The following is a 72089-nucleotide window of genomic DNA, read 5'->3' as shown; positions in this document are numbered from 1 at the left end:
TAAGATGCCTCACTCATATATTTCATGTCAAAACTCTTAAACGGAAATTGTTTCCCCTCGTGTAGCAACCCCTTATCATTGATTGCAAGTAGAATATCATCCACATATAGCATAAGGAAACAAATTTTGCTCCCATTGACCTTTTGGTATATATATTGATCCATGACATTTTCTACAATACCAAATGAAGAGATGACCTCATAAGATCTTAAGTACCATTGACGGGATGCTTGTTTCGAGCCATATATAGATTTTTTAAGCTTGCGCACCAATTCCTCACATCTACAAGAGGAGAATCCTTCAGATTGTTTTATATAAACCTCCTCCTCTAGTTTCCTATTGATGAATGCCATTTTCATATCCATTTGATATAATTTCATGTCAAAATAGGTAACCACTGCCAAAATAATATGAAGACATTTTTTATTATTATTTATATATAGGAGAAAATGTCTCCATGTAATCGATTCATTTCTTTTGAATGAATTCTTTAGTGACAAGTCTAGCTTTATATTTTTCAATATTACCCAATGAGTCATTCTTAGTTTTAAAGACTCATTTGCAATTAATGTTCTTTGCACCATCAGGCAACTCAACCAAACGCCAGATTTCGTTAGATGCCATAGAACTCATCTCTTCTTCCATTATATTGTACGACAAATTGGATTTGTCACTATTCATGACTTGTGAAAACGTTTTAGAATCATTCTTAGCTCCATTATTATAGTCGGATTCTTATAAATACACAATATAATAACTACGAATCGCTAATTTCCTTATTCTAGTAGGTTTTTTTAATGTTGCGTCAACATTCTCTTGAGGAGCGTGTTGATCAACTAGTTGTTCAACAGTTTTGGTAATTGTCGAATAAGTGGATTTACTATATCAATATCAGTAGGTTGTGGAGCTTCAATAATTGGTTATTCAAAAACCGGTTAAACTGAAGGGGTGTTGTGAACAACAATCACCCTTATATTTGAGGTGGAAAGTTTGCACATAATTTTCAATCTGTCTACTCATGCTGTGGTTTTTTTGGGATATGTTTGGGAGACCAGGGAGAGGCTTGGTAATTTGATATGGTCTTGGCACATGATTTGAGCTTGAGTTATTATTATATTTAGGAAGTAGTTGCATTCTCCTTTAAGCTCGTTTTGGAGATCCAACTTTTCAAGAAAATATTCTATAAACTTTGTTATAGGGAGCCCAACATGGCCATAATTGGCATTGCAGTCCAAAAGGGAAAGTAAAGGAAAGAGGGAAAAGCTTGCATAATATGGGAATAAAATGTTTGTAAATTAGGTAAAACTGCCAAGTACTACTCATGAGCGCCACTTGTTATTTGTGACATAATTAGCATTATTTATTAGAGGCACAATTGGTTGCTCGCTACTGCTTTATCAGGACGGGTTGGATGAGGATCAACTTGAGGTTGTCTTTGGTCTCACGATCCGGAATCCCATGACCATCCCCATATTGATAGAACAGTTGAGACGCTCGCGCAAGATTCAGACACGCACCGTGAAAAGGCCCGGGGCATGGATTGTAACAAAAAGCATCTTCGTTCATTTGTTTCCAGGCGTCTTGCACTAGACTTTTGATATGTTGTCGAGTTGCTTCTTCAGAAGCTCCAGTTTCATTCATGTAACAGTGTAGTGACTTGAAATTATCTCCCCTGACCAACTCATCCTGCAATATGTGTGTTCCCGATCATCAATGGTGTGATAACTTGAATTGCAAAATTGGATGGTTAATCTAAAGAAAACTTACTGATGAAGTGCTCAAATCGTTCGTGAGTCGAAGGATCAGGGAAGAGCAATACATAACGTTGGGGATGTTGCATAGATATTCTAGGATCTCTTTCGATAATTTGTCTGAAGTGGTGAAGTAAGAGCAGAGCAGCACAAGATGTCCTCCTATAGATGTCACTGAAGCATTGAGATACTCCTTGAGTGTTGGTTTGTGGCCCTCGTGATACCACTTTGCTTCTTCTAACCAAGTCTTGCCTTGATTTACCCACTGAGATATGTTAAGATGTAAGTAATCATCGAAACAAAGACTTCATGAATTATGAGCTATTCTCTTGGAATTACAAATTCAAAAATGATGGCCTAACTTAGTGAGGAGTGATATGTACCAATTTGTGTAAGTAGGGAATGATGTTGAAGCCTTGCTCTTTCATGGTCCAATAACCAACTTCATTAGTAGTGTTGTACATGGCAAGGAAACAGGTCCTTATTGTTAAAGGAAGCTTGTCGATTTGGGAGATATCCCATCTGCAACATTTCCATTACAAGCACGGCATTAGTATTCATTTTATATTGGTGTAAGTGTAAGAGATAGTGTGCACAAACCTTTCAATAAATTTCGTCAGCAGTTGAAGTTCTTCCCATGAGCCAAAAACATCATAAACATCGTCCATCAATGTGATCATACAAGTGATCTTTGTGCTCATCTCCCTGAAAGCTCCAAATTGTGGTTCATAGACCATTAAAGCATTCCATAAGTAATGTTCCATCAGTCTGTCCCGGCAAAAATCCATCTTGTTCAACCCCAAATTCACCCACCACCTGAAAGAGATTGGAGTTTGCATGGTAAGAGCATACGAAAACTCAAACTACTTAGGTTGGTATTGGTTGATTGCTCAAAGGACAGGCTTGATACAATACATATAAAAACCTTAGTTAAAATAAAAGTTATTTACTAAGGGTGACTATGTTTCCAAGGTAGAACCTAGAACCTTAGAATTGGACAAGCACTTAAAAATTGGATTTGTGGGAATCTGTCTAGTTCTAGGTAGGTTCCAACATGTGTAGGGTATGTTTAAAATTAAAAAAAATTGGGAAATCAATTTTAATAGATAAGGTGTAGGTTTTAGGTTAATGCAACCTGGAACTTGTAACTTAAAATCTAGAACAAGTTTTTGTATGTCTTCGCGCAAACCTACGGTATTCGATGGCATTCAATGATAAATGTATAACTTGGAATTATTAATCTGAGCTTTCATTTTATGATTGAAAATTTTACCTTATTAATATTTCATATTTTTCGTGTGTTTAAATATAAATTATGATAAGTAAATTGTAATAGCAAGTGATGGTTATTAAATGTGATAGTTCACTATAATCGTTCAATTAATAATATGAGTGGAACTTGGGTAGACCTTGGAATGGACCCTAGAATCTGTAATATGGTAGAATTTAGGTTCTAATATATGTAAAGTAGGTTCTAGGTTCCAAAAAATAAAAAACATGTTCCAATAAGTAGGTTCTAGATATTATATGGAATTTGTATGAAATTTGGAATTGCTCACCCCTATAATTTATATCCAAAAGAAAGTCACCCATTTAAATTGGAATGGACCTGTCGGGCTCATTAGAATGAGAAAGGCCTACAAAATCTTCATTTACAAGGCCCCGGACACATAATTTGTCTGATATTGGGTTTTATCGTTGGGCTATACAAATCGGGTCATAAGAGCAAATGGAAGATTTAGTGGGCCAAAAACTGTGACCTTCTAAGTGCATGTGCTTTGAGACCAATTACCTGGCTAATTTGCTGACTTCGTCTCTATAAACTGACTGCACTATATTGAAATCGAGCTTAGCCAAATCGAGCAAGATGGGGTTCGAGCGATCGCACTGATCTTCCTCATACATGTCCATGAACCATCTGGCCTCCAATCTGTTGGGCCTCCAGTGAACAGGCATGTCCAAAGCGTGATCTATCTTTTTTGCCCAAATATGGTCTCCCTTGAGATTTTCTAGACATGTAGAAGAGAAAATCTTGGCTTCATCAATGATGGCTTCACCTTTGAATCCGCAGAAGGATGCTTCATACAGGCTCAATAAACCCTGCACATCTTCCCTCAGGGATTCTTTGAAATTGCTTACATCTTCTGTCATGAATCTTTCAAATATGCCTGTGCATAAAAGCAGCATATTTTGTGGATACGCATTCCTAAATGATATATATATATTCAAATGATATTTCGCATATGTATAATACTACCTTGCTCCACATTAAAGCCGTTTTGGCGGAGAAGCCTAAACCGAAGCGCCGTGGCGTGGAGATCATCATCAAAAGCCCCGGACCTATTGGTTTTGCCATTGATAATGGTTTGCAATGCCTTCTTGATTTCCACCTCAAAGTGGTATCCCAATCCTAGCCGTTGAACCGCATCGATATGCTCGAGCTTCTCCATCTGAGGCATTTCGCTGCAAATGAAATCCTTCACCTCTTCCTTCATCTTCTCGACCCGTTCCATGTATCTCTCCTCCTGCATCGCCGACGAGTTCACCGGTTGTTCTCTTCCCATTTGTACTTTTAGCGAAAAAACACAAAACAATCACATGAAAAAGCACGCTTATTAGCATTCTAGTAGTGTAGCGTTGCGGTTACCCAGTATCCACTTCTAAGCGACTGAACAAAGTTGTAGTCCCAAGTGCTTGGCCGGAAATTCGCCGAGCGCCTCTCCGACCCATTGCTCGTTACACCAGAAGCTGCCATGAATTCGTGGCGATGGTGGTTGAAAGATTTTTAAGGAAGCGAGAGAGAATGCGGAGAGCGAGAAGGCAAACGTTGTTGTTGGTTGATGATCGGTGTGAAGTACTAGGTTTCGACACTTCTATTTATAGAGTTGTTCCGCGCGAAGGACCCGAATATTTTGTAATAGCCGCCCTTAATTCCTTTGCATTCTTGCTTAGCCCTTCACTTGCTGCAGGCCAGCAAGGACGTTGATTTTCTGTTATCAAATTGAATAAGCGCAGAATAGTACTTTCAGAACACACTTCCCCTTTGAACTTCTAATGACGGTAAACCAACGCGTGCTCGATAGCGATGGTCCCTTTGTCGTTAATTGCCGTGAACGTTCCTTCAAAGTCATTTGACATTGCTCCGTGTTGGTTCTATAGTAATTTTAGGGGAAAAAAGAGGGGAATACATTCAGAAGAAGGGAATCGGTGACTTGATCTTTTCCTTTTAGAACAACGGCGTTGAATCTATTTGTTCATGGCAAATGATAACCTAACAGTACCGTTAGTCTTCAATAACAAACGTGGCTTTTCCACCACAAAATTTCTCAAATAAATCTGTTGACCTGTTTAGCGGTTTTTTTTTTTTTTTTTTTTGGAAAAATCAAAATTGAAAAATCTCATCGCGAGGAATTTCTTAGAATTCCACTAAGTGAGATTTCTTTAATATGAAAAAAGAAAAAACGGTATAAGGAAACAGATAATTCTAGAGCAAATTAAATATCTAAACATATATAATTACAAGCATCAATATGATCACTAGAAAAAAAAATTGTTCACGTCATTAGAAAGATTAATTAAAGTTCAAAGATGAAAAAAAAATTGAAATATTGGCTTTGGACGTAAATAAGGGACGTGTATCTTATAAAACTCATATTTAAATTCATCTACAAGTCCCTCCAGTTGCCATAAACTTGTAAGATGAATATGTGGTGAGAAAGTCACCGTTATTAATTGTAAACAGCGGTACTGTTGTCCTAGCAAAGTTCTTTATTTATTTCATTGAAAACCCCCTCGTGGATTCTCTGTTAAGTTTTTATACCTCACGTGAAAAGATTCGTTAGTTAATCGCCCGAAAATATTGCCTTTTTTTTTTGTCAATATGATTTTGCTGTACTTTTTCTGGAAGAAGTAGACGAGATTCTGGTCCCACGAGATGGATACCGAGTTTGAAAGTTGGCTTTGTATAAAGCATAGATAGTTTGATATTTGATGGCCCAATATGTTAGGATGTGCAAGGGGATACAAATCAGATAGAGTGTATGAGCTATGCACAAGACAAATACTACTTACCTTGCTTTTTGGTTGAGTTTTGAAACCGGAAAACAGAACGAAGAAGTTGTTCTAATTTCGTCTATTGACATGACTTTAGTTAGCAAGTTTATGTTGAGGCTAATGTGTTCATGCCAATTTTGATTTAGCCCGCGAGATAGGAAACCGATCAGTCATGTTTGACAAGACATTGTCCTGTATAACCTATTTAAATTAAATTAATATTGACATGACTTGTATATGAACACCACGAATACGGATTGTCACACTGAAGGCAAATTGGGCCTTGAAATATTTGAACTTAGGACCTCTTATGCTAGTAGGATGTGAGATTTTATGGGACTGCTACTAATAATTTTAAAAGTTTAAGCTGTTAGATGAATATATGATTTAATATTTAGATATTCTATCAACTTCTCTCGTCCGATGTGAGACTTGGGATGTGACAAACTCCTCCGATTAACAAATCGATGATGTTGATATACTTCCTTGATTTGATTGTGGCCCCCTTAATTCCTACCCGTTTCAAAAGTTTTCTAGTAGTCACACATTGTCAGTTTTCTTTATAGATTGTGTTAAACAACATTGTAAAGGTTGTTGCTTTGATTTCACCCGAACCATAATGCACAGATTTTTCTTAAGATTTTCCAACAACAAGAGCAGCCATATTTCGGTTACCGTTTTAATGTATTAATATATTTGTCTGAAAAACACTATCGGAACCTATGGCGTGTTTTTCAGTCGAAAGGAGCGTGTCATCAGTCGTTACATTGCGAAGAATGATTCAGCAAAAGCGGGATGAAAGCCAAATAGAGTGGTCTCTCTTTGACCAATTGTTCAAAGTACAATGGCATTTTTTGTCCAAATCATGATACGTGGATTGCTCGATAAATAATCGATATACATCGAGTCAAACGCACAATCTACCTGACCAAAAATTTTAAAAAAAAGGCACAGTCTATCCTTTTCTGTTAATAAGAGTCTATGAAGAAACTCACGTAACCAAAGTGTTCTCTCATAATCGTCATCCTCTCCCTAGCTATATAAATGCAATTAATCTTAAATGAGCAGAGATGATAGACCAGAAGTGTTAGGTACTTCTTACGAGGTACATTTTTGGCATAGCCATTTGACCAAAAAATGTTGGTGAAAATAGGGATGGACCAAACGGGTTTTCGTTAGAGTTGTTGGGAGAGATGGGATCTGAAAGCACATTCGCAAGTCGAATCTTATTATTGATAAACAAGTTGCTGATTATAAAATAATAATAATGTGCGTGAGATGAATTCTAGACATAATTAATTTTAAATGAGCAGAGATAATGGACCGGAAGAATTGAATACTTTCTATGAGGTACGTTTTTGGTAGAGCCACTTAGTCATGAATGTTCTCGAAAATAGAGATGGACTAAAATGACCTTTGTCACTAGATCCAGGTTTGTCGATACATGTAGTTATTGTGACACAAACTCTGAAAACATATTGGCAAGTTGAATATTGTCATTGATAAACAAGTTGTTAATTTGACAAATTTCAGCCGTTGGATGACCGCAATATGCGACATGTTATTGTACTGTGGAAATAGTCCATGTTGGATGGCTATAAGGAATATCATTCCAAATTTGAAAAACCGTCTAAGAAATGGTGCTTTTGACCAAAATCGACCCATAGCCATTTGACCAAAAAATGTTGGCGAAAATAGGGATGGACCAAACGGGTTTTCGTCAGAGTTGTCGGGAGATAGGCTCTGAAAGCATATTCGCAAGTTAAACTGGATATTCTTGATAAGAAGAGGATATCAATTTCATGAAATGGTCATCAATCCATGACATCGAATAACACTACAACGAGTTCGAATCTATGATAGCCATTAGTTTTCCATAATGGTTATCTAAACTCTGAACAAACAACGTAATACATTTTTAAAGGCAAGTTGAGGGAAGACATAATATAAGCGGTCCAGTGTTTATGAGGAAAAGATGGTTCAATCTGAATTACAAATTATGGAGAACCTAAAAATGGAGAAGAAATGCTTTTTATAGCCGAAAATCAGTGAACTTACGGTCTCTATGGCTTATGCTATCTGTTAAACCTAAAAGCACATTTAACGGAAAAATAGTTCAAGATGTTATATACCTATTACATTTTTGTCAATTTAGTCCCAAATCTTTGAATTATGTCAATTAAGTCTTAAACCTCTATACATTTTGCCAATTGAGTCATTCTAGTCAATTTTAATCAAAAATTGGTGATGTGAACACTGGCCATTTCACATGGTGCGATCGGCATTAACGTGGACAAATTGTAATTTTTTTTTTTTTAATTTTTGTTATATTTATATATTTTTCTCTTTCTTTTCTTCCTCTTTTTTCTTCCCTTCTTCTTTTCCTCTAACCAATGACTAGGCCTAAATGATGGCTAACGACGGCCAGAGGTGAAGGTCGGTGAGATTGACCTCACCAACCCCTGATAAGGCTCTCGCTAGGCAACGCTCGACTTCATTGGATTTGCCGAGACTCGTCTTGATGAAACGGTGCCTCGACCAATCATCGAACACCAAAGACCCACAAAAAATATGGATATTGCCAAAAAGGGACGATCAAGGCCGACTTCTACGTGGATAAGGAAATCATGAGTCTTCTATTTCTCCTTTATAGCTTGCGCGACTCCACTAGCTAAAGGAAATTGTTAAGGGAAAATTATATTTGACAAATATTTAGCGAATATTTGTTAATTTGTTATCCTTTTTATCTTATCTCTTATGTGCGTTTGGTTGTGTGGACATTTTTACAGTATAGGATAATGTCGAATAGGATAAGGATAAGATAGGAATTTAAATAACCAATCCAATATTTGTTGATGTTTGGATATAATATGGATTCAAATAAATATTATCCAAATAATTATTTGATTTGCAGAATTAAAATTAAAAATAAACCAGGGAAATAAAACAACCTCTCTTCCTCGTGAAGTGAAAAAGGAGGCCGTAAGCGCTCAACTCAGCTTCCACAGATAAAACAATACTCTTAAAAAAGGCAGAAAAATTGAGGCGAACTGAAAAACTCTTTGCTGGAGATTATCAATCGCGTGGATCTTCAATGAATAAATGAACTCGAGAGAAAACCTAGCTTTGCACTTTGCCGGAGATGTCAAGTAACTGGGTTGATCATTTAAGGATGACGTTGTCAAATCTAGGTGTTTAGCACGTGTTGAACAGAGAAGAGAGAGCACGGGATGGGATTTGGAGAAATGAAGAGGATGGGGGCAGGTTTTCTTTGGAGATTATTGAAACAATCTCAGGCAACGCCTGACCCTTTTGCTTGTTCCTTTCTATTCATCCCCGCTTTTCTCATCCTATATCTATGTGAGCAACCATGAACAAGCAACGACTGTGAGCTGCTACGACTAAGATGGTGGCTCGACCATGGACCTTGGCTCCAGATCTCACCTCGTCAATCACAGACCAGCGGCGTCACCAGCCAGATTTGGTTGGCTCCGTCTTTCCGTGGCCACTGAGAAAGATGAAGAACTCAAACAAGATCAAGCGATTGACTCTGAAGATCATTTGTATTACAGTATGACAATTGTATCATTGTAACTCAGTACATTTGAGATAGAAAAGAATACAATTCCTCTGTTCTATCTCCTAAGATCAATCTTACTTGATATACTTCAGCATTTCGATTCTCTGTTGTCAATCATTCTTCGAATCTTCACCTTTGATACAGAAACTGCTAAGCATTTGTCGATGATGCTAGTTTTCCTTTTCTACACTCTCCTTTTTCTCTGTTTTTTGATCTGTTTTCTTATCTAGCTTATGTAAAGAGAGAAGAGTATTTATATCTAAGAGCTTAACAGAACTTGGTTACAAGGGGAAAACAGAATGCGGCAACTTCTTAACAGAAAAACCTAATTGACTATATCTTATGACTTAGCGATCCAAGTCATTTACTATTTGAGCATCTCCTTCATTGATGTCGATCCAGGCTGGTCTTCCTTATAAGATCTTTACCATTGATTACATCTTATGACTTGGCGATCCAAGTCATTTGCTGTATCGCCAAGTCCTATGCTTTTGCTGTATTGCCAAGTCCTCTGTTTCCTTTTTCCAACACGTGCTGTTTCCGTTCTTCTTCATCAGCTTTTGTTCCTTTATACTTAACAGCCACCACGACTCTGGCCAGATCTGAACTGTAGCAACGAAGGGAGAGGGAAGGAAGAGAGAGATTTTATTCTCCAAATTTCACATATCCTAGCCAAATCCATCCTTCCTTTTAGGTGGGATTTTTTTTATTCAGACTATATCCGGATTTCGTGTCACTCTAAACTTTGGATAGGACACCGGATAAGATAAAAGTGATCATATATGGAGTTTTATCCGGTCAATCATACACAGCCTTAGAGGTTGCATATATTTAGGGAATATTGGTTATTTTGTTACCTTTTGTTTCTTATCTCTTAGAGTCCTTTATATACATTATATTTGCAACACAATTATGTATAGAAAAAAAGAATAAAATTTTATTCCTTAAAACCTAATTTTTCGTTGAGTCTCACGGCTCTCTCACATATCTACCGCCATTGCAATAGCTTCCTTTACATATATTGAAATTAATTATTTAAGTGAAATTACGTGCTCTTTTTTTTTGCTTTTCAATTTTCACGACAAGAATCCACCTAGTTCACTTTTACGTGACCGGTTAATTTAACCACTTCAAGATGGCCGAGTTTTTCTTTTTTTGTTAACGGGCTTAAACTCAAAACATACTTCAAGAATTTGGATGGATTTGCAGCTGATATCGTTATCAAATCAGCCTAGAGAGTTTTCCAGAAAATGCTTTGTTTGAACTTGCTCGATGGTATGAAACTCGCGTGCCCTATGAGCTTACTCTTCTGCTACCTTATCTACCTAATCTAATATAAATAAGCAAAATCAATCGCATAGCATCATAAAGCATTTGTTCACAAGTCGTTCTTTTGAGTCTTGTAATTGCAATTCCCTCTACCACAATAATCCGTGTCATCTTGTATTTTTCATGACAAATCATTAACGTAAGCAGTAGGTATAAACTGATTTAATGTAGCTATTATGTAGATGCAAAACATGCACTAATTAAGTAGTAGCATGAGAATTAGTGGTCATGAAAATTTAGTTAGCTGCCATTAAGTTAATGCATCCATATCGACAAAATTAGCATCTATTGTAAGTGTTTGATTACTCTTCAATAATGTTAACATTCTCCGTAACCATGAACTCTACATACTGCAATAGCGATAGATTACACTCAAGAAATGCCATGAACTAGAGGTGTCAAAATGGGTCATGGACCCATTTTTGGACTCATATTTTATTTACATGAGTCGTATATGGGTCAGAGGCTTTTAAAAACTCAACTAAAAATGGGTTAAAAAAGTGAGTTTGATTTAAATGGGTTGAAAATGGGTCAAAACTTGTGACCCATTTTCGACCCATTTAAAATATAAAAGTGGGTTAGAACCTTAGAACCCATTTTTAAATTTCCAACCTGAGCCCTACACAATCTTTCCCTGTTTACTTTTATAAAAATGTTTTTTTATATAAAAATCGAAATTATAATTATTTTTCATATTTCAATTTTCTTTCTTTTTATTTTTTATTTCTTTTTCCTTATTCCTTAGTTGGTGGCCAACACGACGATGGTTGGCGGTAGGCTAGGCGAGGCTTGAGCCTCGTTGGATCTGGCGAGACTCGAGCTCACTAGTGTTAGGCGGGGCCTCAGCCTTACTAGATCGGCGAGATCGAGCCTCGCACAATGCTGATAAGGCCTCAGCCTTGCCGACCGAGCTCGCCCGATGACGGCAAGGCTCGATCTCGCCGATTTGGCAAGGCCGAGGTCCCGCTAGCGTCAAGTGTGGCTCGAGTGGCGAGCTCGAGCTCACCGACGTTGGGTGAGCTTGAGCTTGCCTGTGGCCGGTCGTCGGCCGTTGTGGTGGCCAGCGGCCGACTAAAGAAGAAGAAAAAGAAAAGAGAAAGAAAAAAAAAATTAAAAATTATATTTTAAAAAATAAAAAATAAAAATATATATTTTAAAAATAAAAATAAAAGTATATATATATTAAAAATAAAAATGATTAAAAATTCGATTTTTTCTTTAAAATAATTTAAAAAGAATTATAAAAAAATTCATTAAATTTTTATTGCATAAAAGTGTTGTAGCAATATATATATATATTTTAAAATCCTAAAAATGAACTTTCCTAAGTTTAGTTGAAGATTTTTCATGTTACAGTTTTCAGTTTCTCCATAGTATGTTCACTTCAAATAAGAGAAGCATGTGCATGGTCTAATTCTTTTTATATTTCAATATATAGGTTTTTTTTTAATTTTTTTATTTACTATTTTTAATTTAATTTGAAGTTTTAATCCAATTAGCATATAGTAGCTGCGGGTTTTCCTAGAATATTAATAGGTTTTAGCAATACGAGTCGGGTCGGGTATGAGTTGGCTATGGGTTACTAGATTTACATTACATGAATATAGGTTAAAACGGATTAAATGGGTCAAATATGGGTTAACCTATTTTCGACCAGACCCAAACTCGACCTAACTCACCCATTTGACGGGTCTACCATGGATTAACTACGGAATAGCGTATGCTTCTTTGACGAGTTTTATGAAGCTTGTACAAACACCCATAACTAATGCATGAGACCAAAGGCTTTCTCAAAAAGCAAATTCTTGGCCAACGATGCATCCCTAATCGAGGGGCACGGGTTTTGAATAAAGTCAACACAATATGGTTCTTGCTCTCATGATTGGGAAGGCCGTGTTCGTCTCCATACTGGTAAAAGCATTGAGAATCTCGTGCCAAGTTCAAGCAAGTCCTGAGAAAAGGCTTGAACTCAGGAAACGGGTAGCCCTTCAACACATCTCTATTCATTGTCTTCTACATCTCGCGCACTAGACGTCTGATGTATTGCCGCGCGGCCTCCTCTGAAGTGCCGGTTTCATTCATGTGGCATTCTAGTGCCTTGTAGTTGTCTCCTCATGCCAATTCATACCAATCATGGACGACATTGATGGGTCACAAACATAAGTCCCAGGATTCATCTCACATTCGTATCAAAGAAATTGTTGTAATTGGCGGCGCAGCGGAAGCGGATCGAAATTTTGCAATTATATCGGGAGCTATAGAAATCGACAAAAATAAAATGATGAATAATAAAAAGACACCAGAAATTTACGTGGTTCGGTCCGAATGTCGGAACTTATGTTCACGGGAGAGAGTTAGCAAAATAATCCACTATAAATTGGAGAATTATAGGATTACAATCACTCATGCACTTAAGTATTTCCATGCCCTACTTTATACCCAATACCCACTAATACCCACGTTGTTTAACAACTCAATCCAATGGACTCAAGCACAAATCTCTCTGAGCTCGCGCCTCCTGCTCTCTCTCGAGCTCTTTCCTCTCGCTCTACCTGCATCTTCGGACGTCTTCTCGTATGGGGAGAAGGGCAGAAAATAAGATAAAAATGAAAGTAAACGGTCTCATTAAATGCAGCACAGGCGCCCACAAGACAAGCCCACAATCGGCACCGACATCCACCATATTTGTAGGCAAGCATGCAGATCATGCATGTGCATGGGCACGCATTTAATAAGGCGGAAGAGATGAGTGATAATAGTCAAACAAACGTGTGCCTATAATCCTTGAAGATAACTGTGAAATGAGGTGGGCTGCCGTCTTTGAATTCTTGTTCCTGGAGTGAAGCAAGCGTTATAGGAGTCTTCTTCATGCATGTGTAGCAGGTTGTGGGTCCCTTTTATTTAATGCAGAAGATTGTGGATGCCTTCCTTTTTGACTGAGGCAAATCTCTCTTCTCTGACTTTGCTTGTGATATTGCTAGTATAAACACCTAGAGGGGGGGTGAATAGGCGCACAAACAATTTGTCTCAAATACAGAAGCAATTCTTAACAAATTGAAATACGATCGAGGTAGAGAGAGTAAGGAAGAGAAAATTGAACACAGGATTTATAGTGGTTCGGCTTATTCCAAGCCTACGTCCACTCTTCCGCACTGACAGCCCACCGGCTGGATTTCACTATGATCAAAAGAGAAGTTACAGCACAGCTTTGCCTTGATTCCACAAAGTGTAGATGTTCTACCACACCTCCTCAAGGTCTCTCACAAATATAGACTCTCTTTTGTATACAAGTATTCGCTCAAAGGATTTATCTAAACAAATAGGAGCTTCGTACTTTGGAATTCTTCTATCGTGCACACCTCGAACAACTAAGAACGTCTTCCTTATATACTCCTTTATGCTATCATACCCGTTGGCACTTACCAAAGGAATTCCTCCAATCTACCCGTTGGACGGAATCAATTAGGAAGATTGTTCGAGCTATTAAAGGAACGTGTTGATAGCCCATCAATCCCGTTCGCCCATACAATCGGATCTCGGTTTCCATAAGTAGAACCTTCCAATAATATTTAGACAATCATCGAATCTTCAGTCATTGAATCAATCTTGATCAATCAAAGGATTCTCGATACGTCTTCTCCAGCCACGAGATCTTCTCCGGATGATAAGGTTAAATCCCGAACAAAACATCCAGCTTCGGATAACCTTTCTTCAACGGATTAGAGACTCACAATGAGGATAGACTTTGAGTCTTGAGTTTGGTTGTCCTAAGTCTTCGGACTTTAACTAACGAGTCTGCACCTTCGACTAGACTGATGGAAACGTTTTGTCAACTTCAAAACACTTTCACCGAGATTTCTCCAACAATCTCCCCATTTTTGATGGTGACAAAACCTTCCTGCGCAGATTTGGATAACTTTGACCCGCAAAACATTTCTCAAACACATATGCATATCTTATTGAAATAAATGGCTAATAGAATAACACTAGAATCTGCAACCACAGAAAATAGGTTAGTCCAAGTATGTGATTAAGCCATTCATAACATAAGATATCAATATTGATTAATAGAAGCAATCAAGTCAAGTCCAAGTCTAGGCAGTTCTTATCCAGACACAAAACAAAGTCAAACAGGTTCAAACCATAAACCTCAAAACAATCCAACAAAAAGTAATGAATGAAAAGTTTTTGAATCAAATCTTGCATCATCTCTCCCCCTTTTTGTCATCATTAAAAAGGATGAGATGAAGTTAAGATTGCTTGGGAATGCGGACAAGCTGGATATCTTCCATAGACTGAACGATGCCTTCCAGCCTTTTAAAGTCTTCCTTCAGCTGTACAACCTCCTCACTCTTGGCATTGGCCTGATTCTAAATAGAGAGGGCTTGCATCTTATCATTCAATGAACAGGAAGAAGCTTGACTTTCATTTTTCAAGCTTTGAACTTCGCATCCCAAGGCATAAATCTGACCCTTCATCTCTAAGAGAATATCCATGATTCTGCGAAAATCTGCTCCATTATCGGGCCCGAGTACTTGCTTCGGCTCGATCTGATGGAGTAAAAGCGACGATGGTGGATCAAATAATCTCGCAGTTTGGCGATGAAGCTTCATGACCTTCCTCTGGAAATTGAGATGCATAAACATCTTCTCGGGTCTCGCAGCGAGCGATCGACTCCTTCACTTGCATCAGATATGAAGACGTCACTCCTTTCTCCCGATCTCCCCCTCGTTTCCATGCCTACGAGTGGAGAAGAGATTTCCTCGGTTCTCATTCTTCTCTTCTTTCTTCTTCGTCGGTCTTTCTTCCTCTCGCTTCTTGCTCGCTTCTCTTTCTTCTTCTTCCTTCTCCTCTCGCTTCTTTCGTCTTCTCTCGTTCCGATTCTTTCGTGGAACAGACGACTTAAATTCTTCAAAGCCATTGCGAGATGGTGATGTCTTCATCATCATCTTCATCCTCAACGAGGAGAGCTCTTCTTTTCTTTGATGGAGCAACCATGGGCTCCTTCCCTTTTCTCTTAGCAAAGCGAAGAGAATTGATGAGATTTAGTAGGAGTCTTCTCCTTGAATTTCTCCAATTCCTTGCTCGCCTTCCTTCGACGCATTTTGGTCACCATTTTCAGTCCTACCACCATATGATCGCATGATCGAACACAAAAGATTTGCGGAGGCTGAATATTCGGATGTCCGAATAACTTCGTAACAAGGCTTGGGTAAGGGAGTTGACCTCTGTCCTTCATCACGCTCTATACATGTGAAACATAACAGTATGAGGGAGAGAAAACTTCTTTCCACAGAGGATGGCATACATCATCTTTGCCTCAAAGCTTGAAACATCAGTTTTGAAAGTTGATTTCGGCCGAAGGCAATTGATCACAATTTTGTGAAGCAAGATGTTGAATGCATTCATCCTTGAGTAGGTGATCTTCTCATCCGTTCTCCCGTCTTTCACCCGCCAAGTGTGGCCCGAGCAATGGAAACTTTAATTGGTTGATATCCGCCTCTCTCAACTTCTAACACATCTCGCCAAATATTCATATCCACAACATAGTCTTGTTCTTTAACGCTGAAGGAGAATCTATTCGCATCTAAAAGCTAAGATTTGAATAGAAATATGCAAATCAATTCAGCATAAGCCTCGGTTGAGTCGTAATGTAACTTTTCAAGTTGAAGATAACTGAACTTTTCCCTCAAGTTCACTTTCACAAAGATCCGAAAATCAAAGTCCACACTCCTAGGGTTTATTACCCCACGCTTCAGCAATTTCGAGTACGAGATCTTTTTGTTCCTTTGATCTCGAACAAATCTCCCATTTTTCCTTGAATTTCAGCCGCAATACCCATTTTCGGTTGAAATAGACTGAACAGATTATCATCGTCATTTCCATCTACAGGATTCGGCCCCCAGTCACGAGGATCACTTGGGATATTCGCAAGAGTTTCCTCACCACCCCTTTACGAGCGATTCCCAAACTTTCCATTTTTCGCGAAAGATATATTCGTTCCTATATCCTTTGTCTCTAAGAAACTCATCAACATAGTTCAAAGGAGTATGAATTCCTTTTAAGGCACGATATAGCTTGTAAATAAAAGCGGGCTTTTGAACTCTTACGGGATCTCGCATCCTCGATGATTTCTTCCGATGCCGATGAACAACGCCTTGAGGACTAGATGGTGGAGAATGACGCTGAGAATGTTGTGGGCTCGGTTGCTGATCCGGAGTAACTTCATCTTCGCAAGATCGAAGTGCGTAGGCCCCTCACTCATTCTCTCGTGGTCCCCCGCTTGCGATTCTTGAGGACTTTCGCGAAGATGACATCTTTCTCAGTGTTTGGAAGATTCCTTGCTTGACTTTCCCAGAAAAGATGACAACTTTTTTTTTAAGATTGAGCGAAGAAGACAAACGGGAGTGGAGTATCGATGCTTTCTAGGGTTTTTGAGAGAAAAGTGAATAGAAAAGTGAAGATAAATCGACAGTGCTCGTTCGGTTAAAAATAAGGGTAAACGAACCGTCACAAAGGAAATAAAAATATGCCTTTTCAAAATAACTGTCTTTATCCGCAAAAATAGCTATTTCAAAAATAACTTCCTTTTTGAAAATGAATCCTTTTGAAAATGAATCGATGCAATTTTTTACGTTAATTAAATATAGCAACAATTTAAAAAAGTCTGATGATCATACCTTTTCAAGATAAGATTGGAGAGAGACGGACTTACAGTCCGAAGGTCGAGCCAAGACTGTTGATAAAGTCTTGAAAGCCTGAGTCTGAAAGTCTTTAGACTTTGATATCCTCATACTTCAAAATGTTGAGTCCGGACCGAATAGACTCAAATTGATTTTTCTCCAAAGGCTTTGTGAGTATATCAGCCTTGATTCTTAGAGTCAACAAATTGAATTGAAACATCTCCATTTTGAACATGATCTCTAATAAAGTGATGTCGAATCTCTATATGCTTTGCTCTTGAGTGGAGAATTGGATTTTTGGTGAGGTTGATAGCGCTGGTGTTGTCGCAATTAATCTCCGTGCATGAGTCTTCAATTTCAAAATCTCTTAGCTGTTGTTTTATTCATAGAATTTGCGAACAGCAGCTTCCAAGAGCTACATACTCTGCTTCTATTGTTGAAAGAGACACAGTGCTTTGTTTCCTTGAAAACCAAGACACTGTCCTGCTTCCAAGCAACTGGCAAGTTCCTGAAGTGCTCTTTCTATCAACTCTACAACCGGCCAGATCTCGCGTCCGAATATCCCAAGATTAAAGTCTCCTTCTTAGGATACCAAAGACCGATACTTGATGATGAAGCAACGTATTTAATGATGCGTTTCGCAGCACCGAGATGAGATTCTCTAGGATCTCGATTGAAACCTAGCACAGATGCAAACACTCAACAAAATATCAGGTCTAGAGGCGTAAGATAAAGAAGTGATCCAATAATGCTCCTGTACAGCTTTTGATAAACTTTCTTCCCTTCTTCATCTTTGTCTATCTTTAAAGAACTTGACATTGGTATGTCGACCTTTTTGCACTTTTCCAGTCCAAACCTTTTGACAAGATCATTAACATATTTTTCTTGATAAATAAAAGTTCCTTCCTTCAATTGTTTTACTTGAAGACCAAGAAAGAATGTTAACTCTCCCATCATGCTCATTTCAAACTCATCCTGCATAGACTTTGAAAATTTCTTGCAAAGACTTTCATTAGAGGATCCAAAAATAATATCATCCACATATATTTGAACAAGTAAGAAACTTTTGTTTTCCTTTTTGATAAATAAAGTCGTATCTACTTTACCTTTGACAAAACCATTTTGTATTAGGAACTTACTTAATCTGTCGTACCAAGCCCGAGGTGCTTGCTTTAAACCATACAAAGCCTTTTTCACCAAGACCGAGTCGGCTTCTTTGGGTCTTCAAACCCTGGTGGTTGTTCCACATAAACTTCCTCATGGATAAATCCATTTAGGAAGGCGCTTTTGACGTCCATTTGGAATAACCTGAAATTCTTATAACAAGCAAACGCAAGTAATAGTCGAATAGCTTCTAACCTTGCCACTTTGAAGCGTAAGTCTCATCATAGTCTATTCCTTCTTCTTGCGTATATCCCTTGGCCACGAGTCTTGCTTTATTTCGTACGACTTTTCCTTTCTCGTTCATCTTGTTTCGAAAACCCATTTAGCTCCAATAACAGCTTTACCTTTTGGTTTGGATGTCAATTCCCGACATCATTTATGCTGAACTGTCCGAGCTCTTCTTACATAGCTTCAATCCAGCTTTCATCGATAAAGCTTCTTCTATGCTCTTTGGTTCAATTTCAAACGAGTGCCACAAAGACTAGACTCTTCTCGCCTTTTGGATCCGGTGCGAATTCCTTCATTCATTTCGCCGATTATAAGATCTTTGGGATGACCGGACTTATGCTTCCAGCTACTTGTTGATTTGTCTCGATTGATGATCTCTCTTTTGATTGAATCTTCACGAACATCCTTGTTCTGGTTTTCCGTAGTCCGAGATGCTTCTTGAGTTGTAAGCTTTGGAAGATCTCGGAGCAGTTTCGGACTCTTCTTGATGAGTCGACTTGATTCATCTTGTGTTGAGTCTTGAAATTTGACATTCATTGACTCCTCCACTGACCGGCTCTTCTTGTTATAGACTCGAAGGCTTTGCTTGATGTAGAATATCCAAGGAAGATACCTTCATCCGATCTTTCTTCAAACTTACCAACTCGATCTTTTGCATTTTTCAGTATAAAACATTTGCAACCAAATACATGAAAGTATGAAACAATAGGCTTCTTTTCTTTGAATAACTCATAAGGGGTTTTCTTCAAGAATAGATCTTAAGAAGACTCTATTGATGATATAGCAAGCTGTTGAAACAGCTTTCAGCCAAAATCGAGAAGAAATTTTACTTTCAATTAAAAGAGTTCTAGCCATTTCTTGAAGAGATCTATTCTTTCTTTCCACAACTCCATTTTGCTGAGGAGTATATGGAGAGGAAAACACATGCTTACAGCCGATTCATCACGAATTTTGTAAAATCTTGATTTTCAAATTCACCTCCATGATCTGTTCTTATACTAGAGATAACACATCATTTTTCATTTTGAACCATTTTAGCAAATTTTTCAAAATACGAAAAGGTTTCGGATTTACTTGCAAGGAAATATACCCAAGTAAAACGGGAGTAATCATTAACAATTACTAGGCAATACTTCTTACCCCCAATACTCTGAGTTCTGGTTGGTCCAAAGAGATCCATATGCAGCAACTGTAGTACATGATTAGTAAAGACATAATTAATTGGCTTAAAAGAATTTCTTACCTGCTTTCCCAGAATACATGGAGTGCATAAATCAGTCTTTTGGTATGGCAATCTGGGTAATCCTCGAACAAGCTGTTTTGAAGAGATTTTGGCTAATTGCTTCATGTTGACATGACCAAGCTTTTTGTGCCATAAGCTTGCTTCGTCTTGAATTGAGATAAGGCATTGCGATTCATTTGGTTTCACATCCGTAAGATAGATATTTCCATGTCTTCGACCCATGAAAGACCGAGTAGAGTCTTTACCGATTCCGTAACATGTTCCTTCTTGAAAGAAGATCTTGAAACTAGTATCACACAATTGACTAATGCTGAGAAGATTGTAATTGAGTCCTTCCACTAAGGAAACATTACTTATTGTGAGAGTTCCAATTTTCACGGTTCCAAATCCCACAATACTTCCTTTGCTGTTTCCTCCAAATGAAACTTTTCCACCATTTACTTGAACAATCTTTATAAAGCAATTTAAGTCTCCTGTCATGTGTCTTGAGCATCCGCTGTCAAGATACCACTTTACCTGTTTCTTGACGGAAACCTGCATTTAAAATAAAGTCTCACGCTTTCTTTGGTACCCAAATTTTCTTGGGTCCTTTGGTGTTAGTAAGATAAACAAAAGTATTAGCCCATACTTTCTTAACAGGTTTCCATATCATAGGACACTCTTTTTCAAAGTGATCCTGGACTGTTGCACTTAGAACATCTGAGAGCATTTCTACCTACAGGTTTTACAAAAACTTTCTTGAAGTGATTTTTGTAAACCTCACTCGAGAGTCTTTTCTTAATTCTTTCTTTTACTTTAGGAAAATCAATCAAGGGGATTGTTTCTTCGTCATACCTAGACCGGACTTATTGAAGTAAGGTCTTTGTGCTGAAAGAATTTTCTCAAGTTTTTCGACCCTATAGAAAATTTCTTTGATATATTTGATAAGTCTGTTTTTAAAAAAACATTTTCTTTTAAAAGATTATCTTCATTTTCTTTAAGAATGGAAACAGACAAGTCTAGACTTTTAACTCTTTCGCTAAAACATTTTCCTTTTGTTTTAGAGCTGAGTTTTCTTTTTTCAGTTCGGAAATTCTTTTGAGAGAAGTCTTAAGACTAAAGCATAGTTCATCAATATATTTAGAAACTTTGACAGGAATTTTAAAATCACTTGCCTCAAATTCACTGTCTGAGTCTGATCCCGAGTCCGATCCAGTCCGAGTCCGATTGTGCCATCGGACATAGATTGACATATTCATTATCACTTTCTTCACACTCGCATCACTCCGGGTTTCGGCTCGAGAGCTTTTCGAAATTTTTCAGCTTTTCCTCTCTTCTTCTTCGAAGAGGACAATTAGGTCCGATGTGTCCCTTTTTCTTGCATTCAAAGCGACTACATCTTTATTTGGTTCCTCATCATCAACAGACTTGGTCTGCTGTCTTTGAAAGCTTTGTTTCTTTGAGTTGAACCTTCTTCCTTTTCTATTTAGTTTTCTGAATCTTCTTATCATGAGAGCAAGCTCCTCATCGTCCATATCATCTTCGTAATCTGTATCATCGAATCATCATTTGATTTTAATGCAATGGATTTCTTACCTTTTGGATCTTCATCTTCATTGATCCTTTCCACTTCATAGGATCGAAGAGTTCCAATCGCTCGTCGACGATAGTGGCATGATTCTCTGCGTCTCTCTTATCGAAGTCTTTATGTGATTCCAATCCTGGAGAGTCCACGCAGTAGCTTATTTACCTTCATGGGATCGAAGTTGGTTGACCTTGATTTTCAAGACCATTCACAATATCTCGTAAACGACTAAACATGTCGATATTGATTCTCCCGGTTTCATTCTCAAGGCTTCGTATTGACCGAGAAGAATGTTGATTCTTGTTTCCTTCACTGATCTGTTCCTTCATAGGTGATATGCAATATGTCCCAAACTTCTTTTGCTGTACCACAAGAAGATATTCTATTATACTCAGTTGGTGATAAAGCACAATATAAGGAGTAAATTGCTTTTGCATCGAGTGTTTGTCTCTTGGTTATTTCTTCCTGAGACATTCCGCTGGTTTCTTCAGTTTCTTTTCCTCTTTCGAGACTCGATGCAAAGGGTAGGAGTAATTCCTTTTTCTACAACGTCCCATTCCGAGGGATCCTTTGATCGTAGGAAAGCTTTCATTTTATTCTTCCAGATGTTGTAATCCTTTCCATCAAAGTAGGGTGGTCTGGTATTGCTTTGTCCTTCCATCAGCCCTGGTGCTAGCATACTAGCCATGGATATTTTACTATGAAGTAAAACACTTCAAATAAAGTAAGTACACATGTGCTCGATACCAAATGATATTGCTAGTATAAACACCTAGAGGGGGGGTGAATAGGCGCACAAACAATTTGTCTCAAATACAGAAGCAATTCTTAACAAATTGAAATACGATCGAGGTAGAGAGAGTAAGGAAGAGAAAATTGAACACAGGATTTATAGTGGTTCGGCTTATTCCAAGCCTACATCCACTCTTCCGCACTGACAGCCCACCGGCTGGATTTCACTATGATCAAAAGAGAAGTTACAGCACAGCTTTGCCTTGATTCCAAGGTGTAGATGTTCTACCACACCTCCTCAAGGTCTCTCACAAATATAGACTCTCTTTTGTATACAAGTATTCGCTCAAAGGATTTATCTAAACAAATAGGAGCTTCAGACTTTGGAATTCTTCTATCGTGCACACCTCGAACAACTAAGAACGTCTTCCTTATATACTCCTTTATGCTATCATACTCGTTGGCACTTACCAAAGGAATTCCTCCAATCTACCCGTTGGACGGAATCAATTAGGAAGATTGTTCGAGCTATTAAAGGAACGTGTTGATAGCCCATCAATCCTCGTTCGCCCATACAATCGGGATCTCGGTTTCCATAAGTAGAACCTTCCAATAATATTTAGACAATCATCGAATCTTCAGTCATTGAATCAATCTTGATCAATCAAAGGATTCGATACGTCTTCTCCAAACCACGAGATCTTCTCCAGATGATAAGGTTAAATCCCCGAACAAAACATCCAGCTCGGATAACCTTTCTTCAACGGATTAGAGACTGTCAATGAGGATAGACTTTGAGTCTTGAGTTTGGCTGTCCGGAAGTCTTCGACTTTAACTAACGTAGTCCGCAGACCTTCGGACTAGACTGATGGAAACGTTTTGTCAACTTCAAAACACTTTCACTGAGATTTCTCCAACAGCTTGCCCACTTGAAAGTCGAAGAACTTAAAGCACTCATGCGGCTTTCTTTGGCTTCTTCCTTCTACGCATGGAGATAGGATTAACGGTGGAATAAAATTCGAAGATATCAGAAAGTCTCCCCTAAACTTTGTTTATTCGACCAGACTTATGTGTATTTATCTAACGAGCTTAAACTCGAGACATAATTTAATAGAAATAAAAAGGAGTATCAACACTATGAACATTAATGATGGAAGAACACGTACCGAAGTAGATTGCCGATGATCTACTGAGATCATCGGTAATTTACAAGGTTCAGTAGAATGAGCAAGGCCTACAAAATCTTCATTTAGAAGGCCCACCTATACATAATTTGTCTAATATTGGGTTTATCTTTTTTGGGCTATACAAATCGGGTCAGTTTGACTTGATCTAATAATAGAAAATGGAAGATTTAGTGGGCCGAAAACTGAGACCATCGAAGTGCATGTGCTACAAGACAAAGCACCTGTCTAATTTACTGACGTTGTCTCTATTTATTGATTGTACTATGTTGAAATCGAGCTCAGCGAAATCGAGCAAGAAGCGGCTTAAGCGATCACACTAATCTTCCTCGTACATGTCCATGAACCATCTGGCCTCCAATCTGTTGGACCTCGAGTGAACGGGCATGTCCCAAACGCTCGGTCGGAAACTTGTAGGATGATTCATCCATGATGAGCCGTCGATCTTGTATGAAAAGAAAGGGCCGCGAAGGTGGCGATGAACGGGAGTCAAAGGTTTCAAGGGAGCAAAAATATACAGCTCAATAAGACAATGGCTGGTTTCGATGATTGACAAAGGCACGAGGTTGCAACACTGGTATTCATGGAGAAATTCCACCAATAAGACCCAAAATATATAGTCCTAGTCGCTATTAATATTGCATGGATTCGTCGCTAGCTACTATCAATTGTCAAATCAGCCTAGAAATGTTTTCAAAAGATCCTCTCTTGGAACTTTTCACGATGGTATGAAATCATGTGGAGCAAAAGCACCTAGTGCAAAAGGAACTGTCTCGACTTTTTGTCCTAAAAAGGAGTGTCATCTTTGATAAATTACTGTAACTCGTTTCCGAGAACTATTCCGAGGCCTTGTCAGTTGCATATTTAAAATAACAAAATGCTCAAGGAAACCTTTCATATTTTAGAGTACATTCAGTATTCACAACTATTTCTAAACTGATTTTCATTTAATTATTTTAATCTAGGTTGCAAGACCTTTACGCTTTATTTTTCATTTTAGACACAAAGCACCGGAGTAGTTTTGTCCAATATAGAGGGGATGTTTGAGTTTTTTAACATTAAGAGACAGATGGCCTTACTAGAAAAACCAATATGAGTCCCTAAGTTCCTTATCACTCTAAAAATTCATAGTGAGACGCACAAGAGTCATTATTTTAAGATCATGGCTGAGATTCACCATCTTGAGCCTGGACCTAATTGCCACCAAAAAAAAGAAAAAAGAAAAAAAAAAGAAGAAGCTCAATATGCCGTATTGCCCGCAAATCTCAAACTATATGTTCGCGCCATGTTTTTCCGGGATATGTTTGGGAGACTAGGAAGAGATTTGGTAATTTGATATGGTTTTGGTGCAAGATTTGAGCTCGAGTTACTTAATATATTTTAGGAAGTAGTTGCGCTTTCCTAGGTAATTCTTGTTAGGGAAATCCCTTATGATGTTTTGAAGACGACAAAATAAATCAAAGGCTACTAACATGTTTAATGGTTAAGTAATAGACCATGCAAATGATAGAACATGTAAATGATATTGTCAAAGTGTGAAGACGACCGGAAGACTGAACGTAACATGCCCAAAGTATATTCTGAAGATTTCCAAACTTTAGTGTCAAAGTCTGTTCTATATCAGAAGTCTGTTCACTCTGACAAATTCTAGACTGAACGTGAATGATGAACCGTAAGACGACTCTATGCTGAAGCTGAACCGGGTACGTACCTTAAAGCTAAATCTGTTCAGAAGCAGAATATATTCAGACTCAGATTGTAAAGTCTATTACACTCAGACTCAGATTGTAAAGTCTATCGCTCTCAGACTTTACATCCAGAACTCGACAGAACGTAACTCAACCCCAATCATATAACGGCTAGTGATCTGGTTTGGATTCCACATCAAAATTGATTTGATTGACTCAATCTATTTGATTGACGATTGGATCTTGAAGACAAGAACTTTATATACGAAGAAGCTTTACTTATGGAAACCAAGATTTCGTTTGTATGGGCGATCGGAATCAATTTGGGATTCTACCTTTGTCACTCAACGGCTACCAAATCTTCTAGATACAGAGCTGTCCAATGGGTATATTGGAAGACGATCCTCAAGATACTGTCCAACGGGTAGTTTGGAAGTGGAGGAGTATTTAAGGAGATGAAGGACCGATGAGCAAGTAAAAGACGGAGCGTAGAATTTATAATTCCAAAGTCTGAGCAACCTTCGATCATATTCTTGTCTCTTGAGAGCTTAAACGTTTGTGATCGTGAGAGAAATACCAAGAGAGTGACTTAGTGAGATAGTGTGATCTACTAAGTGTTTGCACTTAAAGTTGTAATCTCTTGTTGATTGCATAGTGGAATCCAGCCAAGAAGGCTGTTAGCGTGGGAGAGTGGACGTAGGCTTGGATTAAGCCGAACCACTATAAATCTTGTGTTCTTATTCTCTTCCCTAACTCCTTTGTTTGAAGTTTATTTTATTCCTCATATATTTGCCAAGATTTATTTTAAACACCTATTCACCCCCTCTAGGTGTTCATACTAGCACTTTCAATTGGTATCAGAGCCAAGTGCTCGGTTTATAAAAGTGTTTTTACTTTTGAGCTAAAGATTCTTTATGGCTAGTATCTTGGCACTAGGACTTATGGAAGGGCAAAGCAACACAAGGCCACCATATTTTGATGGAAAGGAATACGACGTGTGGAAGAACAAAATGAAAGCATTCCTAAGATCCAGAGATCCCTTGCAATGGGATGTTGTGGAAAGAGGAATCAACCCCATTGCCGCGTCTACATCAAATAAGAATGGCAAAGACAAAGAAACCAAACTCCCCACTCCTATGTCTCGGACGGAGATGTCCAAAAGAGAAGCTCTTGATGTGAAAGCAATTTATTTTTTATATTGCGCTTTGTCTCCTGCTGAATATAACAGAATATCTTCATGTGAAACAGCAAGCAAAAGAAGTTTGGGATAAACTTCATGTTACATATGAAGGGAGCGATCGTGTAAAAGAGACAAAAGTAAACTTCCTGCTCGGCAAATATGAATCCTTTAAGATGAAGCAAGGAGAGTCAATTGGAGATATGTTCAGCCGTTTTACAGAAATTGTAAATGGTTTAGCATATCAAGGTCATCCAATTTCTTCCCAAATGAAGGTCAACAAACTCTTGTGAGGTCTCTCAAAAGATTGGAACCATGTCAAGACCTCAATCCGGGAAACTCAGAGGATTATGCCACTTTCCGTTGATGAATTGATTGGCACTCTTCAATCCTATGAAGTGGAACAAATCAACGATGAAGATCCCGAAGGTAAGAAGTCCATCGCTTTAATATCTAATGCTGTTTTTGATGAAACAGACTCAAAAAATAACATGGACGACGAAGAACTTGCCTTTATGATCGAGAAATTCAAAAAGCTGAGTAGAAAAAAAAGGAAGTTTAGTGAAAGAAGACAATACAAGCAGAATGGCCAGAAAAGAACAATGAAAGAAGATGATGAGCAAGAAAATATATGTTTGACGGCACATTCAGAATCTGAGTCTGACTCAGACACAGACTCAGAATCAAAGTCTGATTCAGAACTAGACTTAGAATCCGATGAGGAAATCAAGGTAAGTCATTCAGCAATTCCTTTCAAAGTTTCAAAGTATATAAATGAGCTTTGTTCAAATCTCAAATCTTCTCTTAAAAGGATTTTCAAACTTAAAAAGGAGAATTCTTGACTTAGGCAACAAGATCTTTCTCAAAAAGAAAATTTTGAAATTTTGCAAAAAGATTTTCTACAAACAAAAGAAAATCGAGATTTACTTGTGAAAGAAAATGATTCTTTGAAGAAAGAATTTTCAAATATTTCGACAAAATTCTCAAATGGATCAAAAACATTAGAGCATATCCTTTCCATACAAGTTCCTTACTATAATAAGTCAGGACTTGGTTTCAATAAGGAAAGTGATTCTCTAATTGATTTTCCTAAAGTCAATGAGAGACTTAAACAAAGACCTCCAAAGACATTTTACAAAAATCATTTTCAAAAAGTGTTTGTAAAACCTGTTGGTCGAAATGCCCTCAAATGTTCAAATTGTGGAGATTCAAAACACTTTGAAAAAGATTGTCCTAAAGTCTGGAGACCTATTAAGAAAAATTGGGTAAAAATAACATATTTTACTAACTCTCATGGACCCAAGAAAAAATGGGTACCAAAGAAAAGATGAGTTGTTTTTGCAGGATATAAAGAAGAAAGAAGAAAGAGAGTTTGGTAAGAAATGTATATTTTTATTCTCAATTTGGTTTGAGTACACAATTTAAAATTTCTCATTATGCTTGATATTCGATATATCCTTGGTTGATTGAGATTTTATAATAATCATATTCCTTGATTTGTTTTATTGAAGAAAGAATCGCATGATTTGTTTTTGTGATTCGAGATTTGATTTGATACGTGTGACTATTTTCGAAATCTTGCTAATAGACAATTGAGTTTATTTGGTTTAATTCTATACTCTCAGATTTAATCATATTTTGCAAAGTGAAAATCTGTTTTACGTGATGATGCAAGATATTCTTAGATATTCAAAGATTTTATTCTCTCTGTTTTTATCGTACCATGACTAAGTAAGAATTTATTTTTCAAAATATCATTGTGCATAATATTCTTTCTTTGAATACTCTGTTATGATGAATTAAGAAAGAATATTTGGAGATTATATATTTTGCTCTAATGTCATGGAATGATCCAAATTGATGGATACCAAAAAGAAAATGAGTTGATTGCAGGAAATTCAATAAGGCAAGAATGATTACAAATCTACGCAGATTTTGGTGCAATAAGAAAAGAATCTCAGGCGAAGATTGGTAATATTTTTTTTTAATCAATGATATATTTGAAACATATACCATGGGTAAGAGAATATTTTTCATCCTACTTTGCAAATCTCTACGTGCATTTTGGATGATTGTTTATTATATTGCAAATATCTTTTGTCATAAATATAAGGTATTGCAATTTTGGCACGTGACAGAAATATCTATTTTCCTTTTGCAAAATGCATATCTGAAATTTATGCTCAAGGAAATCTCTTTGATCTCGAAAGATATTACTGCATATTCATGGATATTCTTGCTATATTCTTAGAAGATATATTATATCTAGCAAGTTTGATCCGCAAATCAAAGGAAGATATTATGTGACATTTTTGCAAAGATTATTATCTATGATATAAGAATTTGCAGGTCACAAAAGAATCTTCCATATGGATTTTGGAAAACTCAATCAGAAAATCTTGGAGATTCTATATTATCTTTTGGAAGTTCAAAGATTCTATTCCTTGTGCAAAATTTTTGCTTATTGAGGAAATCCCTTATGTGTCATACGAAAGGTTGAATAGTTCTGAATTTTAATATTTGATAACTTTATAAATGCTATTTAATTTATTTGAAGAAATGGCATTATATATCACGTGGATATTATTACAGCTTATTTGTGGAAAAAGTTTGTTAAGTTTATGCAGGTTGAATTCGGGAAGAGCTTGATTGAAGAAAATAAATTTTTGCCTCGAATTTCAAAATGCAAGTGATCGTTGCGGGTGTTGTTGCTACAAAGGAAATACTGGAAAAATATTCTGTTCAACGTGCACAAGCAACAATTGTTTCTATTCGCAAATGTTGTCATGATGACAGGGGGAGAAATCGAATCCAAAAGAAAAGGAAAAGAATCGTGATCATCTCAAAAGGCAACAAATTGAGGGGGAGCTTTGATCAATTATGGAAAAATCTTTTGGATTGATCGTGATCTTATTATGGATGGAATGAAAGGTAAATGTGTCAGAATTTGTTCTAAAAAATCTGGTTAGTGCATATTTTATTACCTTTTGTCATTAACAAATATTTTATTGATTTTATTATGACAAAAAGGGTATGTGCAAGTTATGATGCATCCGTGATTTTTATTGGATATTTGCTGATATATATGATCGAAATGAGCTATATTGCATATTTTTAATATTCGATTTACCTTATAAAAACTGATTTTTGGAAATTATGCAAGACATATTTGTTATCATTCTCTATGTGATACTTTTTCCATCATAATCGCTTTTTGATTATGACAAAAAGGGGGATAAGATATGAATATGCATATGTGTTGATTGGTTGATATTATCTATGTCATAATATTGAGCTGCGATTATTTTTCTATATATTGTTATGCTCAATTTATTTGCTATCTTATGATATCCTTTGATTTAAATTAATATTTTTAAAAGCATGTTTACAAATCTGCATATTAAGAGATTGTTTTGTCATCATCAAAAAGGGGGAGATTGTTAGGGAAATCCCTTATGATGTTTTGAAGATGACAAAATAAATCAAAGGCTACTAGCATGTTTAATGGTTAAGTAATAGACCATGCAAATGATAGAACATATAAATGATATTGTCAAAGTGTGAAGACGACCAGAAGACTGAACGTAACATGCCCAAAGTATATTCTGAAGATTTCCAGACTTCTGTGTCAAAGTCTGAAGACTACCAAACTTTAGTGTCAAAGTCTGTTCTACATCAGAAGTCTGTTCACTCTGACAAATTCCAGACTGAACGTGAATGATGAACCAGAAGACAGACTCTATGCTGAAGCTGAACTGGGTACAGACCTTAAAGCTAAATCTGTTCAGAAGCAGAATATGTTCAGACTCAGATTGTAAAGTCTATTGCACTCAGACTCAGATTGTAAAGTCTATCGCTCTCAGACTTTACATCCAGAACTCGATAGAACGTAACTCAAGCCCAATCATATAACGGCTAGTGATCTGGTTTGGATTCCACATCAAGATTGATTTGATTGACTCAATCTATTTGATTGACGATTGGCTCTTGAAGACAAGAACTTTATATACGAAGAAGTTTTACTTATGGAAACCAAGATTTCGTTTGTATGGACGATCGGAATCAATTTGAGATTCTACCTTTGTCACTCAACGGCTACCAAATCTTCTAGATACAGAGCTGTCCAATGGGTATATTGGAAGACAATCCTCAAGATACTGTCCAACGGGTAGTTTGGAAGTGGAGGAGTATTTAAGGAGATGAAGGACCGATGAGCAAGTAAGAGACGGAGCGTAGAATTTATAATTCCAAAGTCTGAGCGACCTTCGATCATATTCTTGTCTCTTGAGAGTTGTCTCTTGAGAGCTTAAACGTTTATGATCGTGAGAGAAATACCAAGAGAGTGACTTAGTGAGATAGTGTGATCTACTAAGTGTTTGCACTCAAAGTTGTAATCTCTTGTTGATTGCATAGTGGAATCCAGCCAAGAAGGCTGTTAGCGTGGGAGAGTGGACGTAGGCTTGGATTAAGCCGAACCACTATAAATCTTGTGTTCTTATTCTCTTCCCTAACTCCTTTGTTTGAAGTTTATTTTATTCCTCATATATTTGCCAAGATTTATTTTAAACACCTATTCAACCCCTCTAGGTGTTCATACTAGCACTCTCAATTCTTAAGCCCCTTTTTTAGAGATTGAAACTTTCTAAGGTAGAATCTTGTAATATTTGTTATATACTGTTTTGTAGGAAGTCCAACATGGCCATGATTGGCATTGCAGTCTAAAAAAGAAAGGAAAGATGGAAAAGCTCACATAATATGGGAACACAATTGGCCTAAATTAGGTATAATTGCCAAGTAGCTTATCAACGCCACTTGTCATTTGCGACATAATTAGCATAATTGATCAAAGGCACATTTAGCTGCTCACTATCGGGATGGCTTGGATGAAGATCAACTTCAAGTAATCTTTAATCTCGCGATCTAGAATCCCATGACTGTCCCTGTACTGATAGAGCAATGGAGACACTCTTGCAAGGTTCAGACATGCATTGAGAAAAGGCCTGGTTCATGGGTTATAACCGAGAGCATCTTTGTTCATATCTTTCCAAGCATCTTGCACCATACGTTTGATGTGCTGTCGAGTTGCTTCTTCGGAAGCTTTGATTTCATTCATGTAATAGTGTAGTGACTTGAAATCATCTCCCCTTGCCAACTCATCCTGCAATATGTATGTTCCTGATCATCTAAGGTGTCATAACTTGAAATGCAAAATAGGATGGTTAACCTAATGGATACTTACTGATGAGGTGTTCAAATTGTTCGTGAGCCGAAAAATTAGGGAGGAGCAATGCATAACATTGGGGATGTTGCATAGATATTCTAGGGTCTTTTTGGATAGTTTGACTGAAGTGGTGAAGTAAGAGCAGAAAAACACAACATGTCCTCCTATTGATGTCACCGAAGCATTGAGATACTGAGTGTTGGTTTGCAGCCCTCCTGATACCACTTTGCTTCTTCTAACCAAGTCTTGCCTTGATTTATCCACTAAGATATGTTAAGATGTGAGTCGTCATTAAAATGAAGACACCGTGAATTATGTTCTAATCTATTCCAAATTCAAGAATGATGGCCTAACTTAGTGAGGAGTGACATGTACCAACTTGTGTAGATAGGGAATCATGTTATAGCTAGAGATGATCGGTTCTTGACTGAGGTCTCGGTCGGTTCGGTTCCCACCCAGAACAGGAACCACCCCAGAACTAGGAACTGGATTGGAGGGACAGAGAACTGAACCGAAAAATGTTGGAAGCGAGGACCGCCGACCGCCTGGAGGGACTGGTCTAGTTCGGTTCCCGAGCAGTCCAACAGAACCGACCAACGACCACCTCTCATGCTAAAATTTCTCAAACAGCTTACGCAGGCACTATCTCTTTTTATTAAACTTATTTTTGCGGAAAGGCCAAACCGGCATGGTCATGGAAACCACCAAGCTTAGTTTTTATAGGCAATCTCCCAAATGCTCTTTGAGTAATTATTCAATGTGGGATTCTTGAAGGCCTAGAGTAGCACTTGCGTGAGAGAGAGAGAGAGAGAGAGAGAGAGAGAGAGAGTCTCACATCGACCACTAAGAAGAGACCCGCAAGCTGTTGGTCTCTATAAAGAGGGACGGACGTGCTGAGCCTTTCTTAGACTTTCAGCCAATGTCCTCTTATATGTTGGAAACGCAGCATTGAGAAGGACCTTCAAATGGTATGTCAATTGTTACAGTACTCACAATTGAAGCACATTTGGAGTAGACTAAAGTTCTAAAAAGTTAGTAGTTGATCTGATTTTGGTGGTTGGTTTTGCCTTAGGAACTGGGAATCGGACCCTACCGGGAATCGGACCGAACAGTGTTGGTTTTATTTTCATAGAACCGGCAAGCAGCCCAATGTCTTTGAGAATTAGAACAAATCAATTGGTTTGGTCCGGTCTAGGTGGTTCTCAGGTTGGAGTTGGGCAGTTCTCTTTGCTCACCTTTAGTTGTAGCCTCGCTCTTTCATGGTCCAATAGCCAATTTCATTGCTAGTGTTGTCTGTGCAACATTTCCATTATGAGCATGATATTGGTATTGATTTTATATTAGTGTTAGCATAAGATCTCAAGGAAATTAAAAAAAAAAAGAGCGGGCAAACCTCTTGATGAATTTCGTCAGCAGCCGAAGTTCTTCCCATGAACCAAAAACATCATGGATATCATCCGTCAACGTGATCATATACGTGATCTTTGTGCTCATCTCCCTGAAAGCTTCAAATTGCAGTTCATAGACCATCAAAGCATTCCATAAGTAATGTACCATCAAAGTATTCCATAAGTAATGTTCCATCCATCTATCCTAACAAAAATCCATCTTGTTCAACCCTAAATTCACCCACCTCCTGAAAGAGATTGAAGTTCGCATGATAAGAACATACGGAAAAAGAAACAACTACGGTTGGTATTGGTTGATTGCTCAAAGGACGGGCTTGATACATAAAGTATAAAAACATTAGTTGAAATTAAAGTTATTTATATCAGAAAGAAAGTCACCCATGTAAATTGGAAGGGACCTGTTGGGCTCATTAGAATGAGGAAGGCCTACAAAATATTCATTTACGAGGCCCACCTACACATAATTTGTCTGTTATTGGGTTTTACCTTTTTTGGGATATATACAAATCAGGTCAGTTTGACTTGATTTATTTAGAAAAAATCGAATTTAGTGGGCCAAAGACTGCTACCTTCTTAATGCATGTGGTAAAAGACCAAGTACTTGGCTAATTTGCTGACTTCGTCTCTATAAATTGACTGCACTATGTCGAAATCGAGCTTAGCCAAATTGAGCAAGACGGGGTTCAAGCGATCGCCTTGATCTTCCTCATACATGTCCATGCACTATCTGGCCTTCAATCTGCTGGGCCTCCAATGAACGGGCGTGTCCAAAGCGTGATCTATCGTTTTTGCCCAAATGTCGTCTTCCTTGAGATCTTCCAAACATGTAGAAGAGAAAGTCTTGGCTGCATCGATGATGGCTTCACCTTTAAATCCATAGAAAGATGCTTCATATAGGTTCAATAAACCCTTGACATCTTTCCTCAGGGATTCTTTGAAGCTGCTTGCATCTTCTGAATCTTTCAAATAGGCCTGTGTATAAGAACTACATGTTTTGTGTATAAGCGTCACCAAATGGTATTTGTATCTCTCATTGATAATTGGCATATGTATATATACTGCCTTGCTCCACAGTGAAGTCATTTTGACGGAGCAGCCTAAATCGAAGCACCGTGGCGTAAAGATCATCATCAAAAGCCCCGGCCCTATTTGTTGTGCAATTTATAATGGCTCGCAATGCGTTCTTGATCTCCACCTCAAAGTGGCATCCCAGTCCTAGCCGTTGAACCGGATCGATCTGCTTGGGCTTCTCCACTTGAGGTTTTTCGCTGTGAATGGAATCCTTCACCTCTTCCTTCATCTTCTTGACCCGTTCCATGTATCTCACCTCCTGCATTGCCGACGGTTTCACCGTTTCTTCTCTTCCCATTTGTACTTTTAGCAAAAAAACGCAAAACAACCACATGGAAAAAAGCACCCTATTAGCATTCTATTAGTGTAGTGTCGTGGTTACCCAGTATTCACTTCTAAGTGACTGAACAAAGTCGTAGCCCCAAGTGCTCGGCCGGAAATTTGCCATCCGCCTCTTTGACCCGTCGATCGCCAAATCGCCCATTACACCGCAAGCTGCCATGTATCAGGCGGTGGTTGAAAGATTTTAAGGAAGCGAGAGAGAATGTGGAGGGCGAGAAGGCAAATGTTCTTTGTTGGTTGATGATTGGTGTGAAGTACAAGGTCTTGACCCTTCTATTCATAGAGATGTTTCCATGCGAAGGAATTATTTTGTAACGATGGTAAAACACCGTGGGCTTGATGGTGACGGTCCACTTATCGCTAATCACACACGAACGTTCCGTCAAAGTCGCGACGTAAAGCTTTGCTAGGGAGAAAGAGAGAGAGAGAGATACATTCAGAAGAAGACGAAGGGAATCGTTGACTTGATCTTTTCCTTTGAGAACAACCGTATTAAATTTACTTACTTATTTCATTGAAAACCCACGAGTGGAGTATTACGTGCCACCCGGATCCTTCTTATTGACCAGTGCCCATTGAAATTGACATATTTTAAGCGAAAGTTTTTTATTGATTGAAGGATCAACGTCGCAATCTGAAATAGGATTTTCGGCATGGCAACCCGAATCGGACTCTAAATTTGGCCAATAAGGAATGGAGGATAATGGATAACGGCTGGATTAGTGGCTTAAAAAAAGAGATATCACGATCTTGAAAGGAACGTGATTGTGGGGCGTGCTCGAAGCCAGGAATCGGTGGAATTTCTTCCACCATTAAAGGATTTACACTTTGAAAGTACGGCCGGCAAGAGGGCGACTGGGCAAGACATAAATTAATTTAAGGTAGCTAATATGTAGATGCAAAACAAGCACTGCTTAAGTAGTGGCATGAGAATTAGTGGTCGTGAAAATTTAGTCAGCCGCCGTCAAGTTAATGCATTCATATCAACGAAATTAGCATCTATTATAAGTGTTTGATTCCTCCAACAATGTTAACATTCTCCGTAAACATGAATCCTACATACTACGATAGGAATATAAGGGAAAACTACCAAAAAGACAATCATATTAATGTGAATAACGACAGATTCCGTTCAAGAAATGCCATGAACTAAGCACATAATAGCATATGCTTCTTAAAAGAGTTTTATAAAGCTTGTACAAACACCCGTCACTAATGTATGAGACCAAAGGCTTTCTCCAAAAGCGAGTTCTTGGCCAACCAGGCATCCCTAATCGAGGGGCACGGGTTTGAATAAAGTCGACACGATATGGTCCCTGGTCTCGTGACCAGGAAGGCCGTGTCCGTCTCCATACTGGTAAAAGCACTGTGAAGCTCGCGCCAAGTTCAAACATGCCCCAAGAAAAGGCTTGAACCCGGGAAACGGGTAATCTTCGAACACATCTTTGTTCATTGTCTTCCACGTCTCACGCACTAGATGCTTGATGTGTTGCTGCGCGGCCTCCGTCGAAGCGCCGGTTTCATTCATGTAGCATTCTAGCGCCTTGAAATTGTCTCCTCGTGCCAATTCATACTAAGCATGGACGACATTGATGGGTCACAAATATAAGTCCGAGATTCATGTCACATTCATATCAAAGAAATTAAAATATCAAAGTAAATTACCGATGATGTACCGAGATCATCATTGAGTCGAAGAATCTTGGCAGAGCAGTGCATGATTCTCGGGATTTTTGACATGTAATCGAGTCCCTCCTTCGTCAAATTGTCTGTGGTCAGGAAGTAGCTATGCAGCAGCATAATCAGCCCTCCGATAGAATCCACCGCATTGCTCATGTACTCCTTCAGTGTCGGTTTAATGCCCTCGTTATACCAATGGACCTCCTTTATGTACGCCCTGCATTCATCCGCCCACTACAGGATTGAAATTAGAAAATAATGTCAATAACCAAGTCGAGGGATGTTCTTTTTCTCGTAGTTTTTTAGATTCTCAGGAGTCATAAGAAGTCATGGAAAGTTAGAGTTAAAAAATATGGAAAATTATCTAAAAAGTCTTAAACCTATTATAATTTTGCCTTTTAATTATGTCAATTGAGTCATAAACCGTTTTTATGTTTGTTAATTGTGTCCATCCGATCAATTTTGGTTGAAAATCGCTGACGTAAATGCTGGTTATCCTACAATTTTTTAAATAATATTCGAATATTTTTTTTAAATTTTATTTTATTTTCCCCCTTTTTTAATCTCTTTTCTCGTCTTTTCATTTTTCATTTTTCATTTTTCTTTGGGTAGCCTTAGGCGAGGGCTGCCCTCAAGGGGGGCTCGCTAGTGAAGGCTAACTTTGCCTGAGGCCAACGACCATTTTTTGAGATATGGTGATTGCCGACAAAGGGAAAAAGGGAAAAAAGAAGAAGAAAAAACAAAGGAAAAAAAAAAATCGAAAAATCGAAAAGATTAAAATATTAATAACAATTGTCTATGTCACGAAAGACGGTCGGTGTCTATATTAGCAATTTCAACTAAAATTGATTAGGTGAACTCAATTGACAAAACATGAAAATATTTATGACTTAGTTGGCACAATTAAAGTGTTTATGACTAATTTGACAAAAGTACAATACATTTAGAACTTTTCAGACGGTTTTCAGTAGAAAAATAAGTTGTCCAACACAATCTAGAAATTACTAGTTGAAAGGTTTAGCAAGCAGAGATTACCGCTTTTCGCATGTAAGGAATGGGATTGATTCCTTGCTCTCTCATTGTCCAATGCCCAATTTCATTGGTCGTGTTGTACAAGGCCATGAAACTATTCCTAATTGTTGGAGGAAGGTTATCAATATTTGTGATGTCCCACCTAGATAAGTTGCCACTATTTTAGCGATTTTATATTTCAACCAAAAAAAAAAACAATCTTGTATCTTTAACTGCCACTTGATATACTTTTAATAATAACAATGCAAATAGTGCACATCCTTACTTTATTAGCCCAAAAGGAAAAACAAGCTTACATAAAAACATGATATATGTCCAAAACACATTAAAGAATTTATTTCAAAACATATGATTTATCCATCGCATTTGGAGACTAATTAATTCCCTATCTTTTATCTTGGTGATAATAGTTACAAGGAAAAATGATGATGGTGGTAATTTTACACAAACCTGACAATGAAATCTGTTAACAGCACAAGCTCTTCCAGCGTTCCATATACATCATAAACGTCATCGATAAGTGTCACCATACAACCGATCTTTGTCGTCATTTCTCTATAAGCTGTGTATTGAGGCTCAAAAACCATTAAACAGCTCCAAAAATAGTTTTCCACTAACCTATCCCTAGAGAAGGTCATATTGTTTGCCCCAAGTTCAACCCACCACCTGAAACAGTTGTCATATGATGACTTAGTCAATAAAAATGCACTCATACGTTGCCAGATTGCATCTATAAACTACAGAGTGCTTGTTAATACCTTGCCAGATTGCTTACTTCCTTTCTGTGGATTGTCTGCACTAAATTGAAGTCTAATTTAGCCAATCGTAGCAAAGAGGGGATCATGTCTTGCTGTTTCCCGTACATGTCCATGAACCATCGAGCCTCCAACCTGTTTGGCCTCCAGCGGATAGGCATATCTAATGCATGGAGCACTTGTTTAGCCAAACAAGTTGGAATTTCATTGAGGTTTAGATTCTTCAGATGCTTAGAAGCGAAATCCTGAGCTTCATCCAGTATGTTTTCACCTTCCAATCCATGAAAAGAAGCTTCGTAAAGACCTAGAAGTCCCTTCACATCCTTCTTGAGTGATTCCTCAAAGGTACCCGTCTTGTTAATAAACCTTTGAAACGCATCTATATGTCCAATAAAACAAATAATATTTTTTTTTTGTTTAGATAAGAGGATATATTAATTCGAATAAGACTAAACAAACGATTGTAACTAACTTAAATAAGAGTTTGTGATGCACAATTAGTTGGTAACTTAATATAAGCCAAGTTTGTAATCGCTTAAATTGAAGTCAGTAGACAAACGATTGTAACTAGTATATGTAATACACCGACCAAATAATGGGATTACAATTATTGTGAACCCCTTTCTTGGATTATATATCTGTAAAAGGAGACTTAATGAAGATTCGGTCAAACTACGCATCCTAGCTTTTTATATTGAAGTTTAGTCTCTTTCAAGATGTAATTATTTTAATATATTTGAGGATGAAAATTTTATTTCAGTCTAGAGGCCGATTTTTTCTCTGAAACTATCTTAATAAACCTTTCATGAATTAAAGGTTATAAATGGGATGAGATGGAAAATAAAAAAACATTATACCTTGAGATAAATCATAGCCATGTTGTCTAAGAAGTCTAAATCGAAGGGCGGTCGAGTGGAGATCATTTGAGAAACAAGCATCATTTGAATCATCGTGAATAACTTGTAATGCCCTTTTGATGTCGTTCTCGAAATGGTACTGCAAACCAAGCCTTTGAATTGCATCGATGAGCTCGAGCTTCGCCAACAAATGATTCTCCCTCTCCAATGTGTCCTTCACCTCTTCCTTCATCCTCTGGACTGGCTCTGTACATCTCTCCTCCTACAATTTGATTTCACATTTTTAAGCTCATAAAGAATTTAAGCATATTATGGCCTTCTCGTAAGCTTTGAGTAATTGAAAAGCTTCGCAAGGTATTCATGATAAGCAAGAGAACATATCAAGACCGACCGCAAAATCCACACTTAGCGACTTCAGAATGTCGTAATCCCAAACGCTTGGCATGTAATTTGCCGAACGCCTAGCGACTGGTGACTGCTCATTAGTATTCGGATCAACGCAGCTGATGCGCCGAATTCCCGCAGTGGTTGCGACATCGGCAATGGAGTAGGAGGGGGTGGGGCGAGGGAATTTGAAGAGCAGGACCGAGGGTCGTCGCCCGCGGTGGAGAGGAGAAGGAAGGCAGCTTGTGCTAGGAGCTCGAATAGCCATGCTTCTTGTGTTTTTGGCATTTAGCATTAGCGATTAATGATGGATCACGAGTTGACATATATTGTGATTTCTGCTTGAGAAAAGCGAGATAAGATAAGAGATAATCATTACAGGTCATTCGGGTCGGGAGTGGCAACTTGCTGCCCTCAGGGAAACACTCTTCAATTTGTGAAATATCCACTTTTGACGAGATTCACGTGGCATAGTGGCTGTCGGCAAGTCAAGATTTATTAGATGAAATCCAACAAAATTAGGTGAAAGTACCAGCAAGTCAAAACTACCACTTTCTACGTCGAACCAAAAACGAAAAAGAAGAGAAAAAGAAAAGAACATCAACTTCTGCTTCAAACCAAAAAGCGAAAGGGAAAAAGAAGGAGAAACGTCACTTTCTGCTTAATCCCACTTTTTGCATGTAAGGGATGGGGTTGATGCCCCGCGCTCACTTCATGTTCGGAACTTCCTCGCAGATGTCCATGAACCAGCTAGCTTCCAATCTATTAGGTTTCCCATAGATAGGCAATTCTAAGGCATGCCTTATTTTTCTACCCATGCAAGAGGAGATGATTCAACCTCTGCTTGCAAGTGAAACCCTTTGCTTCAACCCATGAAAACAAGCTTCGTATAGACTTGATATATTTGATGATTTTGGGCTTCTCTCATCACAAATATAGCTCAAAGGGTGAAATTTTCCCTCACACTTATAAATTGATCACTAGCTTTTTCCATTAACAATATGGGAATACTCCAATATAACAGTCCCTCCATTTTCCCAACCAACAACACCTTTCAACCTCCCTTTCTTGCCCATGAACCTATTTGTTAGGTAGTTTTGGGCATCTCTCACCCTAAAAACTAATTGAAAGAGAGAGATTTTTTCTCATACTTATAAACTAAACATCAATCCTTCCACAACTGATGTGGGGGATTGGAGCAATACTAACACATGTCTCCTGTGTGATTGTTGGGCCTAGATTTATGGTAACTTGAGCTTTGATATCAATATTGGGTGGTCTTGGATCTCTATCACTTCAAAAGCTAACTCGAAGGGCAAGGCTTTTCCTTACACTTATAAATGGAAAATTATCCAAAAAATCATAAACTTATTGTACGGCGATCAATTCCATCCTAAACATTTCAATTTTACCAATATAGTCATAAATGGTTTGGCAATTTGCTAATTTAGTTCTAAAATTTTTAATTATGCCAAATTAGTCTTAAACTTTTTAAGGACTTGCCAATTGAGTTCTAAATTTTTTATCAAATTACCAATGTAGTTTTTCTAACTAATTTTGATAGGAAATTGCTAACGTGGTGGTCTAGTAAGTACTAACCGTCCTACGTGACGTATTATGCACTGATGTAGATAATTTTTAATTGTTTATTGATAACATGGCGGTTTAGTCAGCATTAGAGTTGCTTACCAACATTGTTTTTCAATTTGCCAAAGAAATGCTAATGGATTAGGGCTGATAAGCAACTCTAACAAAAGCTAACAAGCTAAGACTAGCTGATGATTCAATTGGGAAAAAGTTCGTAATTCATGTTGCGACTTTTCTCAAAGTGAATTACTAAGGAAAAGCTAACGGATTTCTAGGTTAGTAATTTAAGCCAACTCAAGTGAGAGTTGGTAACTCAAAATTAATTATAACCTTAATCGGAAAAAAAGTTGGAAAGACACTTAAAAAAGGTTAGTAATTTTATTTAATATTAGAAAATTTAAGCTGTTGGTAAGAAAAGTAAATGAAAATTTGTAAGTGATAAAAATATTTTTTTTTTGGTCATATACAAGAACAGTTGGTAATTTGAAAAAAAAAATTGAACCTTAGTGTCGCGACCTCCCCATGAAGCGGGTTGGACCACCTAAGGGTTCGGCTAATGGATTGTTAAGCCTAGACTTAACTCGGGCTCTCCCAAGCCCATACCAATTCGCGACTTAAGGTTTGAGTTTTTAACATGCAGATGATTTTTATCCTGGAGTCGCCACTAATCTATTTTTTGGTGGGTCGATTAGAAACCCAAGTAAAGTAATGGGAGAATTACTTTACTCCTACGAACCAGAGATTAAATGAGTTCGGGGACTTGATTACGCTAGATTTCTCTAACGCCCTTTCGGTACCTTTTCTCTTTTATTTCAGAAAAATGTTTTGCAGGCAGCTTGAATTGATTTTAGCCTAAAACACTAAAGTGATCATACGGGTGCACAAACATTAAAGATAACATTCAAAAAGGAAAAAAAACATTGAGGAATTAAACACAATAAGGCAAGCAACTATATATATATTTTTGGGTTTTCTCTTGTTTTAAAATGAAAACTTACCTATATAACATGTACATGATGTTTTTTTTTCTTTTTGAAATTCGAAATAATTACTGAAAATTGACTACCAAACTTGACAAGTTATCCTACTCAAGTTAGGAAATAATTTAGATTAAATCCCATTTTAATTCAGAAACTCATCTTAATTAAATAGTCGTAACATGCAATCTATTAAAAAATCTAACTAGATAAATTCTAAACATGTGACCTATCCTATTTAAGAATTTTTTTTTTTAATGAGATTATTAAAATATGCAAACATAATGTAAAACCCTATTTAAAAAATTATTTAGATCCTCTCCTAATCTATTCCAAAATTTTGCAATCATATTCAAACAAAATAATACTATCATGAAGCCCTATATATATCATGGCGTGCAAAATGCAATCCTAATTTATGAAGCTATCATATTCCGATGCAGGATTTGATTGATTTTTTTAGTGTTTTCCAAAACAAACAATTACCAAATAAGCATTATACCCAACTCACTGAGGATATTCATCAAATGAAGGATTAAAATAATTGAAAAATAATCCGTTGTCTCACGGATTAAATTAACGATTATTTTATTCCTAAACATCACCACAAAAAGAAAATCAAAATAATTAAAAAATTAATCCGAAGTCTCTCGGATCAACTTAATAATTATAATGATTTTAAAGCCAAGATATCATCAAAATCAACATAATTAAAAAATGGTCCGAAATCTTACGAACCAAATTAATAATTATGGTGATTTTTACCAATAATATCCTATTAGGTAATGCCTAAAACCTCAATTAACATCAAACATTTCAATTTATATAATAATATTTAAAAGAAATATGGTTAAAGAAAACTACCTTATTTGGATCCGCGCCAAAATTTCACGAACGGCGGTTCGCGTCGGGGTAGGGCCGTGGCGGTTGCAAGGCCACGGCAGCTTCGGTCAAGCTCGTCACGGGCTTTGTGGGGCTGCTCGGGCGCAGCAACTCGGGAAGGAGGGCTGGTGGACTCGGCGGAGCCGAGCGGGCCGGGGTCGAGTCGGCCGAGCTCGGGACGAGGGGGTCGTGGCTGGTGGTGCTTGACACGGCTTGTCGTCGCTGGTGTACTGCGGGAAGGAGCAGCGGCGTGCAGCTCGGGCCGGCGAAGACGGGGAGGCGCGGCGACGGGTGGAGCAGGCTTGCGGACGTCCGGGCGGTGGCGCGGCGTCGGGGCGGAGGTGCGGCGCGGTTGGTTGCGAGACGGGTGGAGATGCACCGCGCGACCGGCGGGCGAAGGTGGTGCGGGTTGCGGGCGTCGGGCGCGGTTTGCTGGGCGTCGGGTCATCGCAGTCGGCGCGAGTTGCGGCGGAGGCTGGCGGGCGCGATGAAGGCGAGCGACGGCAGCGGCGGAGGCGGAGGGAGCGTCGGGCGCTGCGGGTGAAGGCGAGCAGTCGTGGGTCGTCGGGTTGAGGCCGGCGACGGGTGAGTGGGGCTCGGCGCGGTGACGAGCTGCGAGGAATGGAAGACGCCGAAGGGATCGGAAGCCGCGGGTCGTCACGGCGACAGCGAGGGGTGACGAACGGCGGTGTGAGCTCGTGGGTGGTGCTCGCACAGGGGGATGGCCGGCAGAGTGGCGGTGGCGGTGGTGCGGCTGGGCGGAGTTTTGCTGCTGAGGTCGAACGGCGTAGGAGCAGAAACCGTGGAAATCCAGGAGCGAAGAACTTTTGGAGAAGATGAACAGTAGGGGGTCTTGTCTTCTCTATTTTCTTTTATTTTTTTCTGCTGTTCGGTCACTTTTTTTTTCTCTCACTTCACCTTCTTTTTGGTTTTCGACAGACTCTCTATTCATCTCTTTATTTTAATATCCTTCCCCGACTTCATTTTTTCTTGTCCGAAGGAGAAGCCCCTTCACAATGAATATTTCTTTTAGCTCTCTCGACACTCTTCTTTTTTTTTTTAATCTCCTCCCCGACTTCATCTTTTCTTCTTTCTCTCGACGAGAGTCTCTCCTTTTTTAATCCCCTTTTCTCTCAACTCGTGAGTCTCCACACGGGCTCTCTTTTTTAATAGCTCTCACAATCCTCTCAAGGGAATTTTTTTCGTTCCTCTCCCCCTTCCTTCTTTTAAGCCGAGGATCCTTGCTTATTTATAGGCAACAACCGACTTTGGTGTGAACAGGTGACCAGGAAGCAGCCGTAACTTTTCCTTGTTGTTCACGTTCGGTTCTTTTTTTCCACCGATCTGCTTTCTTCAGCAAGGATAACATTATAAAAATGTTAGTCCATCTTCTTGCAGGTGTCTATAGAATTTTCACGTCCCCAATTTAATGCGTGCATGTGCAGGCATTAATGAGGGGGGAGAAAATGGACGTTGGATGGTTATTTCTTCTTCATGCTTGGAGCTTCTTATACGGCTACTTGTCCCTCCCTTCTATAGGATAGCCACAACTTTTGACTTTTCTTGTTTGTTATTTGCTTCCTCCTTCAGCAAATTTCTCGTTGTTTCTCCCGACAACCCACACTTGAGAGAGAGCATATTATATAATATTATTTCATGGGCTCGTTTGCTTCTCTAAGGGTTCCTCTAGAATCTGCACGTTCGCGGAATTTGTGCATGCATGCGCATGCATTAATGAGGGAGAGACAACGGACGTGCAAGAACTCTTCTTTCTTCTATTTTTTGACTTTCGTTGTGTGTTTTCATACCAGCAAGAGAGAGACTACCTTTCGCGCATCTTATTGATCGAGGGCCCCTACCACATCCGCCGAATTAATGCATGCATTGATGAGAGAGAGACAATCCTTTTGTGAATATTATCGACCACGAGCCGCTGCGTCTTGTTGCCCTTTTAGTACCGATGCAAATGTGACTACATGAAATGCAATTCTACTATTTTTTTTTTTTTTTTAGGGGTTAAAGATTAATCCCTAATTTTTTTTTTTAATTACTGAATGATTAATCAAAATTTATGTGTCAACAGCTGCCCCTCTTTGAAGGTGAGCTCGCAGAGGTTGCATTCAAAGACAATATGATACCTAAATTTTGACCATGAACATGCAATGGATGATACTTTGGCGGGACTACTTTTCTTTTTGTTTTTTGATTTTTGTTTTTTTGTTGTTTTTTTTATTTATAAAAAAATGCAATTTATATGATGCATGGAAATGCTAATGCCGGTGATAAAAGGAACTTACCTGGAATAACTTACCTTCGAGGAGGGTAGAGTAACTCGAGATAGTTGGTGTCACATATCCAGGACCCGTACCATTCTACGGTCGCCTAGAATAGTAACATGACTTTACAAAGAGACTGCTTTCCCAGGATCCGTACCATTCTACGGTCGCCTAGAATAGTAACATGACTTTACAAAGAGACTGCTTTCCCAGGACCCGTACCATTCTACGGTCGCCCAGTATGGCATTGCTTGGTTGTGTCTAGGACCCGTACCATTCTACGGTCGCCTAAACGGGGAAAAGTTTTGAGACATCCAGATCCAGACTGAGATGTCAAGAATTTTGTGAACTTAACCAATAAACACTCAATGTTAGGTGAGATGAATATTGGATTAAGAAGATTCGAAATACCTAGATCCGAGACTAAGGTATAACGAAAAGATCGAAAAACATTCACATCCGTGAGTGAAATGTTTAACGAAGAGCTTTGAGACATCCAGATCCGGCATCGAGATGTCAAGAATTTTGGGACTTAACCAATAGACACTCAATGTTAGGTGAGATGAATATTGGATTAAGAAGATTCGAAATACCTAGATCCAGACTAAGGTATAACGAAAAAGATCGAAAAACATTCACATCCAGAGTGAAATGTTTAACGAAGAGTTTCAAGACATCCAGATCCAGACTGAGATGTCAAGAATTTGGGAATACCTAGGACAAACCTGGGATATTCGTGAAGGTCACTTACCTCTTGGTAGAAAGAAGTCTTGGAACATCGAGGATGTGCTTCAAATATTCATGGAGGTTTCTCACCTCGAGGCTTCTGAAAGGCAACATAAATGTCAGGAGCTCTTGGGTCTTCAAGGAAACATTACCCGTCGACATGATTAGAGCAAAATACATGCATTCGCCAAAGAAGTAAGCAATTCAGCACACTCCAAAGTCCACTGAAGCTTTTATCCATTCAATCAAGATTTATGCATGATGGTTTTACCATATTTGCACCACCAAATTTCCACTGGGGAGAATCATGGATTTTCAAGAATACCAAATGAGAGATTTTCAGTTAGAAAGGACTTTTCCTCACTCTCATTAAGAAGGCTATTTTTTCCCGACCATTAATGTGGGATCGCAGGAATCACTCCATCTTGCTTTCATCATGTCAACAAGGGTTCGAGTAGTCTCGCAAACGGTACGACCTTATCAATCTGAGAGGTCTTTATCGGGACTGTAATGTAGGCTTGATCAATGGCTCAACAAAGTGGGACTCTTCGAGTCAAGGCTAATGAAAGAACAATACTTCGCAATCATCTCCGGGTTTACAAGTCAAGGAACCTGCAAAATGAGATAGAAATGGTCTTGCTCGCACTTCTTCGAGTGATGCATATGAATTCCTACGTTAATTTCAGTGCCCTAATCTGAAGAGACTTTGTAAGGGACGTAACGTAGGTTAAGTTCATGGGTTGAGAAGTGAATGGATCATTAGGCTCAAAATGTGTATAGGGGGATGAGAATTGGTGATCATCTTGGCATTGTCACCGGTCTTCTTCTTCACCATTGGGATTTTCCTCATAGGTACTATAAAAAACTTGGCATTTGAGTTCTTTGTGTACCACTCCATTGGGAATACACCATTTTACAACTGATAATCATTTATCTTGGCTCTTTCTTTCATTTTTTTATGGGCATTGGCATTGCTTTTACCAGGCACACTGCTTTTTCATGCCCCCATTTTTTTTGAATAACCACGTAATGCTTTAACATTTGGGTTCTTGAGGAGTTTTCATTTTTTGTCAGCGCTTGGGATTTTGCTGCTTGAACATTTTCCTTTTGCCTTGCCCCAGTGTGGGGGATGATCACCAATTAGGTTAAAATGAATTTATAGGCTCAAGGGGCTACACAATGGATAAAGTGTGTTGGATACAGAAAGAACTGCTCTTCATCATCCTAAAGCACTTAAATTACCGTATGAATTCAATGTAATAGCAATACCTGAAGATTGATGCAAGTGAGAGCAAGAATATTCCTATCAAATTCCTCACCTCATGATGTCGTCTTACCTCCACTCGCCCCAATGTGGGGTGGTTCTTGACAGGGGTAATTTAAAAATTATCCACATGTGTAGGCTCAAAAGGGTTTAAACAATGGATGATCATGTAGTGTTTGGGATAGAGAATGAACCGCCTCTCATCATTTCGATCATCGTACCTTTCGCGAGAAAACTCTTTACCTTAGAAACATGGAATTTCCTACACTCATCTCACCAGTATATGATCAAGGGACTGTGTATGGGATAAGGCTTGCCTTTCATCATCCTGACATGTCTCATTTAGCATGACATGTCTCATTTAGCATGTTCAATTCATTCCACATCATTCATTAATTTGATCGATGGTGACAATCCTCAGTGGAATTGGTAATTAAACAGGTAAAACTTTCACGCAAAATTCTCCTTTGAAAGGTCACAAGCATAAAGAGTTGGTAACTCAAAAAAAAAAAAAAAAAAAAAAAAAAAAACAAGAAAAGGATTGACCAAAAAAAAAAATTTGTTTTTGTTTTTGGTTTTTTTTTTTTTTTTTTTTGTGTGGCAAACTTTTTGCCATTTCCAGGGATCGAACCCTGGTCGTTCTCGGACCCTTTCATTCCCCGTGCCACCAGGCCAAGGCGCTGGTGGTGTCCTCAGGGCATTTCCTTTTTTATTTAATTGAACTGACACTAGGTCAACACGTCTGATATACCGAATCAAATGAATTTGATATGTGTATGGAACAGGGCCTACTTCTCATCTCATTCAATCCATTCCCACACAATTCAATGAAGAAATGAGTACCTTCGATTCACAACAAATTCTTTCAAGGGTAATACTTCTTCACAAAGATCGAGTTAACAGATTAGAAAACTCACGACCATCCATTTCGTAAGGATTAAGGCACCTCCGGGAGTACCCTCTTCACCATATACGGGCCGCTATAATTTGGAGCAAATTTGCCTCTAGGATCAGGAAAAATCGGCAACACCTTTCTTAGAACTATATCATTCACTTCGAAGTGTCTCGGCCGTACCTTCCGATTGAAAGACTTGGCTACTCTTTGTTGATACGTCTGACCATGGCAAAGAGCTTTTAACCTTTTCTCATCAATTAGATTCAACTGCTCGAACCTTTGTTGTGTCCATTCTGCCTCGGACAATTCCACTTGGGATAAGACTCTCAAAGAGGGGATTTCTACTTCCACAGGCAAGATTGCCTCCATGCCATAAACCAAGGAGAAAGGGGTTGCCCCAGTGGATGTTCGAATCGATGTCCGATACGCCATTAGAGCAAAGGGTAACCTGTCATGCCAATCTCGATAATTCTCAGCTGTCTTAGCCAGGATCTTCTTAATGTTCTTATTAGCTGCCTCAACAGCTCCATTCATTTGTGGGCGGTATGGTGATGAATTCAAATGCCTGATTTTAAACTCACTGAACAACTCATCAACGAACTTGTTATTCAGGTTTGTCCCATTGTCAGTGACAATTGCTTCAGGGACACCATAACGGGCAATTATGTCACGCCTAATAAATTTCACCACGTTTCGAGCTGTGACATTAACATATGATGCAGCTTCAATCCACTTTGAAAAATAATCTATTGCCACCAATATGAATCGGTGCCCATTTGAAGCTTTGGGATTTATTGGGCCAATTACATCAATCCCCCACATTGAGAAAGGCCACGGCTCAGATAGCTGGTGCAACTTCGTTGGAGGAACATTTATTTTATCTCCGTGAATTTGACAACGATGACAACTTCTGACATGCTGTATGCAGTCACTTTCCAATGCAAGCCAATAGTAACCTAGTCTCATGATCTTCTTGGCTAACATGTGCCCATTCATGTGTGGGCCACAAACTCCTTCATGCACCTCTTGCATGATGTGGGTGGCTTCTGCTTCATCTACGCACCTCAATAGAACTGAATCATAAGATCTCTTGTATAAATTCTTACCACTGACAAAGAACTTTGAGGCCATCTTCATTATGTATTTTCTATCGGCTGGAGTGCTCCCTTCAGGAAATTCCTGCTTTTGAATATACTTCATGATGTCGCAATACCATGGCTTCTCATCAAGCTCTTCATTTACGACCATGCAATAAGAAGGTTTGGCTAGAACCTCAATTTTCAAAGGCTCAACTTCTAAACCATCAGTAACTTGCAACATAGATGACAACGTTGCCAAGGCATCGGCGAACTGATTATGAGATCTAGCCAAGTAGTCGAACGAGATTTCATCGAACTCCTTCACCAACTCTTCGAGGTACTTATGATACGGCAGCAATTTGGCATCCCTGGTCTTCCATTCACCTACGATGCGAGTATGATCGAGCAGAGTCTCCATATACTTTCAATTTGGCCACTCCCATTTCAATTGCGGCCTGAAGTCCGAGAATACAAGCTTCGTATTCAGCAATATTGTTAGTGCATGGAAATATTAATTTCGCAGCAATTGGGTGGTGTTGTTCGTCTGGGGATATCAGTACTGCCCTAGTACCAGAACCGGACAAGTTCACAGCTCCATCGAAGAACATGGACCATGCATCTTCATTTATGGCCAAAATACGATCATCCAGAGGACAACCATCATCATTGAAGGTTCTAGGATTCTCAGCCAATATATCAGCAATCACTCGGCCTTTAACTGATTTTTGTGGCATGAACTGCACGTCGAATTCTGAAATCAAGACCTGCCATTTGGCTAGCTTACCCACTAAAGCTGGTTGGTTAAATAAATACTTGATGGGATCGTTTTCAGTCACGAGAAACGTCTGGTAATGCAAGGTGTACTGTCGCAGTCTATGCAATACCCATACTAATGCAACACAAGTTTTTTCAGCATCAGAATATTTTAGCTCCGAGACGGTGAACTTTTTACTGAGATAATAAATGGCCCGTTCCTTTTGATCCACGGGACTTTTCTGAGCTAACATCGCGCCGAGTGACTCACTATGGATTGTGAGGTACAAAATCAAAGGGTGCCCCGATATTGGTGGGACAAGAACTGGCGGATTCATCAAATATTGCTTCAGCTTGTTGAATGCCTCTTGACATTCATCATTCCACTCAACTCGTACGTTTTTCCTCAAGAGTTTGAAGAATGGCTTAGCGGTCTCGAGAGTTGGGAAATGAATCGTGCAATGTAATTCGTCTCCCTAGGAGACTCCGGACCTCCTTCACCGTCGACGGAGGTTGCAACTCACATATTGCCTTGGCTTTAGATGGGTCAATTTCGATCCCTTTGTTACTCACCATAAACCCAAGTAATTTTCCTGATGCTGCCCCAAACACGCATTTGGCAGGGTTTAAACGGAGTTTGAATTCACGAAGCCGATCAAATAACTTCTTGAGGGTTTCAACATGACTTTTACCAGGTCGGGTTTTTGCAATCATATCATCAACATAGACCTCAATTTCTTCATGCATCATGTCGTGGAACAATGTAACCATGGCTCGTTGGTAAGTTGCCCCTGCATTTTTTAGTCCGAAGGGCATGACCTTATAATGAAAGGTTCCCCACGGGGTGATAAATGCTGTCTTCTCTTTGTCTTCCTCCTTCATTCTTATCTCGGTTGTAGCCGAAAAAACCATCCATGAAAGAGAATAATTCAAATCCGGCAAGTACTATCCACGAGAACATCGATATGTGGCAATGGGAAGTCATCCTTTGGGCTGGCCTTGTTTAAATCCCGATAATCAACACACACTCGGACTCGACCGTCTTTCTTCATGACCGGTACTATGTTGGCTACCCATTCAGGGTATTGCGAGACTTCGATGAATCCCACTTTGAGGAGTTTCATTACTTCCTCTTCTATCTTCTTCGAGAGCTCTGGTTTAGTCCTCCGAAGCTTCTGCTTCTTAGGGCGCATGTCTGGATTGGTGGGCAAACAGTGTTCCACAATTGACGGATCTAAACCTCGGCATATCAGCATACGTCCGTGCAAAGATATCCTGATATTCTTTCAACAACTGAGTCAGGTGCTCGGCCTCATCTTTGGGAAGATTTGCCCCAATTTTTATTTCTTTAGGATCCTCGTCATCACTCAAATTGATGGTGACGATTTGCTCGGAGGTGAGAACTTTGGGTTTTTCATGGTGCTCCCAACTTTGTTGTACTTCAATGGAGTCACCATTTGGATCATCAGGGTCATCATCGTCATCACACATGGCATTGGATTGGACCATTTTCACCTCCTTGCCTGCCATAAGGCTGCTCTCTTGTGGGCTAGCACCCATTTCCTCCGATGCTTCTTCGTCAATGGCACCTATAAGGAGATCATCAAATAGGGTCGTGATCCCTTCCATCCCATTATCTGGATCCTCTGTCTTTGAAGTTGTCGGGTCATCCATGCTTCTCCATCCATCGGGCACGATACCTCGGGTGGGGGTCATTCCTCCTTCATCATGCATCATTCTAGCAGGGCCGGGGAATGTCTCGCGGATATCGAGGAGTAATGAGTTTTTCCTCTCTTGTTCATGTCCTCTACCTTTTCCATGGTACCCTAATCCGGCTGAACGAGACCTTCGAGGGGCTTCAATAGGATTCCGAATACCCTGCTCTTTTTACCAAGTCCACGGCCAGGAATAAAGCGATTTCCAACCATCACTCTTGCTACCATAACTGCTGCATTTGACACATCAGGGGTGGGTGCTGTCGACCCTTGAGATGCATGAATAGTGGATACAGGTTCGAACGATTGGTAACTTGACTCCTCCCTACGCTTCGGCTCGATATAGGGGATTGCCGTCTCATGATAGATCCGATGATCCTCCTCACCATGAACAACGACTAGCTTTCCTTCGACAACAAATTTCACGCTTTGGTGGAGACTTGATGGCACAGCTCCTGCAGTATGAATCCAGGGACGGCCTAATAGGAAATTGAATGCTGTAGGGATGTCCATCACCTGGAAAAGGACGTTGAACATCACCGGTCCTATTTGTAGTTCAAGGTGGGTCTCCCCTATAACCTCCTTTCTCGTACCATCAAAAGCTCGGACGGAGGTCTTTGCAGCATTTATTTTTGAAGGATCTATTTTAAGGCGGTGAAGAGTCGCCAATGAACAGATATTCAAGGCAGATCCATTATCAATGAGTACTCGAGCCACATGTGAAGCCTTGCACTTGACGGATATATATAATGCCTTAGTATGTCCCCTCCCCGAGAGGGAATTCTTCATCGAAAAGGCTATTAAATCCTTAAGAAGAATCGATCCTACAAATTCTTCCAACCTGTTTACCTCGATCGTCTCTGGTACATGAACTTCGCTTAGAACCTTCATTAGAGACTTTTGATGTGTAGGAGATGTTTGCAAGAGTTCAAGTAAAGAGATCTCGAGCGAGCAATTTCCACAACCGGTCGACCACGTTATACTCACTTGCTTTGATTATAGCCAGAAATTCTTTGGCCTCTTCGTCAGTAACTGGCTTTACAGGTTGGGCATTAGCTTGAGCATAGGTCCGACCAGACCTTGTAATCAGGTCAACATCTAGCTCGTATGACCAAGGGACTGCTTTGTTATCCTTGTACTCATACAGCTGGGGCATCTCAATAATTATTTCTTCATCAGTTGAAGGCACTTCCACTATCAGTCCTTCATGGTCAGAGGCATCCTCAAGTGGGGGCATGTCCTCGATCAATGGATCTGGTTCACTCTTTTCGGCACTTAGCTTAGCAAATTCTTTCTCCCAATCAATGATGACTTCGGAGATAGTTGACACTATTCCGGCTTGGTCAGCATACACGATTATGCCAGCCTTAACCATTTCTTGAACCCTTTCCCTCATGGTAGGCAAGGGAGGATTCTCATCTGTCGGATAGTAACCAACTCTAACTAATCCGCTATAGATATCTTTGACAGACACCTTCAAGTTCATCTTTTTGCTAGCATTGAACTCAAAGATTGCATTCACGTTTCCCTGATGTTCCGGCAATGGATTCTTCTGGACATTTGGTTGGGTGGTACGGAAAGAAAATGCCTTAGTATCCAACAAATTTTGAATCTTGTGCTTCAAAGTCAAACATTCATCAGTTGAATGGCCAACCTCTCCCATATGATACTCACATTTTTTGGAGGGATCATAGTTGGAGAATTTTTCAGCATTGGGTCGCTTTGGTTCATGGGAAATCAATCCCTTCTTTCGGAGTATCGGCAAGACATGAGATAGAGGGCCAGGAAGAGGAGAGAACTGCCTTTTGGTGAATTGCCGCTGTGCAGGCACTCGGCCTCCATCTTGCTGATTCCCGGGGACACGAACCATTGGAGGCTTACTAGGGGTTGGTTGCGCATATGCAACATTGACTTCAGTGGTTGGCTCTTTATCTTTCTTCATGGTGAACCTTTTGCCTTGATGAGTCGGTTCATTGAACCATCCATCCCTTAGCCCCATTTCGATCTGTTCACCGACTGGGATAAGTTGGTTGAAGTTCTCAACGTATGTGCTAGCTATCCGGGTACGGAACTCATACGAGAGAGTCTTGACGAACAACTTCATCAACTCCTTATTTGTAGGCTCAGGAGTGATTTGAGCTGCCAAGTTTCGCCACCTTACAGCATACTCCTTAAATGACTCACTTTTCTTCTTCTCCATCCGCTCAAGATCCTCTCGGGAAGGTGCAATGTCCATGTTGAACTTATACTTGCTTTAGGAAAACGTCGCCACATCATTCCGTGTCGAGAAGGTTTACATTTTTCATTATGTACCGTTGAGTGCGGGCCCGGTCAAGCTTGCATGAAACGATTGGATCATGAGAGGCTCGTTCTTGACGTATTGGGCCATGCGTACATGGTACATCTGCAAATGAGCTTTTGGGCAAGAAGTACCGTCGTATTTCTCGAACTCCGGCATCTTAAACTTCTTTGGCATTTTGACTTTCTCATAAACCGACAAGTCGAACGGGAGTGAATTACGCGATTCTTGCAATTGTTTCAGTTTCTCTTCGAGTTTGGCGAAGCGTTCATCTTGCTCCGCCTTAGGGACAGTGTCGGGCTTAGCTTTTTCGGCAGTGACGAACAGTGGGTCATCCTCCAGCTCAGGCATGTCGTCATCACCCATATGGGCCTTGTCCGTCTGCTTTGGGACTACTATCTCGGGGAGAGTGGGCGCAAGAGTCTGATTCATTTGGAGGGATTGCATTTGATCTGTCATAAGTTGCATAGAGGTGAGCAACTGCTGGAGTTGGTTTTCCATAGCGGTCATACGATCACGCATTTCGGTTTGGTCGGCCATTTTTGCTCTTGATCGTGTAATGATAGGTGAACGTGGAGGATCCGTTATCACCTAATAACAGAGGAAATATAAGAACCAAGGATAGGAAAATGGTCCATGACAATGGTCTATTCCCCTTTCGAAATTAGGACTGAAACCAAATTCCATTAAAAGTTGAAATAAACATTCCCTAAACATTGGACTGAGAATTGAAAGCAAATCCCCTAATTTAAAAATTGAAATCAAACTTCCTAAACATTGAAACTAAGGGAACATCTCATTTTATATGCTTTCGGGAACCCAATGCCTTGCGAAGCTTTTTGTTTTCAGCTTCAGCCATTTCCACTTTCCGTTTAAGATGCTCAATCCGTGCTTGCTGAGTAGGCTTTTCAGTCACATTAGGGACCACTGGACGCAAGGCGGCGGGAATCCGATGTTGTTGGATATAGAATGTTGACGCATGGTGAATCTCCTCCTCGCCTTTCAGTCTCTTGGGCACCAAAATTTTCTCTGGATGGCATTCATTCCATGCAGCGATGATCGTCTGAATCTCGTTGAAGTAGTCATAGTCCGTGCGAGTAAAAGGGACTTGGAACAATTCCATCTTGAGAGGCGGAGGAACTTCTTGAAGAGCTCTGTATTGACGGGCCACCCTATATGGGTAATAAGAAGTAGTACCCAGAGAGACCCAAAGAATGGGATTGGCTCATCATATTTATGAGAGAAACGAGCTTCCTCAACATGGAACCATTTAGCGTGCCATAAGAATGCTTCAGGATTAGCATCTTTCAGAAAATTGATCCAACATGAGTATTGTTTATTTGGGGAAAAACGCTCCAGGACCTCAAACTTTTGTATGGGATGCCTAAAATCATCAATATTAAATTGTTTCATAAGGTGCCCAAACCCTTTTATGTGGGAGAAAAACCATATTTGCAAAAGTTCAGGGAGGGCACGCATGGTCCTTTCTTCATTTTGTTTGAAACGGTTTAATGACAAAAATGTTTCAGCCAAAATCATGTTGACATAATTTAACTTGTCACAAACTTGGTTAACCACCCATGAAATTGAAGGATTAATGGCATTTTTTCGATAAGGAAAAACAATTAGTCCAAAAATGCTAAAATAAAAATCCTAGCCTTTGAAATCATTGGCTGATTTGCAAAACACTTTGCCAAAAACGAAAATGGGCATGCATAACAATTGGCTTTGACAACCTTCCTTATCATTTCAGCTTTGATTGTTAAAAACTGTGATAATTCAGAAATAGAATCTATACCGATAGGTGGCCTAACAAGTTCCTTTTCAAGAGGCATTCCAATGGCAACACTATATTCCTCCAATGTTGGGGTTAGTTCGTACTCACCAAATATGAAGGTGGAAGTCTCGTGGACACCCGAAGTGTGGTAGCGCCTGCATAACACCAGAGTGGATGTTGATCTCTAGCAATGGGAGAAGTCGAGCGATTCTTCCTTTCACATATCTTTGGCCCTCTTGATCTAATTGGTCCAACCACGTTTTGAGCTCTTTTTTGGGAGTGGAAATGAACTGTACATCGATTTTCCCGATTGCATATAAAACAAGACTGGCGACGAAACCTATTGTCATGGACCGACAAAAATGCAATGAAGTAAGTAAATTGCAAAGTCAGAGTTTAGACAACTTACTTTCACCTGGAATGGATGACAATCACATAGACACACACATGAAACGTGAGGCTCGATTTCTACCTAGACGGCTTAGCAAAGTGGATTTAAGAGGATGATCTGACCGTTGCAGTCTCGCATTAACGTGTCAGGTCCTCCTAACTCCAGCTCAGTCGAAAGGAATGTCCTATAATCACGCAGTCTCGCGGATATGGACAAACACAGTCGACACCATGAAAAACTTTCGGGGAAGAGAAGGTCAACCTCTACATAGCAGTCTCGCTTTTGAGGAAGTGTCCTTCTCAACACCATCCTAAAACTCCTATCGCAGCCCAGGTCCGGCAGCAGGTTGTGTGTGCAATAGTGTCGTGTAAATGCATAGGCATGCATAACAATTCATATCAAACAATACTTCGTTCATAAAAATAAACAATGCATTCCTACACCTCCCTACAAAACAAAGGTTAGCAAACACTTCCCCTTATACTTCCCATCCTGCAAGAACATTTAACACCTTAAATATTAGGGACGTACCTGGGATCCTCGCTGCCAAAAAATATTTTTGTTTTGAAAAGAGAAAATTGGCCTAAGTCCACTAAAGTCTTAAATCAAGTCCCCAGCGGAGTCGCCAAGCTGTCGCGACCTCCCCATGAAGCGGGTTGGACCACCTAAGGGTTCGGCTAATGGATTGTTAAGCCTAGACTTAACTCGGGCTCTCCCAAGCCCATACCAATTCGCGACTTAAGGTTTGAGTTTTTAACATGCAGATGATTTTTATCCTGGAGTCGCCACTAATCTATTTTTTGGTGGGTCGATTAGAAACCCAAGTAAAGTAATGGGAGAATTACTTTACTCCTACGAACCAGAGATTAAATGAGTTCGGGGACTTGATTACGCTAGATTTCTCTAACGCCCTTTCGGTACCTTTTCTCTTTTATTTCAGAAAAATGTTTTGCAGGCAGCTTGAATTGATTTTAGCCTAAAACACTAAAGTGATCATACGGGTGCACAAACATTAAAGATAACATTCAAAAAGGAAAAAAAAACATTGAGGAATTAAACACAATAAGGCAAGCAACTATATATATATTTTTGGGTTTTCTCTTGTTTTAAAATGAAAACTTACCTATATAACATGTACATGATGTTTTTTTTTTTTTGAAATTCGAAATAATTACTGAAAATTGACTACCAAACTTGACAAGTTATCCTACTCAAGTTAGGAAATAATTTAGATTAAATCCCATTTTAATTCAGAAACTCATCTTAATTAAATAGTCGTAACATGCAATCTATTAAAAAATCTAACTAGATAAATTCTAAACATGTGACCTATCCTATTTAAGAATTTTTTTTTTTTTAATGAGATTATTAAAATATGCAAACATAATGTAAAACCCTATTTAAAAAATTATTTAGATCCTCTCCTAATCTATTCCAAAATTTTGCAATCATATTCAAACAAAATAATACTATCATGAAGCCCTATATATATCATGGCGTGCAAAATGCAATCCTAATTTATGAAGCTATCATATTCCGATGCAGGATTTGATTGATTTTTTTTAGTGTTTTCCAAAACAAACAATTACCAAATAAGCATTATACCCAACTCACTGAGGATATTCATCAAATGAAGGATTAAAATAATTGAAAAATAATCCGTTGTCTCACGGATTAAATTAACGATTATTTTATTCCTAAACATCACCACAGTCAAGAAAAATCAAAATAATTAAAAAATTAATCCGAAGTCTCTCGGATCAACTTAATAATTATAATGATTTTAAAGCCAAGATATCATCAAAATCAACATAATTAAAAAATGGTCCGAAATCTTACGAACCAAATTAATAATTATGGTGATTTTTACCAATAATATCCTATTAGGTAATGCCTAAAACCTCAATTAACATCAAACATTTCAATTTATATAATAATATTTAAAAGAAATATGGTTAAAGAAAACTACCTTATTTGGATCCGCGCCAAAATTTCACGAACGGCGGTTCGCGTCGGGGGTAGGGCTGGGCGGTTGCAAGGCCACAGCGGCTTCTGGTCAAGCTCGTCACGGGCTTTGTGGGGGCTGCTCGGGCGCAGCAACTCGGGAAGGAGGGCTGGTGGACTCGGCGAGCAGCGAGCAGGCCGGGGGTCGAGTCGGCGAGCTCGGGGCAGCGAGGGGTCGTGGCTGGTGGTGCTTGACACAGCTTGTCGTCGCTGGTGTACTGCGGGGAAGGAGCAAAGGCGTGCAGCTCGGGCCGGCGAAGACGGGGAGGCGCGGCGACGGGTGGAGCAGCTTGCGGACGTGCGGGCGGTGGCGCGGCGTCGAGCGGAGGTGCGGCGCGGTTGGTTGCGAGACGGGTGGAGATGCACTGCGACCGGCGGGCGAAGGTGGTGCGGGTTGCGGGCGTCGGGCGCGGTTTGCTTTGGGCGTCGGGTCGTCGCAGTCGCGCGAGTTGCGGGCGGAGGCTGGCGGGCGCGATGAAGGCGAGCGACGGCAGCAGCGGAGGCGGAGGGAGCGTCGGGCGCTGCGGGTGAAGGCGAACAGGTCGTGGGTCGTCGGGTTGAGGCCGGCGACGGGTGAGTGGGGCTCGCGCGGTGACGAGCTGCGAGAGGAATGGAAGACGTTGAAGCGGATCGGAAGCCGCGGGTCGTCACGGCGACAGCGAGGGGTGACGAACGGCGGTGTGAGCTCGTGGGTGGTGCTCGCACAGGGGATGGCCGGCGAGTGGCGGTGGCGGTGGTGCGGCCGGGCGGAGTTTTGCTGCCGAGGTCGAACGGCGTAGGAGCAGAAACCGTGGAAATCCGGTTGCGAAGAACTTTTGGAGAAGATGAACAAAGGGGGGGTCTTGTCTTCTCTATTTTCTTTTATTTTTTTCTGCTGTTCGGTCACTTTTTTTTTCTCACTTCACCTTCTTTTTGGTTTTCCTCGACGACTCTCTATTCATCTCTTTATTTTAATATCCTTCCCCGACTTCATTTTTTCTTGTCCGAAGGAGAAGCCCCTTCACAATGAATATTTCTTTTAGCTCTCTCGACACTCTTCTTTTTTTTTTTTAATCTCCTCCCCCGACTTCATCTTTTCTTCTTTCTCTCGACGAGAGTCTCTCCTTTTTTAATCCCTTTTCTCTCAACTCGTGAGTCTCCACACGGGCTCTCTTTTTTTTAATAGCTCTCACAATCCTCTCAAGGGAATTTTTTCGTTCCTCTCCCCTTCCTTCTTTTAAGCCGAGGATCCTTGCTTATTTATAGGCAACAACCGACTTTGGTGTGAACAGGTGACCAGAGCAGCCGTAACTTTTCCTTGTTGTTCACGTTCGGTTCTTTTTTTTCCACCGATCTGCTTTCTTCAGCAAGGATAACATTATAAAAATGTTAGTCCATCTTCTTGCAGGTGTCTATAGAATTTTCACGTCCCCAATTTAATGCGTGCATGTGCAGGCATTAATGAGGGGGGAGAAAATGGACGTTGGATGGTTATTTCTTCTTCATGCTTGGAGCTTCTTATACGGCTACTTGTCCCTCCCTTCTATAGGATAGCCACAACTTTTGACTTTTCTTGTTTGTTATTTGCTTCCTCCTTCAGCAAATTTCTCGTTGTTTCTCCCGACAACCCACACTTGAGAGAGAGCATATTATATAATATTATTTCATGGGCTCAGTTTGCTTCTCTAAGGGTTCCTCTAGAATCTGCACGTTCGCGGAATTTGTGCATGCATGCGCATGCATTAATGAGGAGAGACAACGGACGTGCAAGAACTCTTCTTTCTTCTATTTTTTGACTTTCGTTGTGTGTTTTCATACCAGCAAGAGAGAGACTACCTTTCGCGCATCTTATTGATCGAGGGCCCCTACCACATCCGCCGAATTAATGCATGCATTGATGAGAGAGAGACAATCCTTTTGTGAATATTATCGACCACGAGCCGCTGCGTCTTGTTGCCCTTTTAGTACCGATGCAAATGTGACTACATGAAATGCAATTCTACTATTTTTTTTTTTTTAGGGGTTAAAGATTAATCCCTAATTTTTTTTTAATTACTGAATGATTAATCAAAATTTATGTGTCAACACTTAGTAATTAACTTAAATAAGGTAAAAATTAATTTGCTTGAGTTGACAAATTTTAGAAGTAACGAACCTTAGCAAAGCTCATATGAAACTGCATCTGTTGTGGCTAAATGTTGTATTTGTATATAATCGGTTAAAACATCAGTTTCTTCATTTGGAGATTGTAATTACTACTTATTAATAACTTTAAATTGTCTCACACAATTTCACTTTACAATTAAAAAATCTGTGAAATCATCCGACGTGTTCCTTTGCGACCGTACTTTGCGCGAGTTGTGGGATTTGCATTGCAAGGTTTTCAAAGCATCCATTGCATCAATTACCCAGCAAAATACCTCGAGAAAAACTATACTTTGGGTTTGTTGTGCAAAAGATTCAAAGTTTCTTAAATTTTTCCCACCTACTTCTCAATTTCTCCCGCTCCCATCTTCCAAACAAAGCTCAACTGGAGCATTTAAATGATCAGTATATCATACTCAAGTGAATAACAGGAGGCTATCATAGTAATTTGATAATTAAGTCAGCCAAACAATCTTATTTTCTCCAGCATTACTCGTTAAAGAATTCTTACATATAGCACTGGTTTAACTTAACTAAAGCTCAAATAATGTAATCCAGCATGAACATCATACGTACAAACCAAACTAAAAACACATGCAATATATGAAAGGAAGTGTCAGTATTTGCGGAAGCGTGTGTTTAATGTGTGTGCAAGGTAGTGTTTTGTATGTGAATTATCAAGAGAGCAAAAGAACTAATAACAAAGTGGGCAAGGGCAAAGTAACAATAAAAATGTGTAAAAGAGAGTGGCAGAAGAGAAGTACAAGGGAACAAAAAAGAACTTTTTTATTATTTATTGTAGTACAAAGGGAAGGGGAGGAGCTTGCTTACCTTGTTAGTTTGCTACGCTGCCCCCTCCTTCCTATGTAGAAGGGTGCTCCACCGACTTATGGCCCATCTTCTAGTAGTTTTTTTTACAATTTTTTTTCTTGAACAATAGACTCTTTAAGGCAAATATCTCTGCCTTCTACAGAGATAATTTTATAGGATTTTTCTTGAATTCGCTAACTCAAGTCTATCTTAAAGTTTCTAGAAATTGGAGCAATAATTTAACAGGAAGACACGTGAATTAAGACTTGGAAAATCACCCCACAGGATGAAACCAGAGCAAAGCTATTTGAAGTTTCGTGATCAATTCATTGGGGCGGGTTGTATCAGAAAGGACGTGATGATGTTCTTGGTCTCGCGGTCCGGAACTCCATGGCCATCTTCGTACCTGTAAAGGCTGTGAGAGGCACGGGGGAGATTCAAACATGCCCCAACAAAGGCTTCCATCCCCGGGAATGGACGATCGCCAAACGCCTGTTCGTTCATCGTCTTCCAATTTTCCCAAACAACATCCTTGACGTGCTCCACCGCAGCTTCTCGAGAAGCTCCACTTTCATTCATGTAGCACTCAACCGCCTTCGGAGTATCTCCTCTGAGCATTTCGTCCTGACCAAGGACACAAGACTATCATTCATATATATCTTATGTAGTTACACATCAAAGCTTTTATTAGGAAATTTGATCCACACTAGGAAGGAACCTCGCTGTGTATGTGAGTCAGAACAAAGATGCCTACCCGCGATGTACCCAGGTCATCATTGAGTCGAAGAATCAAGCTAGAAACGTGCATGACACTTGGGGTTTTCGACACATAATCCACGGCCTCATGTGTTAACTCGTGCGTGATCATGAGGAAACAACAGAACAACATCATGGCCCCTCCACTTGAAGTTACTGCAAAGCGGAGATATTCCTCTAATTTTGGGTTACAGCTCTTGTGGTACCACTTGGCTTCTTTTAGGTGTATCCTACATTCATTCACCCACTAATGACGCAAAAAAGAAAAAAAAAAGAAAAAGAAAAGAAAAGAATATTAGTGAACCACTTCAGGTCTATGAATATGGAGAGTGAATTTTGCACATAGTAATTCTAAAAGTGATAACCCAAGAAATTTTTTACTATTAATTTCATCAGAAGAGCATCTTGTGCGGAAACACATGATGTTATAAAACCTAGTAAGAATACGAATAGGAATGCAAATATGAGTTCGAGTACAGTATAAGCAAACAAACAATGTTACCATTCTCCAAATGTAGGGTATGGGGTTGAAGCCTCGCGCTTTCAGTATCCCCAAACCGACGTTGTTGGTCGTGTTGTACAGAGCTAGGAAAGAAGTCCTTATTGTCAGGGGAAGTTTGTCGATGTCGGTAATATCCCATCTGGAAATGACCAAAGTCTCAAGCATCATAAACAGAGACACCTCTAGTCATTTCATTTCATTTCCAGGTGCTTATGAAATATGATTTACATTTGTATGCATGGTCATTAACAAACCTTTCAACAAAGTCCATCAAGAGTTCGAGTTCTTCCAAAGTGTCAAACACGTCATAAACATCGTCTATGAGCGTTATCATGGAAATGATCTTAGTTGACAGAACCCTGAAAAATCCGAATTGTGGTTCATGAACCATCATGGCGGACCATATATAATGTCCCACCAATCTATCTCTGGAAAAGCCCATCTCGTCGATGCCTAGCTCAAGCCACCGCCTGAAACATTTGCCACACATCTTCATATACAATGAGTTGCTCTGGGAATGGACTAAATCTATAGAATACACGACCATAAGAAAAAGATAAGGACGTCACTTGACGGTGTACACTCTAATCGGTTCATTCTTGCGAACGTTTAATCAACATATTATTTTCGTTAATTAATCAACCAATCACATGTCAAAGCACATCATGGAAGTGTTCTAAGCTGAAAAACAATATGTGAACCAAAACGAGAGTTACTAGGGACCCAATCGATCACTAATCTAGTCAGATGAAATTTACAAGAAACTTAGCTCGAATTTCTTTTTAAGGTAGGAATTATGACTCATTGCCATTGATCTAATCTTTGTTCTAATTTACGAATTACTGAATTTCATCTTAACGGGACGCTTGATGCAGGGCGTACATGGTGACTAGCTTTGGAGGAGCAGAAATGATAATAAACGCAAATGGCGAGCTTCCTTTGATTTCCGTTTTCTTTGAGTGAACTACTGCGCATGCTAGGCATGCTATTATTTGTGGAAGCGTCCTTGTGTCCACGATCACCATAACCATGTTACTCTACTTGTGCAAGATAATCACATCTCTCCTTTTCACCTAAAAGCATCATGTCTATACATTTTTCCGACTCATTGTAGTCTATTTGCATGATGCAAATATGAATAAACATGTCAAAAAACGATTGATGCAAAATTATGTGTATCTTCTGTTGATGTACATATATACCTTGCTAGTTCGCTCACTTCTTTCTGGTAGATTGACTGCAGTACATTGTAATCCAACTTCGCCATCTCAAGCAAAGTCGAGTTCATGTTCGGATCTTCCTCATAGATGTCCATGAACCATCTAGCTTCCAATCTATTAGGTCTCCAATGGATAGGCAATTCCAAGGCATGACTTACTTTTTTATTTATGCAAGAGGAGATGATTCCTCCCTTGAGATTAAGACGATTCAAATGCTCGCAAGTGAAAGCGTTTGCTTCATCCACCAAACTTTCGCCTTTTAAACCATGAAAAGAAGCTTCGTACAGACTCAACGGCCCCTTCACATCCTCAACCAGCGGTACCTTGAAACCACCCATTTTGTCCGTGAAGCTTTCAAACACATTTATCAGAGTAATGGTATTTAGTTCATCGATAGAAAGTTTTATACAAGACATGCAACATGACATTAATTAAAGGTCCGAGTGGAATTCTACAATTCCGCGCCAAGAAGTAAGGATTTATTTTCCATATTGCGATGCCTTTTCTTGGATTATATCTTTATTAAATGAGTCTCAATGAAGATTTGGTCCCACTGCCTGTTTTAGCTTTTTCGTATTGGAGGATAATCTTTTTCAAAATATACTGATTTTTAGAATATCATATTTGTTGATGAAAATTTTATTTTATTCTAAAGCCTAATCATTCTCCAAAACTATGGTATTAAAGCTTTCACAATTAAACATGGTGCATTTTTTTCATTGAAAACTTTAAGACAAAGGAAAATATTCTCCGTGAAAATCATTTTCAAGAAAAAAATACTAAGTTTTTATTTGTTTGGTGATTTAGGAAAAGTGATTTTCCTTTTCGCCAAAAGAGGAAGTTGTTTTCTCTAGGGATAAGCATTGTTCGAGTTGAGCTAATTAGCAACCTAACTCAGGGACCAACTTTCATAGTGTAGTGTTGGCCCCCAATTTTTGGAATTGAGGACCAACCTTGTTGAGGCTACGATTGAGGACCAACCTTGTTGAGGCTACGATTGAGGACTGGATCAACCCTATGGGTTCGGTCAGGTTCTAGGGTTAACTCAGGATCAACCTTTTTTTTTTTTTTTTTTTTTCATTTATATGTATTCCTTAAAAGAACAAATGTACTCTTTGAAATTACATATTCATCACCAATAAGATATTGAGCAACCAAATAGTAAACATTAGTACAAATCAAACATAAATCTAAGATAAGATAGCAATAGAAATCTACACTTGTCAAAAGCAACGAATCATAGAAAACGTACACGTAAAATATAATAAACAATAAAAAGTTCAAAATACTTAACATAAAACATGAATATGAGGTTTCATATCTTGTCCATTCATAAAAGATTGCTTTGAATGAGTAGAGAGAATCGATAGTTGAGTTCAAATGAGTGGAAAGAAGACAAAAAGACTACCCCAAAGAGATGGAAATGAAAGATTTTAGCGATAATCAATGATTTAGGGAAAGAGTGAGAGTGAGACTCTATGAGACGGAAATGGTGGAAGAAAAGGAAGGGCACTTATAATAGTATGCCTAAGATTTGGGGAAAACCATAATTACAAGGTTGGTGTAAGTTGGACCAATCCCAAAATCCCAAGACTAGGGACTAACATGCACAGGACAATTTCAAGTGGCCCCAGGTCTAGGGACAGGCCTAATCCCCATGGAAACCAGACCAAGACCAATCGGGTTGAGCTATTCCAAGGTCATTTCAGGTTAACCTTAGATCGATGCTCACCCCTAGTTTCCCTCCAACCTAAACTTGTTATTTTTAGTCCATATAAAATGCTTTCCATAAATATATTAGTTTTCTATCATTCAAATATAGGAAAGTAAAAAAATCATTTCTCGAAATCAGTTTTCTTTTAGACAAAATGGACCCTAATTTTAGTTATAAATGAGGGGGCAAAACCAAAAGGCAAAGTGAGATGGAAAATAATAAACATCATACCATGAGATACATTGTAGCCATGTTGTCGGAGAAGTCTAAATCGAAGGGCAGTCGAGTGAAGGTCATTAGAAAACCAAGCATCATTTGATTCATTTTGGATAACCTGTAGTGCCTTTTTGATCTCGCTGTCAAAATGGCATTGCTAACCAAGCCTTTGAATCGCATCAATGAACTCAAGCTTCGCCAACAAATTATCCTCCCTCTCCAATGTGCACTTCCCCTCTTCCTTCATCCTCTGGACCCGCTCCATATATCTGTCCTTCTACAACACATATATTAGCTCTTCAAAATTGAACATATTATTAAACATATTATTAAACATATTATGGCCTTCTTATGATTTTGGAATAGATTCCATTTTGAGAAACTTGAAAAAGTATTATCTCATTGAAAGGTTCTATGCATCTGTCCTTTCTCAATGCATTTATTTAGATAAAAACTCCATTTTCCCTTTTTTCAGACAATGAATATTTCCTAGGTATGGAGTGTGAATCAAACCCATGTTTGAATTGAAATTGAGATACTTTTACAAGGTCCTAGAGTTATTAAAAGCTTAACAAGGTATTAATAATAAGCAAGAGAGAGTATATTGAAACTAACCGCATAATCAGCACTAAGTGACATCACAAGTTGTAGTCCCTAACACTTGGCATGTAATTTGCCGAGCGTCTATCAACCAGTAACTGTTCTTTAGTATTCGAATTCATGCAGCTTATTCTTGGAATTTTCTCAGTGGTTGCAACGGCAGCAGAGGAGGCGGAGGGTCGTGGGTGTTTGAAGAGCGGGACAGAGGGTTGTCGTCCGCGGTGGATTGAAGAAGGGAGGCAGCTTATGCTAAGAGCTTTGATAGCTATGCTTCCTTTGTTTTGGTATTGCATTAGCAATTCATGGATCATGACTTCACAATGTTCATATATATTAGCGTGTTTTCTGCTCCAGAAAGAAGAGAAAAAGGAAAGAAGTAATTTTTACATATCTTTGGTGTTTGGTGAAAATGATGGCCATATATTAGATTGGGATTATAGATTGACAGGCTGATTGTATATTAGAAAAGGCCGATTGGATATTATAAAACTTTGTTACTTCCTACATACGTCGAACGCAAAGTATATCTACCTTTCCATCGTGTACCACGCGATCCACGTTTAAGTCTAGCAATAACCAAGTTTGTTTTTCCTAACTTTCTTGAGTTTATTTTTCAAATTGTTTTCCATAATTAGAACATGGTTGTCAGTCCCAGAGCCACGGCTTCCATGGTTCCTCTGTAAGCAGCCGAAACTATGCCCTGGTCTGCCGTGATGAGGGCTCGTGCAGCGGCCATTGCCATGGCTTCCGCTGCCTCTGCTTCTGCACTACGCTCTGTTGACAGCCAATGCAGGTGCATGCAACAGAATGTAAACGTGACTAGGCTTTAGGCTGGTGTATGCTGTGTTATAGTGACTGAGTGAGCCAATTACATATTTTAAGATTCTGGGCGGCGGAAATCAATCGGGGGCCGTTGCTCCTCAGCTTTCAAGGACTTCAGTTGCTTCGCCCATTCTGATTAAAGGTGTACTGCGTTTCATGCTTCTGTTGCTCTCTCTCTCTCTCTCTGCGCTTCCATGTCGACTTACTCGTAGTTCAGATTGGACTTTTTCTACAGATTCGGGAAAAAAAAACAGATTATGTCAGTTTTCTGTGTAACAATCAAAACTGGAGTCTACAATTTTCAGACACGATTTATTTGTACAACATGTTTACTGTTGGGATGTGCAGCAGCTCTTGCTTCACCAAGGAGATTCCGAAAATTTTTTTTTGATCTCTATCTCAACTAAAAGAAATTTACTCTAAAGTTACTTGCTTGCCTCAATAAATGGGGATCAAGAATTTTATGTTAGAAAAGTTTGGCTAGCTCATAAGTTTCTTTCCTCAAGCAATGTGGGACAAGGCTTTTAGGAAATTTTGTTCAAGTCAAGCACAAGACTTGACTTCATGTGAGATGCAAGTTTCGAAAGGTCTCCAAGTAATATAACATTATAACTTCCATGCATATCATTTTCATTTTGTCCCAAACCATCTATTTTGTGAAGATGGAGCTTGCTTGACTCTATAAAAGACATCCATAAGGCCATTTCTTTTTTAAATCCACCCATGAAATAAAACCATTCTTTCTTTTAGGAAAGGTCAAAAGTCTTTGGAAGTGGTATTGAAATTTTTGTAGACTCCATTTGTTTCATAAAAAATAAATGATTTGAATAACATTTTCCAACCAACTAAAAAAAAATTCAAAAAATAATCACTAGTATCATTTGAAATAATTAGCCAATAAAAAGATTTCATTATCGATAGCAATTTATTTCTAAATAATTTTGTGGACACTAATTTTTCTTTTCTTTCAGTCATTTTTTTAAGTGATTCAAGAGATTTTTTTTTTTTTGAAATGTTCTTCCAAATCATCATGTGATGCCTTGCGGGACGCCATTGCTTCGTGAAGCAAAACCCACCTAGCCTCGCGTGGGGCTCTGGACAGGGGTGTGAGGCAGGCCTCCTTTTTGCAGGGCAGGTGCGCATCTCAAATGGAGGGTATTGATGAACTATATCGGCCTATAGTAATGACGACGCGAAAGTCTAAGTGGAAAGGTTTATAACAAGTAAATTCCAAAATTGAAAAGGCATTTATGAAAAGATTCATAAGTAAACACTCGTAGTCTTTTCGAAGGGTAGTTCAGCATAAATCTGTCTTTCCATACCATGCCGTGCGTGAGGAAAAACAAGGTGATAGCTACATGATACACGTGCACGGATAAATAGCAATAATGCTTACTATATTGGCTAGTTCTGGAGATGTCCCTCTCCATGGTGCACAGGTTGCTAAACTGGGGCTTTCTGTCGCTGGAGTCACGTTATTCAGGTCAATGTCTACAGCTAATGGGAACTTTCTTTAAGCTGTCCCACGCGTTTCCCGGAAAGAGAAGAAATCGCATGAGTACGCTCATCAAACCAAGGGCCGCTTTATATTACTGTGATTAATTATGTAATGCAGTCACTCGCTGAGCGCCAAGCCCATCTACTTATCTTCCTTCCACAACGAAGGATTCTCTTGGCAGCTTGAAGATGTAACTCACGTGAGTCATGCGTTGATTGCCATACAAGTTTGGTATACCGCAATGGCAAACGGTTCAACTTGAAGTGGACTACACAAATTCTATTTGAATTGATCCACTGGTCAAGACGTGTAAATTTTGTACTGGAAAGGCTGGAGGCAAACTGTTCGGACAATACTCACCATTAGGGTCAAAATTCAGGAAAAATACTCAATTGGCTAGAAGGATAATATTGATAATTCGTCAAAAGACTTACAACTAAATTAACTAAATTGAAAGGTTTATAATTGAATTAATATCTGCAGGTTTAGGACTTTTTCTATAATTATCCCATACAAGTTCTATAAATGTTGGACAGTTTACACAAAATGAAAGGTCCAAGAACTAATTAAGCTTCTGATTCATAAAAAATTCGATGAAATACTTTTACATAAATAAATAAATAAATATATATATATATATATGCGTGTATGTGTGTGGATTGACTAGTGAATTGACAAAGGTTGCAAAAGGTTCTTTGTTGAATTTTGGATAGGAAAGTAAATAACGACAGATTTGAGCAAAATTGAAGGAGTGCCGCAGTAAGTTTTGAGATACATGATGTGTCCGAGGAATTCATTATAAAGGATATCTCTAGTTTCCAGCTAAATTCACCCTCACGATATTACATAACTATAGCAGAAAATGAACTATAATATTATACAAACGGTAATCTAACTTTAAATTTGAAACTCACTTCATCCACTCATCAAGTTGAGTTTTATGAGTTAGTCATCTCTTATTTTGCACAAAAGTGATGTGATACAAAGTATTTGCTTCATGTCGAGTTTCATGAAAAAGGGCCATGTTTTACTCCATCTCTAGTTGGAGTAGACTTCATCTAGTTAAGTGATTGATAATTTATGTGCATGGATATCACCTAAACTTTTATGTTTAGTTAAATTTGCTTGCAAGTAGCATCACTAACTTGTAACATAATCCGTGATTTTTTGGATTTCATATGATAGATGGTTGTGATCGCACTCATATCAAGAGAAGAATCTAAACAATGACATACACTCAAAAGAGTATCACTTGTTTAGTCAATTGTCTTCTCACGCCTAGAAAAAAAAATCGACGTTATCAGTCTGAGCCTACCATTGAAATGTCAACAGTTGCTTTTCTTTTCCTGATCACTTCTTCTGTCACTACGAAACTCATCAAACCTAAGCTTCGAACAGACGCTCGAGGCAACTAAGTTTGGACCGAACTTTTTTGTTTACCTTTAAGTTATGAGAATTCTCGGGTAGATTCTTGAAGGGTATAAATAAGATCATCGAATATCTTTATAATCGATGCTACTCGTCACGGGATCAGGCTCCAGCAGTAAGTTACGCTAAAGCTGGGCCTGCCTGCAACTGCAAAGGAGCCAAGCCAGTTGTCCCTGGTGCGCACAGACAGACGATCTGAAATGACATTATCAACTCTGACCGAAATTAGCTCGATTTGGTTGCAGTAAACGACGGAGCAGGTATGAAGTATCATACGTCTTTGTCACGAAGGACCGCAGCATGTACTGCACTTCAAAAGATGGGCTCTACTAAACGTCAACTAAACAGTAATAAAGCTAGAACTCACACCTGAAATGGGTGAATACGTGTTTAAAAGAAATTTGACAAATAGGTGTGAAATAAAATAAATTAAAGTCTGGATGAGGATCAGAAACATGAAACTCCAGACTTCTATGATAATCAGAAAGTGGGCAATAGTTTATAAATGAAGAAGTTAAGGAAAAAAAAACGTGCACACGAATTTTAAGTGGTTTAGTTTAGATCAAACCTACGTCCACCCTCCCACACTGACAATCTACTGACTGTATTTCATTATACGATCAATCAAGAGATTACAACGCATAAGCATACACTCAGTGGTAGAACTCTCTAACTCACTAAGACACTCTTTTATGTTTTTCCCTTGATCATACTTTGTAATGCTCATAGACAAAGGCAAGTAAAATGAGAGTAGCTTCAGACATTAGAATCTCAAATTCACGTTCCCCCTCTTTTAGACCCAATGACCTCCTTTAAATACTCCTCCACGTCGTACTAGCCATTGGCAATCTTCGGAGGAACTTTCTTCCAATTGAGCCATTGGACATAATCAATCAAAGGGATCTTATGTCAATTGAAGTTAGGAATAGAATTTTCACTTGATTCTGGTTGCCCATACAATCAGAATTTTGATTTCCATAAGTAGATGCTTCCCAAAAAGAAACATGTCTTCAATATTGATTTCATCAATTTGTAGTTGATTCCATCAACGTATTTATAAAAGGTAAGTGAAATTCTTCGCTAGAGAGCTATATGAGATAGAATACTTTCCTAATAAGTTCATTTTGGATTCGTATCACAAAATGGATAAGTCTGATTTTGCACTCTTCCTCATTTTGGACATGATCTCATTCCAAACTTCGTCAGAATGGGAAGTGCTTCGAGGGATGAATAGACTTTTGCAAATAAAAATTTATAGTTCCTCGGAAACAATTTTAAAACCTATATGTTCTTAGATCTAGAAACTTTTATCAACTTCAAAACTTAATAGAAGTTTTCTCAATAATCTCCCCATTTTTTATGGTGACAAAACTTTCATGCATATTTAAGCACGATTTTTATATTATCCTGCAAAACAACACTTAAAGTAGCACAACTTATGGAGTAAACAGTCACTAGAGAATAAGCAGGCAAGATAGATATAGATACAATATTTCTTAAAAGTTTGCAAAAAACTCATAATCACATCGGCACACCAAAACGCTTAAAATTTGCACAGAGTCTGCCCCTTTTTGTCAACAACAAGAGGGTCTAAAAAATATGCAGATCAAGAAAGCAGCCTAACCAACAAACACACTAAAATGATTAGAATACTTAAAAGACATAAAGAGATGAAGATTTTTCAAAAATCAGGTCTTTTTGGGAAGTCGAACAAGATGGATATCTTCCAAGTTCTGCACAATCTCCTCCAGCTTGGTCATGCATTGACTAAAAGCAGTTTCGATTTTAGCCATATCCTGGACTAGGGGTGAGCATGGTCCGGGTTGGTCCGAGCCACCCCCTAACCCTAGGACCAACCCGTACAGTGTCGGTTCTCAATTTTTAGGATCGAGGACCGACCCTATTGAGCTTGGGACCAAGGACCAGACCGACCCAATGGGTTCGGTCCGGTTCCAGGGTCAACCCGGGACCGATCAATAATTTTTTTCGTCTTATTTTTTATACTCCTTAAAAAAACAAACCTACAAATTCAAATTACACATCCATTGACAATGCGACATTGTGTAACTAAACTATAAATACCAATACATATTTAGCAAATTTAAGATGACACAATAATAGAAATTTCGTACCTGCTAACCGCTCATTGAGATATAGGACAAGATGGAAAGTTCTTGTAATCATCTATTTTTAATATTCATAACACCATATGCAAAAGCGTTTTCCTGGATTTGATCATGTAGAGCTCACTCAACCAAAAAATGAGCTTCACACCACTTGACTAGCAAATCACCGTAGCAACTGCAGTACCACTCTACTCTTCAAAAACTTCTACCATTTGACACAAGTTGAAAAGTAAAGTGCAGCTGAAATTCATTAGTAAAATATAATTAAACCATAAAAAGTTCAAAATACTTAATATAAACCATGAATATATAACTTCACATCTTGTTAATTCACTTGAACTTCTAAACACCTGAAAGCAAAACAAACAACACATAATTAATACTCAACAAAAGTTTTAAATTGAAATTACTATTAGTGCTATTGATAGAACATCTCAATATAATATAATATAACAAACATTTTACTTAAGTTTGAATATATAAAAGAATTATAAATAATATAATATAATATACAAGGTTGG

General features: G+C 38.9%; 3 protein-coding genes across 6 annotated transcripts; all 3 read right to left on the bottom strand.

The window, feature by feature from the left end:
* Positions 1-1386: 1386 nt before the first annotated feature.
* LOC104456558 (alpha-terpineol synthase, chloroplastic-like) lies at positions 1387-4315 on the bottom strand. Its single transcript, XM_018864351.2, has 6 exons — positions 4009-4315; positions 3544-3919; positions 2352-2567; positions 2135-2273; positions 1768-2016; positions 1387-1686 (listed from the first exon to the last, which is right to left on the bottom strand). Exons 1-6 carry the CDS (start codon positions 4313-4315, stop codon positions 1387-1389), a joined length of 1587 nt encoding a protein of 528 aa, XP_018719896.2.
* A 31191-nt stretch (positions 4316-35506) lies between these two features.
* Positions 35507-39440, bottom strand: LOC104439985 (monoterpene synthase-like). Of its 4 annotated transcripts, none has more exons than XM_010052980.3 (7): positions 39135-39440; positions 38744-39005; positions 37890-38265; positions 37582-37797; positions 37135-37273; positions 36085-36333; positions 35507-35992 (listed from the first exon to the last, which is right to left on the bottom strand). In XM_010052980.3, exons 1-7 carry the CDS (start codon positions 39420-39422, stop codon positions 35690-35692), a joined length of 1833 nt encoding a protein of 610 aa, XP_010051282.2. In that variant the 5' UTR covers positions 39423-39440; the 3' UTR covers positions 35507-35689. The 4 variants fall into 4 exon arrangements, with proteins under 4 accessions (XP_010051282.2, XP_010051288.2, XP_010051295.1 ...); XM_010052986.3 differs by having other exon boundaries at positions 37890-38157; XM_010053006.3 differs by having other exon boundaries at positions 35900-35992; positions 36096-36333.
* Positions 39441-61007: 21567 nt separating this feature from the next.
* LOC104456567 (santalene synthase-like) lies at positions 61008-63502 on the bottom strand. Its single transcript, XM_039300078.1, has 4 exons — positions 63147-63502; positions 62199-62414; positions 61945-62083; positions 61008-61310 (listed from the first exon to the last, which is right to left on the bottom strand). Exons 1-4 carry the CDS (start codon positions 63500-63502, stop codon positions 61008-61010), a joined length of 1014 nt encoding a protein of 337 aa, XP_039156012.1.
* Between the last annotated feature and the right edge of the window lie 8587 nt (positions 63503-72089).

This window comes from Eucalyptus grandis, chromosome 8 (assembly GCF_016545825.1).
Source record: "Eucalyptus grandis isolate ANBG69807.140 chromosome 8, ASM1654582v1, whole genome shotgun sequence".
Lineage (NCBI taxonomy): Eukaryota > Viridiplantae > Streptophyta > Magnoliopsida > Myrtales > Myrtaceae > Eucalyptus > Eucalyptus grandis.
The sequence above is the reverse complement of the archived record's forward strand: the minus strand, read 5'-3'. Positions and strand labels throughout refer to the sequence as shown.

What these genes read in the sequence shown, in the direction of transcription:
- LOC104456567 (XM_039300078.1), bottom strand. Translation starts at nt 63,502, where the DNA reads ATGGGTGGTTTCAAGGTACCGCTGGTTGAGGATGTGAAGGGGCCGTTG. An exon ending in GAAGTGAGCGAACTAGCAAG is followed by an intron (nt 62,415 to 63,146) that starts GTATATATGTAC and finishes CAAATGTTTCAG; the next exon opens with GCGGTGGCTTGAGCTAGGCA. An exon ending in TACCCTACATTTGGAGAATG is followed by an intron (nt 61,311 to 61,944) that starts GTAACATTGTTT and finishes GTCCTTGGTCAG; the next exon opens with GACGAAATGCTCAGAGGAGA.
- LOC104456558 (XM_018864351.2), bottom strand. Translation starts at nt 4,315, where the DNA reads ATGGGAAGAGAACAACCGGTGAACTCGTCGGCGATGCAGGAGGAGAGA. An exon ending in GAAGTCAGCAAATTAGCCAG is followed by an intron (nt 2,568 to 3,543) that starts GTAATTGGTCTC and finishes AATCTCTTTCAG; the next exon opens with GTGGTGGGTGAATTTGGGGT. An exon ending in ACGATTTGAGCACTTCATCA is followed by an intron (nt 1,687 to 1,767) that starts GTAAGTTTTCTT and finishes CACATATTGCAG; the next exon opens with GATGAGTTGGTCAGGGGAGA.
- LOC104439985 (XM_010052980.3), bottom strand. Translation starts at nt 39,422, where the DNA reads ATGCTAAATGCCAAAAACACAAGAAGCATGGCTATTCGAGCTCCTAGC. An exon ending in CGCTAAGTGTGGATTTTGCG is followed by an intron (nt 39,006 to 39,134) that starts GTCGGTCTTGAT and finishes ATCAAATTGTAG; the next exon opens with GAGGAGAGATGTACAGAGCC. An exon ending in ATGATCTCGGTACATCATCG is followed by an intron (nt 35,993 to 36,084) that starts GTAATTTACTTT and finishes GTCCATGCTTAG; the next exon opens with TATGAATTGGCACGAGGAGA.